Source organism: Anser anser (genome assembly GCF_964211835.1).
Source record: "Anser anser genome assembly, chromosome: W".
Taxonomy (NCBI): domain Eukaryota; kingdom Metazoa; phylum Chordata; class Aves; order Anseriformes; family Anatidae; genus Anser; species Anser anser.
Window position 1 is genome coordinate 6,801,176 of NC_139731.1, and position 68,684 is coordinate 6,869,859.

The 68,684-nt window shown below is 43.2% G+C and overlaps 1 protein-coding gene across 1 annotated transcript; it reads left to right on the forward strand.

The window, feature by feature from the left end:
- Positions 1-16,216: 16,216 nt before the first annotated feature.
- Positions 16,217-60,694, forward strand: LOC310888612 (excitatory amino acid transporter 1-like; the record flags this gene model as incomplete). Its single annotated transcript, XM_083815487.1, has 6 exons — positions 16,217-16,607; positions 49,855-50,059; positions 50,972-51,014; positions 58,323-58,618; positions 60,327-60,560; positions 60,679-60,694. 6 exons carry the CDS (start codon positions 16,217-16,219, stop codon positions 60,692-60,694), a joined length of 1,185 nt encoding a protein of 394 aa, XP_083671613.1.
- Positions 60,695-68,684: the final 7,990 nt, after the last annotated feature.

Here is a 68,684-nt window from a genome sequence, read left to right on the forward strand (position 1 = left end):
TCTTCACTGTATTCATTTAAGCTGAATTTTATTTTGAACATCTACACTGGAATAAAAATTCTATAAGTTTAGTTCAAAGTTTGTTCTCATTGTCACCAGAATTATCTGCAAATCATGTTGTCCATAAATTTGATTGTATCACTGAAAAGTACACCTCAAAAACCATCTTTTTATAACTCTAACCTGATATGCTTCTTTATGAACAGTATAGATTATTCAGCAATATGATTCTGTTATACAACTATATACATGTACAAAATTCAGCTCCTTAACTTAAACAAACACTACTGATTTTTGTCCAGAAAAAAAAAAAAAAAAACTAACATTCTGCTGAGAATTCAACTCTTTTTTGCAGTGCAGAAATGGTACACCATTTACCATTTGAGAAGTCAGGCTCTGATACTGTAGATTAGTTGTTCTTTTCTGTTACAAAGGGTAGACAGAAATCTGCACAACAGGTTGTGGGAGCATGTTTTACATAAGGCTTTGTTTCATTAAAATTTTCGGAATTAATCAGAGACTTGAAACTTTTACTGAGAAAGGCCAGCTCCAGTATTTAATCTTCTGTCTTGATCATGGAGGGTGCTAAGCACTACAGCTCTTAACATATACACACCCTACGCACACACGGAAGACTGCTGAAATACTGTACGCCTTCCAAAGGTTTAGTACCTCATACCAGGTCTTACTTCCTGAATTCATTTTGATACCTTGTTATTGTGTCCGTCTTTAAATTATCATTGGATGGTGTTATCATACTATTTAAAATCTGTGAATATTGGCTTTGAGAAGTAAATTAAAAGAAGTCAAAACTACATTGCCAACTTCTATTTTTCTGTTTCAGGTTCATCATTTTTGTTAATAAAACTTGAAAAGACAGGAGGTAATATCCAATAGTTTGATATTTAAACTCAGAACAGAAAATGAAATTTCATCTCCATATATTCTAAAATCAAGAGAGGCAGGTAAAATCATGCTGTTCTGCTTTCATTATCAGACTACAATAAGAAAAAAAATGCTTAAATTCCTTCTTGTGCTGCTAAGATATCTATGTTAACACAATTTTCAGAGAGATCTGTGAAGCAATTACTAATCTACCTATTACCAGTAGGGAAACTGAGTCAGAGAAAGGATCTTATGGCTTAGCCATGGTTTCATATAAATCAACAGCACTGCTAAGATTAAAGCTGAAGAATTAGCAACTATCAGATGTCAGCCCAGGACACATTTTTTCCATGTTGCAGAATTTTTTTCTTGCAAACTGCAGTGCTGGGCAACCCTATAATTATGCACACAAAAAAAAAAAAAAAAAAGAGGAGTAATTTTTGGCTCAACAGGTTTGCATGGAGCTTCAGAAACTTATTCTCACTACCAATAACATTGAAATAGCCATCTACTTAGGCCACTTTGTACTGCTTGGACAGTAGTGGACCAGATAATCAAGCCCTTATAATATAGGATAAGGACTAGTTCTTATAGCAGCCCCAGAAATTCTCACTAACTTCAGTGAGGTTTTGTACTAGTGCAGAGATTAATACATGTGGAACTAATTGCAGGACTGAGGCCTAAGTAAGAGACTGGTCTAGCTCTGTTTGCTTGTTATCCAGTTGTCAAAAAGTAGTGCTCATTAAGTGCAGAAACAAAGGCTCCAGATGGATTCTATATATCTGAGAAATGTGTTTCCCATATAAAAACAAAATAATCAGTAACACTGCAGTGGAATTTAAAACCTTATTGAAAAGAAGGGAACTCTAAGGCAGATCTTTTGAGGCCCTTCTTTTTTTTTTTTTTTGAGGCCCTCTGAGGTTTATGATCTACTTATCCTTAAAAAATCATTTATTCAAGATGCACTTTGACTATTTAAATCCACAGAATACAAATGAAGCTAAAACAAATGCCTTCTAGTCTCACTGCTCTCTTCCCTAGTGTGAACTCCATTATTTGTTCCAGTTGAGCTCTAATCACTTTTCCCCCATCCTGGAACACTGGGATTTTCTGTCCTACACATTTCTGGACACCTCTAACTTAACCAATCTTCTGAAGTCCTTAGCAGCATGATCAAACAGATAGGGGTCACTAACATGAGAGTTATAGCTGTTATAGCTGAAGTTATAGCTGAAGACTGAGGCAAGGAACTTGTTGGGTACCTCAGCCTTCTCCATGTCTGTCGTTACCAGTTCTCCCTTTTCATCCATCAAAGGGGGGACACTCTCCTTGGCCTTTCTTTTCTGGCCAAATGTACCTATAGAATCCCTTCTTGTTATTCTTTGCATCCCTTGCCAAGCTCAGTTCCATCTGCGCCTTGGCTTTCCCGATCCCATTCCTGAACATCCAAAGAGCATCCCTTTACTCTTCTCAGGCCACATGTTCTGCTTCCACTGCCTGTGCATTTCCTTCCTGCGCCTCAGTTTGACCAGAAGCTCAGCCATCCCGGTTGTCTGCCCTCCCTGCCCGCTTTCTTACACAGGGGGTTGGGAGTTCTTGTGCTCTAAGAAAAGCATTAAAAAGAGTTGCCAGCTCTGTTCATCTCCTTTGTCCCTAAGGACAGTGTTCCAGGGGATCTCATCCACTAGGTCTTTAAACAGCTTGAAGTTCGCTCTTTGGGAGTTCAGGGTCCTGACTTTGCACTTCGTCAGGCCCATATTCCTTGAGATCACAAACTCAACTAGGGCGTGGTCACTGCAGCCCAGCCTGCCTCCAATCTTAACCTCTTTAATGAATTTGTCCGCATTGGTGAGCACCAGGTCCAGTAATGCTTCTCCTCTGACTATTCTGTCTAATACCTGGACCAGGAAGTTATCCTCAACGCACGCTAGGAGTCTCCTGGATTGCTTACAGCCTGCTCTGTAGCTTTCCCAACAAACATCCAGGTGGTTGAAGTCCCCCATCAGGATGAGAGCATGCGAACAAGATGCTTCTTGTAGTTTATGCAAGAAGGCCTCCTTAACAGGCTCCCCTTGATCAGGCAGCCTGAAGTAGACATCAACCACCAGGTGTTCTTTATTGGTCTGGTCCTTAACTTTTACCCACAAGCTCTCAACCTTTCTGTGGCTGTTTTTCAGTGTGGCAGTTTTACTCAGCTGGGCAGCCAAGCTCCACCACAACCGGTCTCTTACTCCCCCTTCTCACAGGGAAAGGGGGAGAAAATACAATGAAAAAGCTGGCTGAAACTGGCCCTTATCTAACATGGAGCAGCTTCTGGATTCTTCTCACAGAGGCCATCCCCGCAGCCCCCTGCTACCAAAACCTTGCCACATAAGCCCAGTATACTCAGAGGCATCTCTTCACAATCAATCCCTTCCCTAACACAGAGGGCAACACACCTCCTTCTCTGCCTATCTCTTCTGATAAGCTTGTAGCACACTATTCCATTGTTCCAGTTTTGTGATCTGTCCCAACACACTTCCGTTATAGCAGTCAGGTCATATTTTTCTAGTTGCAACATTGTTTCCAACTCTTCCTGTTTGTTTCCCATGCTGCGTGCACTTGTGTAGAGGCACTTCAGCTCCACTCATGACAGAAGCACCTGTTGGAAAAGTTCATCCAGCTGGGCACATGCTGTGGTTTAACGTGTGTGGTGGTTTTACCGTGCTAGGCACCTGAACACCACAACCGCTCTCTCACTCCCCCTCCTTAGATGAGGAGGGGAAGAAGTAAAGGAAAGAATAATTCACGGGTAGAGATAAGGATAATTTAATTAAAGGAAAAATAAATAATTATTAAGGAAAGATTATTATTAATTAAACGATTTAACTAAACAATTTAACTAAACAATTTAACTAAAGGGGAAAAAAAAAGGGAAAGAGGAAAAGGGAGGGGGAAAGGGAAAACTAAACAAAACAAGTAAAGGCCATGTGGAAGTACAGAGGAAAGAAATTACTCTCTACTTCCCACAAATGAGCGATGCTTGGCCACGTCGAAGCAGGGCCTCAATGCACGTAGCCGGTGTTCGGGAGGAGGACAGACGTTTTCAAAAGGAGAGCCCACCCCTCCCCTCTTCCTCCTTTTTCCACCTTTTATGGCTGAGTGTGACATCATATGGTATGGAATATCCCTTTGGTTGGTTTAAGTCAGCTGCCCTGGTGATGTTTCTTTTCTCACATTCTTGCCCACACCCTAGGAGGGATAGAGAGAGTCCTGATGCTGTGCCAGCACTGCTCAGCAGCAGACACAACACTGGTGTGATACCACTGCTGTTCTAGCTACAAGTGCAGAGCACAGCACTGTATGGGCTGCTGCAGGGAAAGTCAACATCCCAGCCGGACCCAGTACAACCTGGTCGGCAGCTAAGCACCAAACAGCCATTTGCTCACCCTCCCCCCTCACTCTCTGGGATGGGGGAGGGAAACGGGAAAGTGAAGCCTGTGAGTTGAGATAAAGACAGTTTATTAAGACAGGAAAATAATAATAACAATAATGATAATAGTACTACTAATAGTAATGTGTACGGAACAAGTGATGCACAGTGCAATTGCTCACCACCCGCTGACCGATGCCCAGCCTATCCCCGAGCAGCCACCCCCACCCCGGCTAGCCACCCCTATATATTGTTTAGCATGATGTCAGATGGTATGGAATACCCCTTTGGCCAGTTTGGGTTAGCTGTCCTGGGTCTGTCCCCTCCCAGCTCCTGCTAGCCTGCTCGCTGGCAGGACAGAGCGAGAAGCTGAAATGTCCTTGGCTTGGTGTAAGCACTGCTCTGCAACAATTCAAACATCAGCATGTTATCCAGACACTCCTGTTAGTGCATAATTTTTCTTTACTTTTTTTTCCTGGCTGTTTCTGAATGTATTCTCTATCCTCCAGTTCAGACTTTAAGAAATGAATGCAACAAAACATAAACAGTACTGCTGTGTATGGAATGAAGATTCTCTCAGAAGATATCACTTTAAGTATTTAAGAGCTTGCCTGGTTACTAGGAATTGCTTTCCAGTTGTGTCAATGTGACACAATCCTTTTCATAACTGATAACTTTTAGCAAATATGTGATGCAGGGTGCAATACCTTTTCCTTATTCCTCTGTTGCAATGTTGTCTCCAGATGAGTGCCTGGGGCAGTCATGAACATAGCAAAATGTTTGCTGAAACATGCAGTCTCCTTACAGAATTGTGTCACGTTAAGGGGTGTAGCCGATTAACGGTTACGGATCCAGTCGGATTCAGGGTACTGAACTATCACAATCACAGATTCACCAATAACGTATCATGCCCTTACTCTAGTCGCGTTCAATGAGAACTATCACGGCTAGGAACAATGCAGTTAAGTGCAATTTATTACAGCAACAGGTACACAGGTTCTTTGGATTGCCGGCGATAATTTTCTGTCTGCAAAAGTAAGCTCGCATGCATGAAATACACAGGTGCGCAGCCTGGAAATTAACACGTTAAAAGGCACAAAGACTCTATAGAGATTTCTAAGTTTCCGCGGAGACACACAGTATAACCAAGTGTTCAAATCTCACCCAAAGGTGTCCCAATGGGGGGGGGGAAGAGAGGCTCAGCCCGTCGACTGATCCCTGGGGTCAGGAGGTCCTCGGGATGGTGTATTCCCTCGTGATGGTATCTTCCCTGACAATGGTATCTTCCCTGACGATGGTATCTTCCCCAACATCCCCTCTCTCTTAGGCCAATTTATATTATTTTCTATCTTTTAGGTGGAGCTTGAGTGACTCTAGTCAAGCATATCTTAGTTGTGATTGGTGAAAAGTTTTCCTGTCTCCGTTTAAAGGAATAGGCTCCGAGAAATTCAGAGCGCATGCTCAGTGAGGGGTGGTCACACCTTGGAGGCGGGTAGCTTTTGGGATGGAGGTGTGTTTTGGTATTATAATGATATTATAATGAGCAAAAGTGCACTAGAGTACAGCATTCGTCAAAACATGACAGGTCGTTGGCTCAGGGTAGCAAAAAGTGCGGCTTATCGGTCTCGGTGTGCACAAGAACAATCGAGTCCCCACCTGGTCACAGAGCCTAGCCGTGGTGTCTCCACTCCACTCTACCCTCCGTACTGTTCCTTAGAGTCAGCACACCAGGTTCCCCCAGCACAATAGCATCTAAGGTTGGAAGCCTAGGAAACGCTCAGGTAATGCAGCTACGCCCTACCCTGAAAGCCTCTTCAATGCTGTACATTTTCTTTAAAATGTGCATATTAGTTTTATTTTCCTAGTTACTTTAGGCAATTACACCACAAATTGCCAGTCTGTTTTAATTGTGTGGAAAAGTGTCTCAATGTGAACTTTTTCAAGCTCACACAGTCTGATCTGGTTTTCTTCATGCACGTCAGTCCAGGGAGCTGTTATTCTGTTGAAGTTTGATGCAGAAGTTTTGATGCAGATTACAACATCCTACCAGTCCCAGAAATCACTGTTTTGGTTTGGTTTGGTTTTGGTGATGGTTTATTCTTGGAAGTGTTGGTTTTGTCTAGGTCTGGGCATACTCTGTCACATCTATGTATTGTGTCAGATATTTTACTTGGGCCACTCCGATGACACTTTTCCCCATTTACACAAGGCCTTTTTTTCTCTGATTCTCTATAGGACTTGATCTTCCCAGGTTTGACTGAGCACAGTGATGTCATTGATACATACCACAGCAAAATCAATTACATTCACCTAAAAGCTCCATTTCTCTGTCTCTGGAAAATAGAAAGTGCCATCTGAATTCTAGAAATGGGGAGAAAGAAATTCCTACAGGCCACTGATTGTTCTCAAGTCTGGCCCTTCTCAAGTGGCCTGTCTCAGTGCTTCCCAGGTCAACAGTGGTGGTATATTTAGCTTTTCTCATCTAGACCAAGAGTTCACCCCTGTAAAGCATAGCACTGCCATCTAAAAGAGAGACATGTACAGTCAGTGCAAACACAGATTCCTCAGAGGTTTGCACACTTAGCAGATGTTGTGGTTTAACCCGGCTGGCAGCTAAACACCACACAGCCGTTCGCTCACCCTCCCCCCTCCCTCTCTGGGATGGGGGAGAGAAACGGGAAAGTGAAGCCTGTGAGTTGAGATAAAGACAGTTTATTAAGACAGGACAAAAATAATAATAATAATAATAACAACAACAATAATGATAATAGTACTACTAATAATAAGGTGTACGGAACAAGTGATGCACAATGCAATTGCTCACCACCCGCTGACCGATGCCCAGCCTATCCCCGAGCAGCCGGCCCCCCCACCCCGGCTAGCCACCCCCATATATTGTTTAGCATGATGTCAGATGGTATGGAATACCCCTTTGGCCAGTTTGGGTCAGCTGTCCTGGGTCTGTCCCCTCCCAGCTCCTGCTAGCCTGCTCGCTGGCAGGATAGAGCGAGAAGCTGAAAAGTCCTTGGCTTGGTGTAAGCACTGCTCTGCAACAATTAAAACATCAGCGTGTTATCAACATTATTCTCATCCTAATCCAAAACACAGCACCATACCAGCTACTAGGAGGAAAATTAACTCTAAGCTAGCCGAAACCAGGACAGCAGAACAGGGCAGTTTTTTATGTTACAAACTCAGTTCCAGCTACTGTGAAGACAGTTATATGTAGCAAATTGTCAAGAAAAGCAGCTGGAATGGTAAGCTCTTAAATCTTGGTTCCTCAGTCCACCAAATACAAATGTCCCACGTACTCCTTCTATAGACCTTTTACTGAAGGGACCTTTCTCTCTGCGGGAGTCTATCAAAACCAGCTATACCAATGATCTTCAAAGAGAAGTAAAAACTATTAGGACACAGAAAGACTTGTGCAAAAAAAAAAAAGACCATTTTTTATGGGGCCATACAATTTGGGAAGTGAAAAGATCAAACTCTTTACGGTTTTAAACAATTGAATAGCAATTCAGTTCTAATACTGAGTAGGAAACATGGGAATAAATAAAACACTAGAGCATTCAACTCTCACGCCATCAGAAGCATCTGGATCTTAATGATATTCTTAAAGATCCATCATCTCTGGAAGACAAATATCTAAGCAAATTAAGTTCTCTGGATTTGAAGAAAAGCTCAAAAATAGATTCTGCTCTTATCAATTCTGCCTCAGTTAAGCATGTTTTCAGGATCAGGCTTGGGTTTTTAATAATTATATAATTAAATAGAATTCACGTTTTTTCAGGTAATTACACCTTTTCATCCTCAGGCAATTATGCCACTAGCTCTTCACTGCTCGTTTATTAGAAAAAGAAAAGTACAGTATAGTACTGGAATTTCAATATTTGCACTAGAATTAGCATGCTGATACTGTTTCTTCCCTCCATAAACATCTCTCTACTTGTATACAAAGCTAAATACTTTATTCTGACATTTCATCACCCACTTATAATTTAGATTTGAATACTTTGATAATATCAGAGATTCTTCAGTGAATATAGTTCCTTTTCAGAGCTAGAGAAAAAATAGTTTTTGGTCAAGAGTTCAAGAATAGCCAGGAATGGCTATTTCACTAATGAATGCATTCTTGCACTGAAAATCAGCCTTGTCCAGTATTTACAATTGCAGTACAGCTTAACTCCTGAAACTCTGAAAACAAAGCTAAAGAATATTAGCTTACTAAGCCTGCTAATGTCTGTCTCATGGTTCATGAAGTTGTGCAAAGGATCTGCATCCATAAAGAAAATAAACCTTTCAAATTCAAGATAAGATGTTTAATAGGTCATTAAAAAGTGAATAGGCTGCTTTTCTGTTCTGCAGAACTTCACAGTCCAAAAATAAAAATAATCTGAACAACAACAACAACAACAACAACAAAAACCTCTTTCATCTGTTTAGTTTTAAATCAGCTGATATTTTCTTTGGTACATCAGACCTCTCATAGAAATTCATATCCTCAGTCCTGCCTGCAAGCAGATGATGCCCAGATGACAACTGTATAATGCGTGAATTGTGGAAGTCAAAACCTTTTTTTCAGCCCTACTTAGCACCATTAGGTCCTGGAAAAGAGTTGAATAATATTATTAAAAAGTACCGACTGCTACTGTCAGGCATTACAGAGGAAGTCTTAACTTCTTTCCATTACCTCCTACAAGTCTGTAGGAGAAAGACAAAGCAAAAAAATGTACTGCTATGATGTTGCAAGGCTGTAACTGAATCAGTGACCCAGAGTTCAAGAAGTCTCTGAAACAAAGGAGAGAAGGAAAACAAAAGCACATTCACATGAAACTCCAATTCCACACTTTTGTAATGAGTTCTCAGAACAGCCTTAACATCATTACAGAACTATGAAAAAATACCACAAGTATAATGGCAATTTAAAATCTAATAGACTAGTTGCAGCAAAAACAATGACTCTTTAGTATTCAGATGGCATATTACCAGAGGACCTTAAATTCACAAATAAGAAATAAGTTTTTCCTAACGTTCATCTGGTTGTTACCCATTAAGTTCTTGGGGTGGAGTTAGGGTGTAATTAAATCATGAATTACTCCTATGGTCTGTGAAAAAAAATGCTCATGGTCTTATGAACTAGAATGTTCTTATTTATTATTAAGATATTAACTGATGGATTATAAGTGGCATTTAAAAAATGGCTGCTAATTCATAAATTTGAAAATTTCTATACATTTTTTTTCTAATGATGTCTGCATCAGATCCCATACTCTTTAAACAGACACTGCTATACTTGATAAAGGAAGTCTCACATTCCTTCTAGATTCATTATTAATAGATAATTCAGTTTTGATGATATATAAAATTGTATATGCAGAATTTTTCTTATCAAATCCATGTTAATGTGATTCTTTGAAAAAAGTGAATCTAAAAATACTCAAAGTATACTCAAAGTATATATACTCAAAATTGTCAAAGTAGTTACTGTTCTGGAATTCCTAATGCAAATAGTGACTTAGAGACATGAAAGAGATGGTAAGGACCAATTTCATGTATTTCCTTTTGGCATGGACAGATAATATTATCTAGTACTGCATATTATTTGTACCCAAAATATCTGAGAGACTGAGGACCCACTATACTAGGTGCTGAACCAAAGTCACTATAGTATTTGTGGTGATGTCCTTTGGGTCAAACTTCCCCAAATTGAGAGGACATTACATCTAAATGGCTGACTTCACTGTTATAGATAAAAATATCTTAGTTATCTATATCAGTATGAGGAACAGGATAGCAACAGCAGCGTGGAGCTCCATTCAAATTATAGAATCATAGAATCATAGAATATCCCGAGTTGGAAGGGACCCATAAGGGTCATCAAGTCCAACTCCTGGCATCGCACAGGTCTGCCCAAAAATTTAGACCATGTGACTAAGTGCACAGTCCAATCTCTTCTTAAATTCAGACAGGCTTGCTGCAGTGACTACTTCCCTGGGGAGCCTGTTCCAGTGTGCAACCACCCTCTCGGTGAAGAACCTCTTCCTGATGTCTAGCCTAAACCTCCCCTGCCTCAGCTAACACCGTCCCCGCGGGTCCTGTCACTGGTGATAACGGAGAATAGGTCACCTGCCTCTCCACTCCCCTTCGCGAGGAAGTTGTAGACTGCGATGAGATCCCCCCTCAGCCTCCTCTTCTCCAGGCTGAACAGGCCAAGTGACCTCAGCCGCTCCTCATATGTCTTCCCCTCTAGGCCCTTCACCATCTTCGTCGCCCTCCTCTGGACACTCTCCAACAGTTTAATGTCATTTTTGTACTGTGGTGCCCAGAACTGCACGCAGAACTCGAGGTGAGGCCGCACCAGCGCAGAGTGGAGTGGGACAATCACTTCCCTCGACCGACTAGCGATGCCGTGCTTGATGCATCCCAGGATGCAGTTGGCCCTCCTGGCTGCCAAATTAATTGCCAAATTAATTTATGTTGCTTCAAGTGAATGCAGATAGCACTACGACTTGGTGGAAATTAAAATTATACTTGAGACGTGAGAGGAAAAATGTCAGGGAACAAAGTGAGAATCAATCAAGAACAGCCAATGGAAGCATACATGCTGTTCCAAAAAAAGTTTAAAGTGAAAAAGTGCCTGGCAAATGAGAATAAATGTAATAAACTAAAAGGATTACAAGAATACGTAAACATCAGCAGGGTGTGTGTAACTCAGACAAAAAGTAAAGCAACAGCTCTATCAGCAGCTCAGATAAATTCTTTGGAAGATCAATGGATAAAAAAGCAGCAAATGAATAAACTGTTAGCTTAAAATCAAATTGAAAATTTATCACTTTTAAGTTGGACACAAACGCACCAATAAGTGCTTTGTCACTGGCAAGATTTCTTAAAAATAAGGCAGTGTAGCTTTGATTATTGACAAACCTGGTACAAGGATAAATAGTAGCTACTGCAACAACAAAAAAAAACATAGGATTTTTTCGTGACTGGGAAGTTGCTACAGTAAATTCAGATTACTCCAAAAAATCAAGTCTTGTTAACATCTAAAGGCAATGTCACACTGTTCTTTTCCAAATTGCCTTGATATTGCTGAATTAGCAAAGAAAGATGACGTCTCAGGGTTTTAAAAATTGTGCTAAAATTAAAATTACAAGCAGAAATCCTATGGCCAGGTTGTTACCATATGCATTAGAAACCCATTGCCATTAGTTCAAATCTTAGTTGAGTCACATCTAACTGGGCAAAACCTCTTTCCAAATGAAGGCTGCTGCATGAATTTAACCAGTTTCAGATCCTAGTGGGCAATCATTCAAATAAAAGACACTATCCCTGCAGCAGTCTCTATTATTGGAAGTTTTACTGAAGAAGCCAAGAATTGGCTGGCCAGCAATACTGGATCACATTTTGAGTGAGATGGTGATGCCTCCAACATAGAGCTGTGACAAATTACAAATTGGTATAATCCCACACCCCAAATCCTATGTCATTTTGCACACAGATAGAGATATATAGAATCATAGAATGGTTTGGGTTGGAAGGGACCTTTAAAGATCATCAAATTCCAACCCCCCTGCCGTGGGCAGGGACACCTTCCACTAGACCAGGTTGCTCAAAGCCCCGTCCAACCTGGCTTTGAACACTTCCAGGGATGGGGCATCTACAGCTTCTCTGGGCAACCTGTTCTAGTACCTCACCACTCTCTGAGTGAAGAATTTCTTCCTTATATCTAAACTAAATCTACCCTCTTTTAGTTTAAAAGTCCAGGGTAGTGAGCTTGCTGTACTCCCTCCTCACTGCCCTCTGAATCCAAAACTGCACCGTTTCATGATACAGTACTGCAGCCAAGGCTTCTGTTGAATTTCACATCCTCCACCAGCCCCTCCTTATTGGTGAGAATGAGTTTCAGGATAGCACCTCTCTTCATTGGCTTCTCTGTCACTTGGAGAAGGAAGTTATCATCAACTCATTTCAGGAACCTCCTGGATTGCCTATGTCCTGCTGTGCTGTCCCTCCAACAGACATCGGGGTGGTTGTAGTCCCCCATGAGAACCAGGGCTTGCGAACATGAGGCTGCTCCTATCTGTCTGTAGAGGGCCTCATCTGCTTGGTCTTCCTGATCAAGTGGCCTGTAGCCCACTCTCACTATAATGTCCCCTGTCCCTGCCCTCCCTGTAATCCTGACCCGTAAGCTCTCTGTCAGCTCCTCACCCATCCCCAGGCAGAGCTCCATGCACTCCAGCTGCTCATTGACATAGAGGGCGATGCCCCCTCCTCACCTCCCCTGCCTGTCCCTCCCCTGTCCCTCCTGAAGAGCCTGTATCCTTTGTGTGTGTTTTGTGTGTTTTGGAGTGGCTGGACTTCCTTTGTGCTGCTCCTAAGGTTCTCTTCTGCTGACTTGTGATCCTCCTCCAGGCTCTGGGCATCTGTCACTGACACTGGAATCAAACTGGGAGGAGTGGGATGGATTGAGGTTCCCCTCCTCCAGCAACTCTAGTTTGAAGCGTTCTTCATCAGCTTGGCAAGCCTATGACCAAAGATGCTCTTCCCCTTCTCTGACAGGTGGACCCCATCAGCCACCAGCAGACCAGGTTTCACAAAGCGAATCCCATGGTCTAAGTAGCCAAACCCCTGTCTGTGGCACCAGTCCTGCTAGACCTCCTAGATATCTCTCTCTAAATTTTAGACAGGCAACCTTAATTTTCCATTTTTAATTCTTGCACCTATCTGACTAGAATTATGTTCACTTCTTTTTTTATAGCACTTCAACAGAAGTGCCTCTTCCGACATCTGTTACATGCTGAAGGTGCAAAAGCAAATGCATTTTTACATTAGACTGCATTACTGGCTACCGTTCCTTTACGGATACCTTTATTCTCACATTTGTATTCTTAAGTATGTCATTATTTTTTCAGTAGCAGCTGAAGTAGATTAGGAGTGCGTTAGCATAGTAAATAGTTTACAGCTTCATCACGTGGTATACAGCCAGTCAGATAACAGAAACTGTACATTTGTGGAATGTTGTTTAATAAGTGCTGCACATACAAAAACATGTCTTTGAAGGGCTCCAGGCACAATCTGCCAAAACAGACCTGTGTTTTAGCAGATTAAAAGCTTCCACGTGTATTTTAAGACATTGCATTATGAAGTTTAAGGAGCACTAAGTAATGTGTTTAACACCATTCAGAAGGGGAAGGTATCTTGCCAGGATGGGGTGCATTTTGTGTTTAAATTAGATATTTTTGGCAATATGTTCAGAATGAGTGAAAAGTAGTATTTTCATCCTTGGCGAACAGAGCAGCATATTTAGACTAGCATATTTATTTCAGTCTTGAACAACATGTAACAACATGCCCTGTAGGATTCGAGCTATCTCAATATGCTTTCGCTTGTCAGCTACCACAAAGAACTTTTTTCTGATCAAAATGAAATAATTTACCATGTTACATTATGCTTTTTCTTAAGCAAATGTTTGTAGTGGGTTTACGTGGCAAGGTTTTGGTAGCAGGTGGCCATAGGGGTGGCTTCTGTGAGAAGAATCTAGAAGCTGCCCCATGTTTGGTAAGGGCCCCACTGCTGACCAGAGCTGAGCCAATAAACAATGTTGTTTTGCGCCTCTGTGAGAGCATATTTAAGACAGGGAGAAAAAAACGCTGAGTCACACAGCAGCTGGGAGAGTGAGAGGAGTGAGGAACAGCCTTGCAGGCGCCAAGGTCAGTGAAGAAGGAGGGGGAGAGGTGCTCCAGGCGCCAGAGCAGAAGTCCCCTGCGGCCTGTGGTGAGAACCATGGTGAAGCAGGCTGTCCCCCTGCAGCCCATGGAGTACTACGGTGGAACAGGATTCCACGCTGCAGCCTGTGGAGGAGACCACGGTGGAGCAGGTGGACCTGCACTGACGGAGACTGCGGCCTGTGGAAGACCCCTGCCGGAGCAGATTCCAGGCCAGACCTGTAGCCTGTGGAGAGGAGACCACGCAGGAGCAGGTGACCCGGCAGGAGCTGCTGCCCGTGGGGGACCCAGGTTGGAGCAGTTTGCTCCTGAGGGATGGACCCCGTGGTACGGACCCATATCTGGAGCAGTTCTTGAAGAGCTGCTGCCTGTGGGCAGCCCACGCCGGATCAGTTCAGCAAGGACTGCATCCCGTGGGAGGGACCCCACAGCACAAGGGATGAGAGTGACCGAGAAGGAGCGGCGGCGAAGAAGCACTATAGACTGACCATAACCCCCATTCCCCCGTTCCCCTGCGCCGCTCGGGGGGAGGAGGTGGAAGAGGGTGGATGTGGGGGAAGGTGCTTTTGGTTTCTTTCCTTTGTTTCTCGCTTCTCTAGCTTGTTAGTAGTAGGCAATAAATCTTACTACCTCTCTATTCTGAGTCTGTTTTGCCCATCACAATAATTACTGTGCAATCTCCTCGTCCTTATCTCAACCCTTGAGCCCTTTTCATCGTATTTTCTCCCCGTTCCTCTTTGAGGAGGGGGAGTGAGAGAGCGGTTGTGGTGGAGCTCAGCCGCCCACCTGAGTAAAACCACCACAGTGTTCTGTGCTCATTGTTTCACTCCTGATACAGAAAATGAGCAGCTTTATGCCCAACAGAAGAATCCCATTAACATAAATGGACATAAAAGGATGCCTTTTTAGAATTGTACTGTGCAGGTAGCAGCAGTGTTTTGCTACCAAAAAAAAAAAAAAAAAGTGAGCTGGTATTTTCTGTATTCCCTGAATATACTCTACAATATATTCTACAGAATAGACTGTATTCTATATATACGGTCTTCAGAACAGTACAGTATATTCCTACAAGAGGCTTCCTGCAGTAACAGAAATATCACTTGCACTCAGTAAATGCAGCATCTAAGTGCTATTTACATATTTAATTTTACTGGGGGCTGTAATACTTTGGTGTCTATAAATTATTTAGCAACAGCAGCCACAGTCTGGGGATTTTTACTGAATTCTTCCCTGCCTTCGGTGACTGACACTGCCCTGATACAGAGAAGAATTTTAAAGGAACAAAATGAAGTTATCTGAACACCTTTAAAAGCACTGTGGAAGCAAGCAAAGTAAGAAGAGAGCAAGGCTGTGGAATAACCTAACACGAAAACAGATAGGGTAAAAATAGCAACTGATTTGAACCTCAAGCTAAATAAATTTATAACCAAGACCGTATAATATATTTATTTGCCTGCTGTATCAGGGTACTATACTTGATGGCCCAGGAAATACTTTCTACCATGGATTACTGCTGTTGTAAAAAAATAAGATAACAACTAATGTTGGTGCACTGAAACCAAGCAGAGTTTCATGCAGTTAAATTGAATTTATTCAACTGAAAGAGTAGTATTAGCGATTGTGAGAAAAAATCTCAGTAATCTTCAGACAGGATCTTCTGTGAAGCTATTTTATTCACGATTACAGTGGTGGGCATCCTGCAAGCAGGAGCACACAGTAAAAGTTTATCATAACCTTATATTCCCTATTATTCCCTATATTCCCTATTACCTATATTCCCTATATTCCCTATTACCTATTATTCCCTATATTCCCTATTACCCGACACATGATTTCTGTCCTGTTTCCTCTTTGGCTGAGTACTACAGGTTCACAAACTACTCGACTCACTTCTATACCACCTATGTAAGGTGACCTTTCTCCATGAAAGGTCATGGAGAACAGGAGAGGTGCCTGAGGACTGGAAGAAAGGCAATGTCACGCCAGTCTTTACAAAGAATGAGGCAAGAAGGAAGACCCTGGCACCTACGGGCCAGTCAGCTTCACGTCCATCCCTGGAAAGATGATGGAACAGCTCATCCTGGAAGTCATCTCCAAGCATGTGGAGGATAAGAAGGTGATCAGAAATAGTCAGCATGGATTCACCAAGGGGAAATCATGCTTAACCAATCTGATAGCCTTCTATGATGAGATGACTAGCTGGGTAGATGAGAGGAGAGCGGTGGGTGTGGTCTACCTTGACTTCAGCAAGGCTTTTGACACTCTCTCCCACAATATCCTCTTGGACAAGCTCAGGAAGCGTGGCCTAGATGAGTGGACAGTGAGGTGGATTGATAATTGGCTGGACAGTAGAGCTTGGAGGATTGTGCTTAGTGGTGCGGAGTCTAGTTGGAAGTCCGTAGCTAGTGGTGTCCCCCAGGGGTCCATACTGGGTCCAGTGCTATTCAACTTATTCATCAATGACCTCGATGAAGGGACAGAGTGCACCCTCAGCAAGTTTGCTGACAACACAAAGCTCGGAGGAGTGGCTGATGCCCCAGAGGGCTGTGCTGCCATTCAGAGGGACCTCGACAAGCTGGAGGGTTAGGCCGAGAGGAACCTCATGAAGTTCAACAAGGGCAAGTGCAGGGTCCTGCACCTAGAGAGGAATAACCCCAAGCACCAGTACAGGCTGGGGGATGACCTGCTGGAGAGCAGCTCTGCAGAGAGGGACCTGGGAGTCCTGGTGGACAGCCGGCTGACCATGAGTCAGCAATGTGCCCTAGTGGCCAAGAAGGCCACTGGTATCCTGGGGTGCATTCGGAAGAGTGTTGCCAGCAGGTCAAGGGAGGTGATCCTGCCCTTCTACTCAGCCCTGGTGAGACCACACTTGGAGTATTGCGTCCAGTTCTGGGGTCCCCAGTACAAGAGGGACATAGAACTACTGGAGCGAGTTCAGAGGAGGGCTACGAAGATGATTAGAGGACTAGAGCACCTGTTGTACAAGGACTCTTCACTTTCTCAATTTATCTGTCACTTATATAACAGCCCATACCTTCTACAATTATTCTTTGATTTTTACTGTAATTTCTTAGCCTTTCAAAAAAAAATGCAAAGGAATGCAATCATGCTGAGCCTATTTCTAATACCTCAGACATCGTCTGTTCTGATACCATCCTCATAATCAGTTATATTGAGGACACTTACATAAATACAAATGGAAACCCAGAACATCATATCTAGGAGACAGTGTCATGCCTGCAAACAGCAAAAATATTTATTCAGATAATTTGCAGTGGGAAGAAATAATTATATTATCAGCATGCAAGATCCTGGAGGAATCTTATGGTTGTAGCTTTGACAAACAAAGTATAGGAAATAAGAGATTTGGTTCATGGATACATCACAGAGCGGTTTTAAAACTGATTTGAAAGGATAATACTTTTATCCAATTAATTAGCCTGTAAAGTGTAAAACAAATAACTCAATAATGTCTGTGAAATTATACAGTAGTATAGCTGTAAAAGTTATAGTTTGCTGTTGTGGTTTAACCCGGTCGGCAGCTAAACACCACACAGCCGTTTGCTCACCCTTCCCCCTCCCTCTCTGGGATGGGGGAGAGAAACGGGAAAGTGAAGCCTGTGGGTTGAGATAAAGACAGTTTATTAAGACAGGAAAATAATAATAACAATAATAATAATAATAATAATGATAATAGTACTACTGATACTAACGTGTACGAAACAAGTGATACACACTGCTATTGCTCACCACCCGCTAACTGATGCCCAGCCTATCCCTGAGCAGCCAGCCCCCCCACCCCGGCTAGCCACCCCCATATATTGTTTAGCATGATGTCAGATGGTATGGAATACCCCTTTGGCCAGTTGGGGTCAGCTGTCCTGGGTCTGTCCCCTCCCAGCTCCTGCTAGCCTGCCCACTGGCAGGACAGAGCGAGAAGCTGAAAAGTCCTTGGCTTGGTGTAAGCACTGCTCTGCAACAATTAAAACATCAGCATGTTATCAGCGCTCTTCTCATCCTAAACCAAAACATACCACCCTCCCAGCTACTAGGAGGAAAATTAACTCTGTCCTAACTGAAACCAGGACAGCTGCCGACCGTGTTAAACCACAACAGTCCTTTTGGCGCCCAATGTGGGGCACGAAGGGTTGAGATATCGACAGATTTGACCAGAGTGTGTTAAACTAAAATTGGTATAATTATTGGACCTGCTTAAGAGTTGCTAGTCACAATGTTGATTGCCTTAATCTCCAGTCTGCTGTGCCTGTTTTCCAAATTGAGTTTTATAGCGCGTTACTTTCTGTATGTGCTCCCTGTTGCGCTGTTTATCCTTTCCGGGCCCTGGTTTAAGATTGTTATGGTACTGTGCGGTGTAACAATGGCTTATGAAATGATGAAATATCTGGTCATGACTCTAACCTGGTATTTGTACTCAGCACTGTCGTTGACTCTATACTTTGGAAACTGTATCTTGGAAACTATTAGCAATTACACCTATTGCCTTTTTTTCGTTAGGGAGCCAGTCTGTGAAGGGGACAGGGGAAGACATGTTTCCCTACCTGTTCACTCTCCCTTTCTCCTTCACCACCCTCTTATCCCCCGAGCTAGCTACGGTTGTTCTCCAAGATGTTGAATATCCTTGGGATACTCAGACCAGCATGTTCTTGTTGTTATGTCTCCTGAATGCGCTTCAGGTTTTGTTGAGGGTTAAACAACTACTTAGGAATCTCATCCGGAGATCTGTCTTGAGGTGGGATAGTTCCGAGTGGCAGGGAGTGTGGGAGGATATGGGCAGGTTTCTAGAGCAGTGGGCACCTCCAGTGTTTTGGACATTCATCCCCGAACAACTGCAAAATCCTAAAAAGCTGGCAGAATGCTTGAAAAAAAGGTGTCATGACTCTGGCAGTTCCAAAGTGACACAAATCACTGTAGCGTGCTGGGGTCTGGCTTGTGCCTATCGATCCGCAATTGACGCTGCTATCAACCTAGTGACAGACCCTACAGCTGCTCCAGCTCCTGCAGCCACTCCAGTTCCAGCTCCTGCAGCCACTCCAGCCCCTGCAGCCGCTCCAGCTCCTGCAGCCGCTGCAGCTTCTGCAGCCGCTGCAGCTTCCGCAGCCGCTGCAGCTCCTGCGTCCGCTCCAGCTCCTGCAGCTGTTCCAGCTCCAGCTCCCACAGCTGCTCCAGTTCCTGCAGCCACTCCAGCTCCTGCAGCCGCTCCAGTTCCAGCTCCTGTAGCCGCTCCAGCTCCTTTGGCTGGGTCAGAGAAACGAGCTGCAGCAGTGCAAGTTGCCCCTGTAGACAAGGTGAAAAGATCGTATTGAGATTCAGGTCGTTTAGAATGGTCTTCTGCTAGGTCTAGGTATAGAGAAGACGAGACCGGGCCATCAGAGCAGCAGGAGGATGAAGATGTCGAAAAAAACAACAGTAATTACCCCAAACCTATATCAGCGTGAGCTACGAGATGTGCGAAAAGATTTTGGTCGCTGCACAGGTGAGCAGCTTCTCACTTGGCTGCTCCGATGCTGGGACACCGGAGCCAATTGTGTGGAATTAGAGGGCAGGGAAGCCAGGCGGCTGGCATCCCTTGCTAGAGACGCAGGCATTGACAAAGCAATTGGAGATGGAGCATGATCTCACAGCCTCTGGAGGCGTCTCCTGTCAGCTGTGAAGGAAAGGTATCCCTTCAAGGAAGAACTTGTATGTCTACCAGGCAAGTGGACCACCATGGAGAAGGGAATCCAGTACCTGAGGGAATTAGCCGTATGGGAGGTGATTTATAAGGACCTAGACAATGAACAAATATCCACAGATCCAGATGAAGTCCAGTGTACACGACCCATGTGGCGGAAGTTTGTACGGAGTGCACCATCATCATATGCCAGCTCACTGGCAATAATGGCCTGGAAAGAGGATGAGGAACCCACAGTGGATGAAGTGGCTAAACAACTCCGGCAGTATGAAGAAAGTCTCTCCTCTTCCCTACAGGCCTGTGTCTCGGCTGTGGAGAAACTCTCTGAAGAGTTCCACCAACTTAAAGAGAATTTATCTTCCCCTCCACCTGAACGAACCAGTGTCTTAGCTATTAGGGGTAAACGTTCATCTATGCAAGGAAGACGATATGGTGGGCACACACCCCGCGCCACCCTGTGGTTTTACTTACGTGACCATGGAGAGGACATGAGAAAATGGGATCTACCTCAACCCTAGAGGTACCGCTACGTGAGTTGCAAAAGAAAACAATTGGGAAAAAGGGGTTCTCTGAAAAGCTTGCTGCTTCAACTTCCAGCAGGCGGTCCTTTAGACGCAGAAACAAAGATTCGGACCAGGATTAGAGGGGCCCTGCCTCCAGCCAGGGGGAGGAAAGGGACAATCGAGTTTATTGGACTGTGTGGATTCGATGGCCTGGCACGTCAGACGCACAGAAGTATAAGGCTTTAGTAGACACCGGTGTACAGTGTTCTCTAATGCCATCAAGTTATAAAAGGCCAGAACCCACCTGTATTTATGGGGTGACAGGGGGATCCCAGCAGTTAACTGTATTGGAGGCTGAAGTCAGCCTAACCGGTAATGAGTGGCAAAAGCACCGTATTGTGACTGGCCCAGATGCTCCGTGCATCCTTGGCATAGACTCTTCTTAGAAGAGGATATTTCAAGGACCCAAAAGGGTTCCGCTGGGCTTTTGGCATAGCTGCCTTGGAGACAGAGGACATTAAACAGTTGTCTACCTTGCCCGGTCTCTCAGAGGACCCTTCTGTTGTGGGGTTGCTGAGGGTTGAAGAACAGCAAGTGCCAATAATCGCTACCACAACTGTGCACCGACAGCAATATCGCACCAACCGAGACTCCCTGATTCCCATCCATAAGCTAATTCGTCAACTGGAGAGCCAAGGAGTGATCAGCAAGACTCATTCACCTTTTAATAGTCCCATATGGCCAGTGCGAAAGTCTAATGGTGAGTGGAGACTAACAGTGGACTATCGTGGCCTGAACGAAGTCACGCCACCACTGAGTGCTGCAGTGCCGGACATGCTAGAACTCCAGTATGAACTGGAATCAAAGGCAGCCAAGTGGTATGCCACAATTGATATCGCTAATGCATTTTTCTCCATCCCTCTAGCAGCACAGTGCAGGCCACAGTTTGCTTTCACTTGGAGGGGAGTCCAATATACTTGGAAGCAGCTGCCCAAGGGGTGGAAACATAGCCCCACCATTTGCCATGGACTGATCCAGTCTGCGCTGGAGCAGGGGGAAGCTCCTGAACACCTGCAGTACATCGATGATACCATGTTCTTTGGCCCAAGTGTCTATAAGGTTGTTTCGGAAATGAGTCCCGTTGTCTGACTCAATTCTTTCTGGGGTGCCATGTCGCCATAAGACTTGCTTTTCAAGGCCCAGGATAGTGTTCTGGGCGGTGGCATATGGGACACAGAACATGTTTCCAGCCATCCGGTGGTTGCTTCCACCATTGTAAGTACGTGGCGCTTGCCGTTGCGGGTTTGAGGGAGTGTGATGTAATCAATCTGCCAGGCCTCTCCATATTTATATTTCAGCCATCGTCCTCCATACCAAAGAGGTTTTGACCGTTTGGCTTGCTTGATTGCAGCACATGTTTCACAATCATGAATAACCTGTGCTATAGTGTCCATGGTCAGGTCCACCCCTCGATCACGAGCCCATCTGTAGGTTGCATCTCTACCTTGATGGCCTGAGGTGTCATGGGCCCATCGGGCTATAAATAATTCACCTTTATGTTGCCAGTCCAGGTCCACCTGAGCCACTTCAATCTTAGCAGCCTGATCCACCTGCTGGTTGTTTTGGTGTTCTTCAGTAGCCCGATTCTTGGGCACATGAGCATCTACATGGCGTACCTTTACAACCAGGTTCTCTACCTGGGCAGCAATATCTTGCCACAATGCAGCAGCCCAGATGGGTTTGCCCCTGCGCTGCCAGTTGTTCTGCTTCCATTGCTGTAACCACCCCCACAGGGCATTTGCTACCATCCATGAATCAGTATAGAGATAGAGAACTGGCCACTTTTCTCGTTCAGCAATATCTAAAGCCAGCCGAATGGCTTTCACTTCTGCAAACTGACTCGATTCACCTTCTCCCTCAGCAGCTTCTGCAACTCGTCGTGTAGGACTCCATACAGCAGCTTTCCATCTCCGATGCTTTCCCACAATACGACAGGACCCATCAGTGAACAGGGCATATTGCTTCTCATTTTCCGGTAGCTTGTTGTACAGTGGGGCTTCTTCTGCACGGACCACCTCCTCTGGTGATATCCCAAAATATTTGCCTTCTGGCCACTCCATAATCACCTCCAAGATTCCTGGGTGACTGGGGTTTCCTATTTGAGCCTGCTGAGCAATCAGTGCAACCCACTTGCTCCATGTAGCATCAGTTGCATGATGTGTAGAGGGGACCCTTCCTTTGAACATCCAGCCTAGTACCGGCAGTCGGGGTGCCAGGAGGAGCTGCGCTTCAGTACCGACCACTTCCGAAGCAGATCGGACTCCTTCATATGCTGCCAATATCTCCTTTTCAGTTGGAGTATAGCGGGCCTCAGATCCTCTGTATCCCCGACTCCAAAACCCCAGGGGTCGACCTCGAGTTTCCCCAGGTTCTTTCTGCCAGAGGCTCCAGGTGGGACCATTCTCCCCGGCTGCGGTGTAGAGCACATTCTTTACATCTGGTCCTGTTCGGAATGGCCCGAGGGCTACTGCATGAACTATTTCCTGCTTAATTTGTTCAAAGGCTTGTCGTTGCTCAGGGCCCCATTCAAAAGCATTCTTCTTACGGGTTACTTGGTAGAGCGGGTTTACAATCAGACTGTAATTTGGAATATGCATTCTCCAAAACCCCACGACACCTAGGAAAGTTTGTGTTTCTTTTTTGCTAGTTGGTGGAGACATAGCTGTTATTTTGTTGATCACATCCATTGGGATTTGACGACGTCCATCTTGCCATTTTATTCCTAAAAACTGGATCTCTCGGGCAGGTCCTTTGACTTTATTTTGGTTAATGGCAAAACCGGCCTTCAGAAGGATTTGGACTATTTTCTTCCCTTTCTCGAAAACTTCCTCTGCAGTGTCACCCCACACAATGATGTCATCGATGTACTGCAGGTGTTCAGGAGCTTCCCCCTGCTCCAGCGCAGACTGGATCAGTCCATGGCAAATGGTGGGGCTATGTTTCCACCCCTTGGGCAGCTGCTTCCAAGTATATTGGACTCCCCTCCAAGTGAAAGCAAACTGTGGCCTGCACTGTGCTGCTAGAGGGATGGAGAAAAATGCATTAGCGATATCAATTGTGGCATACCACTTGGCTGCCTTTGATTCCAGTTCATACTGGAGTTCTAGCATGTCCGGCACTGCAGCACTCAGTGGTGGCGTGACTTCGTTCAGGCCACGATAGTCCACTGTTAGTCTCCACTCACCATTAGACTTTCGCACTGGCCATATGGGACTATTAAAAGGTGAATGAGTCTTGCTGATCACTCCTTGGCTCTCCAGTTGACGAATTAGCTTATGGATGGGAATCAGGGAGTCTCGGTTGGTGCGATATTGCTGTCGGTGCACAGTTGTGGTAGCGATTATTGGCACTTGCTGTTCTTCAACCCTCAGCAACCCCACAACAGAAGGGTCCTCTGAGAGACCGGGCAAGGTAGACAACTGTTTAATGTCCTCTGTCTCCAAGGCAGCTATGCCAAAAGCCCAGCGGAACCCTTTTGGGTCCTTGAAATATCCTCTTCTAAGAAGAGTCTATGCCAAGGATGCACGGAGCATCTGGGCCAGTCACAATACGGTGCTTTTGCCACTCATTACCGGTTAGGCTGACTTCAGCCTCCAATACAGTTAACTGCTGGGATCCCCCTGTCACCCCATAAATACAGGTGGGTTCTGGCCTTTTATAACTTGATGGCATTAGAGAACACTGTACACCGGTGTCTACTAAAGCCTTATACTTCTGTGCGTCTGACGTGCCAGGCCATCGAATCCACACAGTCCAATAAACTCGATTGTCCCTTTCCTCCCCCTGGCTGGAGGCAGGGCCCCTCTAATCCTGGTCCGAATCTTTGTTTCTGCGTCTAAAGGACCGCCTGCTGGAAGTTGAAGCAGCAAGCTTTTCAGAGAACCCCTTTTTCCCAATTGTTTTCTTTTGCAACTCACGTAGCGGTACCTCTAGGGTTGAGGTAGATCCCATTTTCTCATGTCCTCTCCATGGTCACGTAAGTAAAACCACAGGGTGGCGCGGGGTGTGTGCCCACCATATCGTCTTCCTTGCATAGATGAACGTTTACCCCTAATAGCTAAGACACTGGTTCGTTCAGGTGGAGGGGAAGATAAATTCTCTTTAAGTTGGTGGAACTCTTCAGAGAGTTTCTCCACAGCCGAGACACAGGCCTGTAGGGAAGAGGAGAGACTTTCTTCATACTGCCGGAGTTGTTTAGCCACTTCATCCACTGTGGGTTCCTCATCCTCTTTCCAGGCCATTATTGCCAGTGAGCTGGCATATGATGATGGTGCACTCCGTACAAACTTCCGCCACATGGGTCGTGTACACTGGACTTCATCTGGATCTGTGGATATTTGTTCATTGTCTAGGTCCTTATAAATCACCTCCCATACGGCTAATTCCCTCAGGTACTGGATTCCCTTCTCCATGGTGGTCCACTTGCCTGGTAGACATACAAGTTCTTCCTTGAAGGGATACCTTTCCTTCACAGCTGACAGGAGACGCCTCCAGAGGCTGTGAGATCATGCTCCATCTCCAATTGCTTTGTCAATGCCTGCGTCTCTAGCAAGGGATGCCAGCCGCCTGGCTTCCCTGCCCTCTAATTCCACACAATTGGCTCCGGTGTCCCAGCATCGGAGCAGCCAAGTGAGAAGCTGCTCACCTGTGCAGCGACCAAAATCTTTTCGCACATCTCGTAGCTCACGCTGATATAGGTTTGGGGTAATTACTGTTGTTTTTTTCGACATCTTCATCCTCCTGCTGCTCTGATGGCCCGGTCTCGTCTTCTCTATACCTAGACCTAGCAGAAGACCATTCTAAACGACCTGAATCTCAATACGATCTTTTCACCTTGTCTACAGGGGCAACTTGCACTGCTGCAGCTCGTTTCTCTGACCCAGCCAAAGGAGCTGGAGCGGCTACAGGAGCTGGAACTGGAGCGGCTGCAGGAGCTGGAGTGGCTGCAGGAACTGGAGCAGCTGTGGGAGCTGGAGCTGGAACAGCTGCAGGAGCTGGAGCGGACGCAGGAGCTGCAGCGGCTGCGGAAGCTGCAGCGGCTGCAGAAGCTGCAGCGGCTGCAGGAGCTGGAGCGGCTGCAGGGGCTGGAGTGGCTGCAGGAGCTGGAACTGGAGTGGCTGCAGGAGCTGGAGCAGCTGTAGGGTCTGTCACTAGGTTGATAGCAGCGTCAATTGCGGATCGATAGGCACAAGCCAGACCCCAGCACGCTACAGTGATTTGTGTCACTTTGGAACTGCCAGAGTCATGACACCTTTTTTTCAAGCATTCTGCCAGCTTTTTAGGATTTTGCAGTTGTTCGGGGATGAATGTCCAAAACACTGGAGGTGCCCACTGCTCTAGAAACCTGCCCATATCCTCCCACACTCCCTGCCACTCGGAACTATCCCACCTCAAGACAGATCTCCGGATGAGATTCCTAAGTAGTTGTTTAACCCTCAACAAAACCTGAAGCGCATTCAGGAGACATAACAACAAGAACATGCTGGTCTGAGTATCCCAAGGATATTCAACATCTTGGAGAACAACCGTAGCTAGCTCGGGGGATAAGAGGGTGGTGAAGGAGAAAGGGAGAGTGAACAGGTAGGGAAACATGTCTTCCCCTGTCCCCTTCACAGACTGGCTCCCTAACGAAAAAAAGGCAATAGGTGTAATTGCTAATAGTTTCCAAGATACAGTTTCCAAAGTATAGAGTCAACGACAGTGCTGAGTACAAATACCAGGTTAGAGTCATGACCAGATATTTCATCATTTCATAAGCCATTGTTACACCGCACAGTACCATAACAATCTTAAACCAGGGCCCGGAAAGGATAAACAGCGCAACAGGGAGCACATACAGAAAGTAACGCGCTATAAAACTCAATTTGGAAAACAGGCACAGCAGACTGGAGATTAAGGCAATCAACATTGTGACTAGCAACTCTTAAGCAGGTCCAATAATTATACCAATTTTAGTTTAACACACTCTGGTCAAATCTGTCGATATCTCAACCCTTCGTGCCCCACATTGGGCGCCAAAAGGACTGTTGTGGTTTAACACGGTCGGCAGCTGTCCTGGTTTCAGTTAGGACAGAGTTAATTTTCCTCCTAGTAGCTGGGAGGGTGGTATGTTTTGGTTTAGGATGAGAAGAGCGCTGATAACATGCTGATGTTTTAATTGTTGCAGAGCAGTGCTTACACCAAGCCAAGGACTTTTCAGCTTCTCGCTCTGTCCTGCCAGTGGGCAGGCTAGCAGGAGCTGGGAGGGGACAGACCCAGGACAGCTGACCCCAACTGGCCAAAGGGGTATTCCATACCATCTGACATCATGCTAAACAATATATGGGGGTGGCTAGCCGGGGTGGGGGGGCTGGCTGCTCAGGGATAGGCTGGGCATCAGTTAGCGGGTGGTGAGCAATAGCAGTGTGTATCACTTGTTTCGTACACGTTAGTATCAGTAGTACTATTATCATTATTATTATTATTATTATTGTTATTATTATTTTCCTGTCTTAATAAACTGTCTTTATCTCAACCCACAGGCTTCACTTTCCCGTTTCTCTCCCCCATCCCAGAGAGGGAGGGGGAAGGGTGAGCAAACGGCTGTGTGGTGTTTAGCTGCCGACCGGGTTAAACCACAACAGCAAACTATAACTTTTACAGCTATACTACTGTATAATTTCACAGACATTATTGAGTTATTTGTTTTACACTTTACAGGCTAATTAATTGGATAAAAGTATTATCCTTTCAAATCAGTTTTAAAACCGCTCTGTGATGTATCCATGAACCAAATCTCTTATTTCCTATACTTTGTTTGTCAAAGCTACAACCATAAGATTCCTCCAGGATCTTGCATGCTGATAATATAATTATTTCTTCCCACTGCAAATTATCTGAATAAATATTTTTGCTGTTTGCAGGCATGACACTGTCTCCTAGATATGATGTTCTGGGTTTCCATTTGTATTTATGTAAGTGTCCTCAATATAACTGATTATGAGGATGGTATCAGAACAGACGATGTCTGAGGTATTAGAAATAGGCTCAGCATGATTGCATTCCTTTGCATTTTTTTTTGAAAGGCTAAGAAATTACAGTAAAAATCAAAGAATAATTGTAGAAGGTATGGGCTGTTATATAAGTGACAGATAAATTGAGAAAGTGAAGAGTCCTTGTACAACAGGTGCTCTAGTCCTCTAATCATCTTCGTAGCCCTCCTCTGAACTCGCTCCAGTAGTTCTATGTCCCTCTTGTACTGGGGACCCCAGAACTGGACGCAATACTCCAAGTGTGGTCTCACCAGGGCTGAGTAGAAGGGCAGGATCACCTCCCTTGACCTGCTGGCAACACTCTTCCGAATGCACCCCAGGATACCAGTGGCCTTCTTGGCCACTAGGGCACATTGCTGACTCATGGTCAGCCGGCTGTCCACCAGGACTCCCAGGTCCCTCTCTGCAGAGCTGCTCTCCAGCAGGTCATCCCCCAGCCTGTACTGGTGCTTGGGGTTATTCCTCTCTAGGTGCAGGACCCTGCACTTGCCCTTGTTGAACTTCATGAGGTTCCTCTCGGCCTAACCCTCCAGCTTGTCGAGGTCCCTCTGAATGGCAGCACAGCCCTCTGGGGCATCAGCCACTCCTCCGAGCTTTGTGTTGTCAGCAAACTTGCTGAGGGTGCACTCTGTCCCTTCATCGAGGTCATTGATGAATAAGTTGAATAGCACTGGACCCAGTATGGACCCCTGGGGGACACCACTAGCTACGGACTTCCAACTAGACTCCGCACCACTAAGCACAATCCTCCAAGCTCTACTGTCCAGCCAATTATCAATCCACCTCACTGTCCACTCATCTAGGCCACGCTTCCTGAGCTTGTCCAAGAGGATATTGTGGGAGAGAGTGTCAAAAGCCTTGCTGAAGTCAAGGTAGACCACACCCACCGCTCTCCTCTCATCTACCCAGCTAGTCATCTCATCATAGAAGGCTATCAGATTGGTTAAGCATGATTTCCCCTTGGTGAATCCATGCTGACTATTTCTGATCACCTTCTTATCCTCCACATGCTTGGAGATGACTTCCAGGATGAGCTGTTCCATCATCTTTCCAGGGATGGACGTGAAGCTGACTGGCCCGTAGGTGCCAGGGTCTTCCTTCTTGCCTCATTCTTTGTAAAGACTGGCGTGACATTGCCTTTCTTCCAGTCCTCAGGCACCTCTCCTGTTCTCCATGACCTTTCATGGAGAAAGGTCACCTTACATAGGTGGTATAGAAGTGAGTCGAGTAGTTTGTGAACCTGTAGTACTCAGCCAAAGAGGAAACAGGACAGAAATCATGTGTCGGGTAATAGGGAATATAGGGAATAATAGGTAATAGGGAATATAGGGAATATAGGTAATAGGGAATATAGGGAATAATAGGGAATATAAGGTTATGATAAACTTTTACTGTGTGCTCCTGCTTGCAGGATGCCCACCACTGTAATCGTGAATAAAATAGCTTCACAGAAGATCCTGTCTGAAGATTACTGAGATTTTTTCTCACAATCGCTAATACTACTCTTTCAGTTGAATAAATTCAATTTAACTGCATGAAACTCTGCTTGGTTTCAGTGCACCAACATTAGTTGTTATCTTATTTTTTTACAACAGCAGTAATCCATGGTAGAAAGTATTTCCTGGGCCATCAAGTATAGTACCCTGATACAGCAGGCAAATAAATATATTATACGGTCTTGGTTATAAATTTATTTAGCTTGAGGTTCAAATCAGTTGCTATTTTTACCCTATCTGTTTTCGTGTTAGGTTATTCCACAGCCTTGCTCTCTTCTTACTTTGCTTGCTTCCACAGTGCTTTTAAAGGTGTTCAGATAACTTCATTTTGTTCCTTTAAAATTCTTCTCTGTATCAGGGCAGTGTCAGTCACCGAAGGCAGGGAAGAATTCAGTAAAAATCCCCAGACTGTGGCTGCTGTTGCTAAATAATTTATAGACACCAAAGTATTACAGCCCCCAGTAAAATTAAATATGTAAATAGCACTTAGATGCTGCATTTACTGAGTGCAAGTGATATTTCTGTTACTGCAGGAAGCCTCTTGTAGGAATATACTGTACTGTTCTGAAGACCGTATATATAGAATACAGTCTATTCTGTAGAATATATTGTAGAGTATATTCAGGGAATACAGAAAATACCAGCTCACTTTTTTTTTTTTTTTTTGGTAGCAAAACACTGCTGCTACCTGCACAGTACAATTCTAAAAAGGCATCCTTTTATGTCCATTTATGTTAATGGGATTCTTCTGTTGGGCATAAAGCTGCTCATTTTCTGTATCAGGAGTGAAACAATGAGCACAGAACACTGTGGTGGTTTTACTCAGGTGGGCGGCTGAGCTCCACCACAACCGCTCTCTCACTCCCCCTCCTCAAAGAGGAACGGGGAGAAAATACGATGAAAAGGGCTCAAGGGTTGAGATAAGGACGAGGAGATTGCACAGTAATTATTGTGATGGGCAAAACAGACTCAGAATAGAGAGGTAGTAAGATTTATTGCCTACTACTAACAAGCTAGAGAAGCGAGAAACAAAGGAAAGAAACCAAAAGCACCTTCCCCCACATCCACCCTCTTCCACCTCCTCCCCCCGAGCGGCGCAGGGGAACGGGGGAATGGGGGTTATGGTCAGTCTATAGTGCTTCTTCGCCGCCGCTCCTTCTCGGTCACTCTCATCCCTTGTGCTGTGGGGTCCCTCCCACGGGATGCAGTCCTTGCTGAACTGATCCGGCGTGGGCTGCCCACAGGCAGCAGCTCTTCAAGAACTGCTCCAGATATGGGTCCGTACCACGGGGTCCATCCCTCAGGAGCAAACTGCTCCAACCTGGGTCCCCCACGGGCAGCAGCTCCTGCCGGGTCACCTGCTCCTGCGTGGTCTCCTCTCCACAGGCTACAGGTCTGGCCTGGAATCTGCTCCGGCAGGGGTCTTCCACAGGCCGCAGTCTCCGTCAGTGCAGGTCCACCTGCTCCACCGTGGTCTCCTCCACAGGCTGCAGCGTGGAATCCTGTTCCACCGTAGTACTCCATGGGCTGCAGGGGGACAGCCTGCTTCACCATGGTTCTCACCACAGGCCGCAGGGGACTTCTGCTCTGGCGCCTGGAGCACCTCTCCCCCTCCTTCTTCACTGACCTTGGCGCCTGCAAGGCTGTTCCTCACTCCTCTCACTCTCCCAGCTGCTGTGTGACTCAGCGTTTTTTTCTCCCTGTCTTAAATATGCTCTCACAGAGGCGCAAAACAACATTGTTTATTGGCTCAGCTCTGGTCAGCAGTGGGGCCCTTACCAAACATGGGGCAGCTTCTAGATTCTTCTCACAGAAGCCACCCCTATGGCCACCTGCTACCAAAACCTTGCCACGTAAACCCACTACAAACATTTGCTTAAGAAAAAGCATAATGTAACATGGTAAATTATTTCATTTTGATCAGAAAAAAGTTCTTTGTGGTAGCTGACAAGCGAAAGCATATTGAGATAGCTCGAATCCTACAGGGCATGTTGTTACATGTTGTTCAAGACTGAAATAAATATGCTAGTCTAAATATGCTGCTCTGTTCGCCAAGGATGAAAATACTACTTTTCACTCATTCTGAACATATTGCCAAAAATATCTAATTTAAACACAAAATGCACCCCATCCTGGCAAGATACCTTCCCCTTCTGAATGGTGTTAAACACATTACTTAGTGCTCCTTAAACTTCATAATGCAATGTCTTAAAATACACGTGGAAGCTTTTAATCTGCTAAAACACAGGTCTGTTTTGGCAGATTGTGCCTGGAGCCCTTCAAAGACATGTTTTTGTATGTGCAGCACTTATTAAACAACATTCCACAAATGTACAGTTTCTGTTATCTGACTGGCTGTATACCACGTGATGAAGCTGTAAACTATTTACTATGCTAACGCACTCCTAATCTACTTCAGCTGCTACTGAAAAAATAATGACATACTTAAGAATACAAATGTGAGAATAAAGGTATCCGTAAAGGAACGGTAGCCAGTAATGCAGTCTAATGTAAAAATGCATTTGCTTTTGCACCTTCAGCATGTAACAGATGTCGGAAGAGGCACTTCTGTTGAAGTGCTATAAAAAAAGAAGTGAACATAATTCTAGTCAGATAGGTGCAAGAATTAAAAATGGAAAATTAAGGTTGCCTGTCTAAAATTTAGAGAGAGATATCTAGGAGGTCTAGCAGGACTGGTGCCACAGACAGGGGTTTGGCTACTTAGACCATGGGATTCGCTTTGTGAAACCTGGTCTGCTGGTGGCTGATGGGGTCCACCTGTCAGAGAAGGGGAAGAGCATCTTTGGTCATAGGCTTGCCAAGCTGATGAAGAACGCTTCAAACTAGAGTTGCTGGAGGAGGGGAACCTCAATCCATCCCACTCCTCCCAGTTTGATTCCAGTGTCAGTGACAGATGCCCAGAGCCTGGAGGAGGATCACAAGTCAGCAGAAGAGAACCTTAGGAGCAGCACAAAGGAAGTCCAGCCACTCCAAAACACACAAAACACACACAAAGGATACAGGCTCTTCAGGAGGGACAGGGGAGGGACAGGCAGGGGAGGTGAGGAGGGGGCATCGCCCTCTATGTCAATGAGCAGCTGGAGTGCATGGAGCTCTGCCTGGGGATGGGTGAGGAGCTGACAGAGAGCTTACGGGTCAGGATTACAGGGAGGGCAGGGACAGGGGACATTATAGTGAGAGTGGGCTACAGGCCACTTGATCAGGAAGACCAAGCAGATGAGGCCCTCTACAGACAGATAGGAGCAGCCTCATGTTCGCAAGCCCTGGTTCTCATGGGGGACTACAACCACCCCGATGTCTGTTGGAGGGACAGCACAGCAGGACATAGGCAATCCAGGAGGTTCCTGAAATGAGTTGATGATAACTTCCTTCTCCAAGTGACAGAGAAGCCAATGAAGAGAGGTGCTATCCTGAAACTCATTCTCACCAATAAGGAGGGGCTGGTGGAGGATGTGAAATTCAACAGAAGCCTTGGCTGCAGTACTGTATCATGAAACGGTGCAGTTTTGGATTCAGAGGGCAGTGAGGAGGGAGTACAGCAAGCTCACTACCCTGGACTTTTAAACTAAAAGAGGGTAGATTTAGTTTAGATATAAGGAAGAAATTCTTCACTCAGAGAGTGGTGAGGTACTAGAACAGGTTGCCCAGAGAAGCTGTAGATGCCCCATCCCTGGAAGTGTTCAAAGCCAGGTTGGACGGGGCTTTGAGCAACCTGGTCTAGTGGAAGGTGTCCCTGCCCACGGCAGGGGGGTTGGAATTTGATGATCTTTAAAGGTCCCTTCCAACCCAAACCATTCTATGATTCTATATATCTCTATCTGTGTGCAAAATGACATAGGATTTGGGGTGTGGGATTATACCAATTTGTAATTTGTCACAGCTCTATGTTGGAGGCATCACCATCTCACTCAAAATGTGATCCAGTATTGCTGGCCAGCCAATTCTTGGCTTCTTCAGTAAAACTTCCAATAATAGAGACTGCTGCAGGGATAGTGTCTTTTATTTGAATGATTGCCCACTAGGATCTGAAACTGGTTAAATTCATGCAGCAGCCTTCATTTGGAAAGAGGTTTTGCCCAGTTAGATGTGACTCAACTAAGATTTGAACTAATGGCAATGGGTTTCTAATGCATATGGTAACAACCTGGCCATAGGATTTCTGCTTGTAATTTTAATTTTAGCACAATTTTTAAAACCCTGAGACGTCATCTTTCTTTGCTAATTCAGCAATATCAAGGCAATTTGGAAAAGAACAGTGTGACATTGCCTTTAGATGTTAACAAGACTTGATTTTTTGGAGTAATCTGAATTTACTGTAGCAACTTCCCAGTCACGAAAAAATCCTATGTTTTTTTTTGTTGTTGCAGTAGCTACTATTTATCCTTGTACCAGGTTTGTCAATAATCAAAGCTACACTGCCTTATTTTTAAGAAATCTTGCCAGTGACAAAGCACTTATTGGTGCGTTTGTGTCCAACTTAAAAGTGATAAATTTTCAATTTGATTTTAAGCTAACAGTTTATTCATTTGCTGCTTTTTTATCCATTGATCTTCCAAAGAATTTATCTGAGCTGCTGATAGAGCTGTTGCTTTACTTTTTGTCTGAGTTACACACACCCTGCTGATGTTTACGTATTCTTGTAATCCTTTTAGTTTATTACATTTATTCTCATTTGCCAGGCACTTTTTCACTTTAAACTTTTTTTGGAACAGCATGTATGCTTCCATTGGCTGTTCTTGATTGATTCTCACTTTGTTCCCTGACATTTTTCCTCTCACGTCTCAAGTATAATTTTAATTTCCACCAAGTCGTAGTGCTATCTGCATTCACTTGAAGCAACATAAATTAATTTGGCAATTAATTTGGCAGCCAGGAGGGCCAACTGCATCCTGGGATGCATCAAGCACGGCATCGCTAGTCGGTCGAGGGAAGTGATTGTCCCACTCCACTCTGCGCTGGTGCGGCCTCACCTCGAGTTCTGCGTGCAGTTCTGGGCACCACAGTACAAAAATGACATTAAACTGTTGGAGAGTGTCCAGAGGAGGGCGACGAAGATGGTGAAGGGCCTAGAGGGGAAGACATATGAGGAGCGGCTGAGGTCACTTGGCCTGTTCAGCCTGGAGAAGAGGAGGCTGAGGGGGGATCTCATCGCAGTCTACAACTTCCTCGCGAAGGGGAGTGGAGAGGCAGGTGACCTATTCTCCGTTATCACCAGTGACAGGACCCGCGGGGACGGTGTTAGCTGAGGCAGGGGAGGTTTAGGCTAGACATCAGGAAGAGGTTCTTCACCGAGAGGGTGGTTGCACACTGGAACAGGCTCCCCAGGGAAGTAGTCACTGCAGCAAGCCTGTCTGAATTTAAGAAGAGATTGGACTGTGCACTTAGTCACATGGTCTAAATTTTTGGGCAGACCTGTGCGATGCCAGGAGTTGGACTTGATGACCCTTATGGGTCCCTTCCAACTCGGGATATTCTATGATTCTATGATTCTATAATTTGAATGGAGCTCCACGCTGCTGTTGCTATCCTGTTCCTCATACTGATATAGATAACTAAGATATTTTTATCTATAACAGTGAAGTCAGCCATTTAGATGTAATGTCCTCTCAATTTGGGGAAGTTTGACCCAAAGGACATCACCACAAATACTATAGTGACTTTGGTTCAGCACCTAGTATAGTGGGTCCTCAGTCTCTCAGATATTTTGGGTACAAATAATATGCAGTACTAGATAATATTATCTGTCCATGCCAAAAGGAAATACATGAAATTGGTCCTTACCATCTCTTTCATGTCTCTAAGTCACTATTTGCATTAGGAATTCCAGAACAGTAACTACTTTGACAATTTTGAGTATATATACTTTGAGTATACTTTGAGTATTTTTAGATTCACTTTTTTCAAAGAATCACATTAACATGGATTTGATAAGAAAAATTCTGCATATACAATTTTATATATCATCAAAACTGAATTATCTATTAATAATGAATCTAGAAGGAATGTGAGACTTCCTTTATCAAGTATAGCAGTGTCTGTTTAAAGAGTATGGGATCTGATGCAGACATCATTAGAAAAAAAATGTATAGAAATTTTCAAATTTATGAATTAGCAGCCATTTTTTAAATGCCACTTATAATCCATCAGTTAATATCTTAATAATAAATAAGAACATTCTAGTTCATAAGACCATGAGCATTTTTTTTCACAGACCATAGGAGTAATTCATGATTTAATTACACCCTAACTCCACCCCAAGAACTTAATGGGTAACAACCAGATGAACGTTAGGAAAAACTTATTTCTTATTTGTGAATTTAAGGTCCTCTGGTAATATGCCATCTGAATACTAAAGAGTCATTGTTTTTGCTGCAACTAGTCTATTAGATTTTAAATTGCCATTATACTTGTGGTATTTTTTCATAGTTCTGTAATGATGTTAAGGCTGTTCTGAGAACTCATTACAAAAGTGTGGAATTGGAGTTTCATGTGAATGTGCTTTTGTTTTCCTTCTCTCCTTTGTTTCAGAGACTTCTTGAACTCTGGGTCACTGATTCAGTTACAGCCTTGCAACATCATAGCAGTACATTTTTTTGCTTTGTCTTTCTCCTACAGACTTGTAGGAGGTAATGGAAAGAAGTTAAGACTTCCTCTGTAATGCCTGACAGTAGCAGTCGGTACTTTTTAATAATATTATTCAACTCTTTTCCAGGACCTAATGGTGCTAAGTAGGGCTGAAAAAAAGGTTTTGACTTCCACAATTCACGCATTATACAGTTGTCATCTGGGCATCATCTGCTTGCAGGCAGGACTGAGGATATGAATTTCTATGAGAGGTCTGATGTACCAAAGAAAATATCAGCTGATTTAAAACTAAACAGATGAAAGAGGTTTTTGTTGTTGTTGTTGTTGTTGTTGTTCAGATTATTTTTATTTTTGGACTGTGAAGTTCTGCAGAACAGAAAAGCAGCCTATTCACTTTTTAATGACCTATTAAACATCTTATCTTGAATTTGAAAGGTTTATTTTCTTTATGGATGCAGATCCTTTGCACAACTTCATGAACCATGAGACAGACATTAGCAGGCTTAGTAAGCTAATATTCTTTAGCTTTGTTTTCAGAGTTTCAGGAGTTAAGCTGTACTGCAATTGTAAATACTGGACAAGGCTGATTTTCAGTGCAAGAATGCATTCATTAGTGAAATAGCCATTCCTGGCTATTCTTGAACTCTTGACCAAAAACTATTTTTTCTCTAGCTCTGAAAAGGAACTATATTCACTGAAGAATCTCTGATATTATCAAAGTATTCAAATCTAAATTATAAGTGGGTGATGAAATGTCAGAATAAAGTATTTAGCTTTGTATACAAGTAGAGAGATGTTTATGGAGGGAAGAAACAGTATCAGCATGCTAATTCTAGTGCAAATATTGAAATTCCAGTACTATACTGTACTTTTCTTTTTCTAATAAACGAGCAGTGAAGAGCTAGTGGCATAATTGCCTGAGGATGAAAAGGTGTAATTACCTGAAAAAACGTGAATTCTATTTAATTATATAATTATTAAAAACCCAAGCCTGATCCTGAAAACATGCTTAACTGAGGCAGAATTGATAAGAGCAGAATCTATTTTTGAGCTTTTCTTCAAATCCAGAGAACTTAATTTGCTTAGATATTTGTCTTCCAGAGATGATGGATCTTTAAGAATATCATTAAGATCCAGATGCTTCTGATGGCGTGAGAGTTGAATGCTCTAGTGTTTTATTTATTCCCATGTTTCCTACTCAGTATTAGAACTGAATTGCTATTCAATTGTTTAAAACCGTAAAGAGTTTGATCTTTTCACTTCCCAAATTGTATGGCCCCATAAAAAATGGTCTTTTTTTTTTTTGCACAAGTCTTTCTGTGTCCTAATAGTTTTTACTTCTCTTTGAAGATCATTGGTATAGCTGGTTTTGATAGACTCCCGCAGAGAGAAAGGTCCCTTCAGTAAAAGGTCTATAGAAGGAGTACGTGGGACATTTGTATTTGGTGGACTGAGGAACCAAGATTTAAGAGCTTACCATTCCAGCTGCTTTTCTTGACAATTTGCTACATATAACTGTCTTCACAATAGCTGGAACTGAGTTTGTAACATAAAAAACTGCCCTGTTCTGCTGTCCTGGTTTCAGCTAGCTTAGAGTTAATTTTCCTCCTAGTAGCTGGTATGGTGCTGTGTTTTGGATTAGGATGAGAATAATGTTGATAACACGCTGATGTTTTAATTGTTGCAGAGCAGTGCTTACACCAAGCCAAGGACTTTTCAGCTTCTCGCTCTATCCTGCCAGCGAGCAGGCTAGCAGGAGCTGGGAGGGGACAGACCCAGGACAGCTGACCCAAACTGGCCAAAGGGGTATTCCATACCATCTGACATCATGCTAAACAATATATGGGGGTGGCTAGCCGGGGTGGGGGGGCCGGCTGCTCGGGGATAGGCTGGGCATCGGTCAGCGGGTGGTGAGCAATTGCATTGTGCATCACTTGTTCCGTACACCTTATTATTAGTAGTACTATTATCATTATTGTTGTTGTTATTATTATTATTATTATTTTTGTCCTGTCTTAATAAACTGTCTTTATCTCAACTCACAGGCTTCACTTTCCCGTTTCTCTCCCCCATCCCAGAGAGGGAGGGGGGAGGGTGAGCGAACGGCTGTGTGGTGTTTAGCTGCCAGCCGGGTTAAACCACAACATCTGCTAAGTGTGCAAACCTCTGAGGAATCTGTGTTTGCACTGACTGTACATGTCTCTCTTTTAGATGGCAGTGCTATGCTTTACAGGGATGAACTCTTGGTCTAGATGAGAAAAGCTAAATATACCACCACTGTTGACCTGGGAAGCACTGAGACAGGCCACTTGAGAAGGGCCAGACTTGAGAACAATCAGTGGCCTGTAGGAATTTCTTTCTCCCCATTTCTAGAATTCAGATGGCACTTTCTATTTTCCAGAGACAGAGAAATGGAGCTTTTAGGTGAATGTAATTGATTTTGCTGTGGTATGTATCAATGACATCACTGTGCTCAGTCAAACCTGGGAAGATCAAGTCCTATAGAGAATCAGAGAAAAAAAGGCCTTGTGTAAATGGGGAAAAGTGTCATCGGAGTGGCCCAAGTAAAATATCTGACACAATACATAGATGTGACAGAGTATGCCCAGACCTAGACAAAACCAACACTTCCAAGAATAAACCATCACCAAAACCAAACCAAACCAAAACAGTGATTTCTGGGACTGGTAGGATGTTGTAATCTGCATCAAAACTTCTGCATCAAACTTCAACAGAATAACAGCTCCCTGGACTGACGTGCATGAAGAAAACCAGATCAGACTGTGTGAGCTTGAAAAAGTTCACATTGAGACACTTTTCCACACAATTAAAACAGACTGGCAATTTGTGGTGTAATTGCCTAAAGTAACTAGGAAAATAAAACTAATATGCACATTTTAAAGAAAATGTACAGCATTGAAGAGGCTTTCAGGGTAGGGCGTAGCTGCATTACCTGAGCGTTTCCTAGGCTTCCAACCTTAGATGCTATTGTGCTGGGGGAACCTGGTGTGCTGACTCTAAGGAACAGTACGGAGGGTAGAGTGGAGTGGAGACACCACGGCTAGGCTCTGTGACCAGGTGGGGACTCGATTGTTCTTGTGCACACCGAGACCGATAAGCCGCACTTTTTGCTACCCTGAGCCAACGACCTGTCATGTTTTGACGAATGCTGTACTCTAGTGCACTTTTGCTCATTATAATATCATTATAATACCAAAACACACCTCCATCCCAAAAGCTACCCGCCTCCAAGGTGTGACCACCCCTCACTGAGCATGCGCTCTGAATTTCTCGGAGCCTATTCCTTTAAACGGAGACAGGAAAACTTTTCACCAATCACAACTAAGATATGCTTGACTAGAGTCACTCAAGCTCCACCTAAAAGATAGAAAATAATATAAATTGGCCTAAGAGAGAGGGGATGTTGGGGAAGATACCATCGTCAGGGAAGATACCATTGTCAGGGAAGATACCATCACGAGGGAATACACCATCCCGAGGACCTCCTGACCCCAGGGATCAGTCGACGGGCTGAGCCTCTCTTCCCCCCCCCCCATTGGGACACCTTTGGGTGAGATTTGAACACTTGGTTATACTGTGTGTCTCCGCGGAAACTTAGAAATCTCTATAGAGTCTTTGTGCCTTTTAACGTGTTAATTTCCAGGCTGCGCACCTGTGTATTTCATGCATGCGAGCTTACTTTTGCAGACAGAAAATTATCGCCGGCAATCCAAAGAACCTGTGTACCTGTTGCTGTAATAAATTGCACTTAACTGCATTGTTCCTAGCCGTGATAGTTCTCATTGAACGCGACTAGAGTAAGGGCATGATACGTTATTGGTGAATCTGTGATTGTGATAGTTCAGTACCCTGAATCCGACTGGATCCGTAACCGTTAATCGGCTACACCCCTTAACGTGACACAATTCTGTAAGGAGACTGCATGTTTCAGCAAACATTTTGCTATGTTCATGACTGCCCCAGGCACTCATCTGGAGACAACATTGCAACAGAGGAATAAGGAAAAGGTATTGCACCCTGCATCACATATTTGCTAAAAGTTATCAGTTATGAAAAGGATTGTGTCACATTGACACAACTGGAAAGCAATTCCTAGTAACCAGGCAAGCTCTTAAATACTTAAAGTGATATCTTCTGAGAGAATCTTCATTCCATACACAGCAGTACTGTTTATGTTTTGTTGCATTCATTTCTTAAAGTCTGAACTGGAGGATAGAGAATACATTCAGAAACAGCCAGGAAAAAAAAAGTAAAGAAAAATTATGCACTAACAGGAGTGTCTGGATAAAAGGAATTGTAGTGGATGCAGGATCTGCTTCATGACTGTAAAATGCAGCTCAAACCTCAGATGTTGATGATTCTTATTTATATCTGTAGACTCAACACATCTTTCCCCAGTTAGAGATTTCTGTCCTGAGTGTCTGTTTTCTCATCATCATCTTCCATCACCAGTGAATGGTGATGAATGATGAACAGATTGCTGAGCAGCCTTCTTCCTCTTCCAGACAATCAAATATTTTACTGGAACCCAGACCCAAAGCTTAAGCCTTGTAGTTCCTGTGGTACACAGTGACTTTCCTTGTTCATCACTGCTCAAAACTCAGGTGGGGTATCCAGAAATGCTATCAAAAGACAAGTGTTCAAAAAACATTTGTAAGACTGTAGAGAATAAAGACCAGCATAGAATATGCATAGGATTTGTGCCTAAACCACAAAAGATGAAGAAAACAGATATTCATATAATCCCATTATCCTTTCATTATGAAAAGATGGTGAAAGGTAGGCAAAAACCCTCTATTTTCTCCCAAGCAGATGTTACTACATGCCTGGTAACATACACATCAGAAAATAGAATCTCATAGAGAAAACAGAATACCTGCTTGAACAACAAGCAATAATGGTTAGTCCCAAGTCAAATGTGAGTAAAAAACTCTGAATGGTATTCTTCCCAGTTTCTTTAGTTAAAGTACCAAACCAGACTACAGAGAAAAGTGACTGAGTTGATGTCACCATTTATAAGTTATTTTCCTTGCGAGAGTCTGTGGACAAGCTATGACCTAGTTGTCATCACTGAAACATGGTGGGACCACTCCCACGACTGGAGCGCTGCAATGGATGGCTATAAGCTCTTCAGAAGGGACAGCCAAGAAAGGAGGGGCAGTGGCATGGCTCTCTATATTAAAGAGTGTTTTGAGGTTGTTGAGCTCAGGGCTGGGAATGATAAGGTAGAGAGATCCTGTGGATAAGGATCATGGGGAAGGCCAGCAAGGTGGACATCCTGGTGGGGGTCTGTTATAGACCACCAAACCAGGATGAAGAGACAGATGAGGCATTCTATAAGCAGCTGGCGCAAGTCGCACAATCACCATCACTTATTCTCATGGGGAACTTTAAATTCCTGGACATATGCAGTAAATACAATAGAGTCCAGAGGAAGCAGTCTAGGAGGTTCCTGGAGTGCGTGGAAGATAAAAGGTGAGCTTCCTGACTCAGCTGGTTAGTGAATTGACCCGGGGGGGGTGGGGGACACACGACACCGCTAGACATGCTGTTCACGAACAGAGAAGGACTGGTGGGAGATGTGGTGGTCGGGAGCTGTCTTGGGCAGAGTGACCATGAAATGGCATAGTTCTCTATTCTTAGTGAAGTCCGGGGGCGGGGGGCAGTAAAACTGCTACCTTGGACTTCTGGAGGGCAGACTTTGAACTGTTCAGGATACTGGTAGGGAGGGTCTCTTGGGAGTCAGTCCTAAAGGGCAGAGGGGTCCAGAAAGGCTAGATGCTCCTCAAGAAGGAAGTCTTAAAGGCACAGAAGCAAGCTGTCCCCATGTTCCTTAAGATGAGCCAGTGGGGAAGAAGACCGGCGTGGATGAACAGGGAACTTTTGCTGAGTGTCCAAGAGTAAAAGAGAGTTTATGTCTGGTGGGAGAAGGGACAGGCAACTTGGGGAGAGTACAAGGACTTTGTCAGCATATGCAGAGAGAAAATCAGGAAGGCCAAAGCCCAGTACGAGCTCAACCTGGCCACTAGGTTAAGGATAACAAAAAACATTTTTATAAATATATTAACGACAAGAGGAGGGCCAAGAAGAATCTCCATCCTTTACTGGACGCAGGGGGGAACATGGCAAGGGATGGGGTTGGACTACAAAGCCATGAGGCATGTCTGGTCCTTCAGGAGCCCCTCTTAGCCACTTAATTGTCTCTTTAAATTGCATTACTGTATCCCAGCTATGAGTTTCATTAGTCAGTTTGGCTTTATCACAGTCACATAACTTTGGATCAAACATAATAATTTTCCTGTGAGATATTTATCAAATCTTCTCAATGGACCATGAAAAATATTAAAACATATAATTTCATTATATAAATTTCCATATTCATATAAATTAAATGGATTTGGGGGCAGCTTGCCCCACTGGTTCATACAGAAAGGCGTACAGAGCTATATTTCAGACTTGTATTTTCTGTGACTTCAGGAAGTCATTAGCTGTATTAATTTAACATTAAGTGACTTATGTCTATAGGTCTTTGAAAATGTTATTTATCTTTTTTTTCTTTGGAATTTTATTCTCTTACTGCTAATGATACTAAAAGAAATAATACAGAGTTTGGACTAATTTGGGGCTTGATCTTATGAAGGACTCAATTGTCAAAGCTTTAAAAAATATTTGACTTGTCTGGGAATGCTCAGCAGCTATCAGAATAAAGCTTTAGAGTTTAATCTTGTTAAACTCAGGCATTACTGCCGCTGTCTTTACTTAACTCATCCTTTTCCTTAGAATTTTTCTGTCAGGATATTTTGCCATGACCTTGCACAGTGCTATTCATTTCTAGAAATCCTCATCAACATACACAAAAGAGATTGTTCTCATGGTCTCATACAGAGAGTTTACTCATCTCACAGTGCTTAGTGGATGTAGGGGATTGGAAGTAGCCTATTTAAGACTGTTTCATTAGGAGAATGAAAGACAACCTAAAAGAAAAAAAAAATAGGGCAACACTCCCTGAATCAACAAATGTCATTATTGCTGTTCCACCATAGGAGTCTTTAACAAGCAACTGCCATTTCCTAATGAAAAGACTGTAAAAAATAAACAGGAAAACAATTATCAGCAAAAAGATGTTCTGTTCATGATGTTTTGTTTTTAAAAACTGAGTCTGAAACATCTAAAGGAAATTTATACAAAAATCTACATTAGCAAGGAAGTGCTATCAATTCATTTCTAAGATGGTGAATAACGAAAAAATTCATAATGAACTTAGAAAGCCTCCATTTTTATTTGCAGTAGTGAGGACCACACTGCACAGTTTGCTCTACACACTCATTCAGAATTGGTTCATCATTTTATATAGTAATAAACTTCATCACTACGCATCAAAAGTAATTTTAAAGTAACCAAAAGTTAAAATATTTTGGGCAAAATGTTAGATTCTCTTATTTCAAACACGAGAATTTTAGTACAGGAAAGCAAACACATAATCTTATTTTTTCTAAAAGTTCATAGAATCATAGAATATCCTGAGTTGGAAGGAACCTACAAGGATCATTGAGTCCAACTCGTGCGTCCCCAAAGGACCATCCAAAAATCAGACAACATGTCTGAGGGCATTGTCCAATCGCTTCTTGAACTCTGGCAGGCTCAGTGCCATGACAACTTCCCTGGGGAGCCTGTTCCAGTGCATAACCACTGTCTCAGTGAAGAACCTTTTCCTGATATCCAGCCTGAATCTCCCCGTCACATCTTCATGCTGTTCCCTCAGGTCCTATTGCTGGTCAACAGAGAAGAGATCAGTGCCTAGCCCTTCGCTCCCCTCATGAGAAAGCTGTAGGCCGCAATGAGGTCTCCCCTCAGTCTCCTCTTCTGTAGGCTGAAAGTTTGTAAAGAACAGCAAAAAGCTTACAGAAACCATGACTTTTCATGTGAAAAGTAATAGCTCAGCATTTTATTTTCTTTCGAACTGAAGTTATACACATGAATATATATGTACACTCACATACACACCCTGCCCCCCGACCAAAAACAGCATCTTGCTTGCTCTGACAAATGAGCAAATCACTGAAAGTTTTAGGATCAGTCCTAACTAGTGACTGTTCTAGAAAAAACAAAGAAAAGGAATCTTGCTAACTACCTACTTCTTCAGTGGCGTACTACTACTGTTGGAACTGACTAACGAGGATAAGGAAAAGGCTGAGGTTCTCAATGCCTTCTTTACATCTGTCTTTACTAGCCAGACCACTTATCCTCGGGGTACACAGCCTCCTGACCAGGAAGTCTGGGACGGGGAGTAGAAGAAACCCCTCACAGCTCAGGTGGAAACAGTTAGAGACCTGCTGCTCCACCTGGACTGTCACAAGTCCATGGGGCCAGATGGGATCCACCCAAGGGTGCTGAGAGAGTTGGCAGATGTGATTGCTGGGCCGCTTTCCATCATCTATCAGTGGTCATGGTCATCCAGAGAGGTCCGAGATGACTGGAGACTTGCTAATGTGACATCCATCTATAAGAAGGGTCATAAGGAGGACCCAGGGAACTACAGGCCTGTCAGCCTGACCTCAGTGCCAGGAAAGGTGATGGAACAGGTCATCCTGAATGCAATCACACAGCATCTGCGGGACAACCGGAGGATCAGGCCCAGTCAGCAAGGGTTCATGAAAGGCAAGTCCTGCCTGACCAACCTCATCTCCTTCTATGACAGGGTGACCCGCCTGGTGGATGAGGGAAAGGCTGTTGTTGTAGTCTACCTAGACTTCAGCAAGGCCTTTGACACGGTCTCCCACAGTATTCTTCTGGACAAGCTGTCAGCCCATGGCTTGGACAGCTACACTCTTGGCTGTGTTAAAAACTGTCTGGACAGCCAGGCCCTGAGAGTGGTGGTGAACGGAGTAAAATCTAGCTGGTGACGGGTCACGAGTGGTGTTCCCCAGGGGTCGGTGTTGGGGCCCATCCTCTTTAATATCTTTATTGATGATTTGGATGAGGGAATTGAGTGCACCCTCAGTAAGTCTGCAGACGACACCAAGTTGGGGGGAAGTGTCTAGCTGTCGGAGGGTAGGAAGAACCTGCAGAGGGACCTGGACAGGTTGGGTCAATGGGCAGAGGCCAATGGGATGAGGTTCAACATGGCTAAGTGCCGGGTCCTGCACTTTGGCCACAACAACCCCATGCAGTGCTACAAGCTTGGGGCAGAGTGGCTGGAAAGCTGTGCAGAAGAAAAGGATCTGGGGGTGCTGATTGATGCTCGCCTGAACATGAGCCAGCAGTGTGCCTAGGTGGCCAAGAAGGCCAATGGCATCCTGGCTTGTCTCTGGAATAGTATAACAAGCAGGACCAGGGAGGTGATCGTCCCCTTGTACTCTGCTCTGGTGAGACCACACCTTGAGTACTGTGTTCAGTTTTGGGCCCCTCACTACAAGAAGGACATCAAGGCCCTGAAGCGTGTCCAGAGAAGGGCTATGAAGCTGGTGAAGGGCCTGGAACACAAGTCCTATGAGGAGCGTCTGAGGGAGCTGGGGTTGTTGAGTCTGGAGAAGAAGAGGCTCAGGGGAAACCTTATTGCTCTCTCCAACTGCTGGAAAGGAAGTTGTGGGGAGCTGGGGGTCGGCCTCTTCTCACAGATAACCAGTGATAGGACTAGAGGGAAATAGAGGACTAGAGGGAATGGCCTCAAGTTGCACCAGGGGAGGTTTAGGTTGGAAATTAGGAGACAAGGGCTATGAAGCTGGTGAAAGGTCCGGAACACAAGTCTTATGAGGAGCGTCTGAGGGAACTGGGGTTGATTCTATGATTCTATTTGAGTTCAATGAGTGTAAAGAAAAACATCCCATTCAAAAACTTAGTTTTGGGCCCAGATTCAGCAAACCATATTAGTTAGTGATTAACATTAAGGACAAATTTAAGTTCAAGAATGCTTTGCTGACAGGATTTATATGCAGAAATAGGGCCTCAGTTATACCAGCTGGTGACCAGTTATCTTTGTGGTAAATATGTATATTCTTTCTTTCCAAACAAAACAAAACTAAACAAAAAACAGGCAGAAACTCTTAGGTACTGTAACAGGAGAAGTAGGTATGTGCTTAAACTCAAATCTCAGACAAATAGCTCATAACTTATGACTTCAGGACGTTTAGCTTTTCTTCAAGAAATCATAGAATCATAGACTATCCCAAGTTGGAAGGGACCCACAAGGATCATCGAGTGAAACTCTTGGGTCCCCAAAGGACCACCCAAAAAATTAGACCATGTGTCTGAGAGCATTGTCCAAATGCTTCTTGAACTCCAGCAGGCTTTTGATGCGATTGTTCCAATTATAGGGAGAAAGTGTTCTGAAATCGTAGGACTATTTAGCATAGGCTCTGCTTTTTGGCTTTTAAAATAATTCCTTAGAATTTTTTTGATCAAGCATCTCCAAAGTTACTGGCTTAAATATTATCTAAAGTATGCTCAGTATATTTTATCTTTGATCTTCCTGAGGAGTACAGTATCAGCACTTTGTTTTAGTGTGCCCTAGTATAATCCAGGATTACAAACAGACTATGTACAACATGCTTACAGTGTAGAGAAAATACCAATAGAAGCAACTCCAGATTTATAAATTCTAAAATTCTGTATAATTTAGAATCATAAGTACAACAAAAGTAAAAAAAAAAAACCAGTAATAGTATAGTCAAGAAAATTGCTACATGATCAGTTCATGCTAATTTGAAGAACCATGATTAAGTTAGGTGAACAATCATAGCAATCAGATTAACAATTCAGAATTTAACAAATTGGCCTAACTAGATTTTTTTCTTTTTCCCTCCATCTTTTCTCTCTCTTTCTCCTTCTCTTGCAATTATCCTATTTACTTGCTTGCTTCCTTTCCTGCATCCTAAAATACTTTCATTTCTTCTTTAACATTGTTGAAGAACAATGTGGTGCTTTGCTTTTTGTCCTGACATTGGAGAACTCCTCATCATATCTTTATTTCACTTGTAGTGTGACTGATTCCTCATTTATTTCTCAAGATAGGAAAAGAGTGAATGAAAGGAGAGGATGGGCAGGGTTTGGGGCTCTTTTGCAGTCTTACAGACTTACACCTGCCCCCTCCCTCCCCATCAACCCTTCCTTACAAAACCATTCATGTTGTGTGCATTTACATGCTAGGAGGAATTACAGGAGCTCTGCTCAGGGTTCCCTTAACAACTTCGAGCTTAATAACTTAACAGCAAAGTTTCCCAGGCCCCTTGGGGAAGGGGAGGAAGGAGGAAGAGAAGCAGCAGCAAGATTGTAGAGATGTGGGAACCAGCAGCCATGGGGAGGAAAAAGCAGCAAGCATTATGAAAGGGGCATACACATCTCCTGTGGAACAATGGGAGTTTTTCTGGCTGACTATGAAAGGACACACTGAAGATACAATGGTCTGTGCTACACGAAAGCTTTAGAACAAAGTTTGTTGCTTCTCCATTAAGGACCCTTCCAGAAGCCCATTCAGCTCTAAGAAATCTTGTTAACATCTTGAAATATAAAGAAATAAAACCCCTTCATTTTCTCATGTTTTAAAAACAGATTTTAAATATTTTTTAGATAAGTCTTGTTGTTATGCTGGAATCCTTTGCAGCTTTGGTCCTGGAAAGTGCCAAGTGTCCCTCTTTCGGTTCCCATTAACTCCAGTGGGAGGGAAGGCTGCCAAGTAGCTCCCCTGTAAGGGCTCTCTGAGGTGAGAACTTGCTTCCTCATATAGCTTTCGTTCATATGTATGCCTGCCATCCTTTTGCTTTGAATGCTGTTGTGGTTTAACCCGGCCGGCAGCTAAACACCACACAGCCGTTCGCTCACCCTCCCCCCTCCCTCTCTGGGATGGGGGAGAGAAACGGGAAAGTGAAGCCGGTGAGTTGAGATAAAGACAGTTTATTAAGACAGGAATATAATAATAACAATAATAATAATAATAGTGTTAATGATAATAGTATTAATAATAATAATGTGTAAGAAAACAAGTGATGCACAATGCAATTGCTCACCACCCGCTGACCGATGCCCAGCCTATCCCCGAGCAGCCGGCCCCCCACCCCGGCCAGCCACCCCTATATATTGTTTAGCATGACGTCAGATGGTATGGAATACCCCTTTGGCCACTTTGGGTCAGCTGTCCTGGGTCTGTCCCCTCCCAGCTCCTGCTGCACCCCTAGCCTGCTCGCTGGCAGGACAGAGCGAGAAGCCGAAAAGTCCTTGGCCTGGTGTAAACATTGCTCTGCAACAATTAAAACATCAGCATGTTATCAGAGCTCTTCTCATCCTAATCCAAAACATAGCACCCTACCAGCTACTATGAGGAAAAATTAACTCTGTCCTAACTGGAACCAGGACAAATGCTTACATGCAATGAGCAGTTGGAGCCTAAGAAGAGAAGAATTGCTGTCCCCTACTTTCAAGCTGAGAAGTCATTTATATGATAAGCAAGAGCAGAAATTAGACTGAACAATGTAAAATAAGGGATTGTGTAGTCACAGAGTGAATAATAGAAAACCAAGCTGTAAAGCAGCTTACAAAGAAAAGAGCATGACTCTTGCTCCCTGGCATATCAGTTACACATGGTTCACCACTTGATCCCAGAATCAGTCCAAAAAAGAAAAAGGATTGCAAGCTCTAATCCTTCAACACGTCAGTCTTTAGTGGTAAAATATGCCCTACACTGACTCCTAATGATTTTTGGAGTGTAGGAGACTCTGGTATCAGCTGTGGAACACAAAGAAAGATCAAAATTGGTTAAAGCAGTAGGAACGTATGCATGTGACCCCACTAGACTGGTGGTGCTCAGCATCTGGTCCCGAATCAAATACCTGGCAAGGGCAGGGTACTGTAAACTGATTGATTTAACATCTGTGCATTTCCAAATTTTCTTACCAAACTATATAGGTTAAATTTGTCTTTTTGTGTTTAGGATGCAAACCAAGTTTAAAGCTGATTTTAGCTAAAATGAAAAAATATACAGCCCGTTGTCATTACTTTAGAAATAGCAAGTAAAAACATAAAAAAAAAAGCAATTTAAATATATAAAGACAAAGTTGACTGGACTAGTATGCATGCATTCATTTTTCACTTTTTAAAGTACACAAGCAGAGAAATGAAGGATCAAGGGCTTCAAATGTTTGATTTCCATTTTCAGTTTCTTACTGTCTGTAACACTTTTCTCTTTGCTCTAGTTTTGCCAGCCATGATTCCAGTTTTATGTTTCTGTATTATTTATATTCACACAGTCCTTTTGCCTTATTTTAAATGCTTTTTCCTCTGAGATAGGTAGTCTGAGATAGTCAGAGCAGAAGCTGGGCAACTTTCATTACATTCTATATGTTCAAAGACTGCACTTAGATAAATATGTGGGCAGTCAGCAAAAGTTTGGTTCAGACAGTGCCATATAGGGGTCCATAGGAAAAGATAATAAAACAGAGAGACCTTTTCATGACCTCTTTCTTCATTCTGCACTTTGAAAGCATTATTCCAACAAGAAACATTAGCATTGTTGTGGGACAGATGTATAGCCATCCAGATGAAGTATGGGGAAGTTACTGACTAGTTGAAATTTTAAGGAGAAGGTACAGAGGGAGAGGAACAGCAACTGCACCTCTTTGGAAAAAGAGCATTTCCATTTCTGACAGTCCTCATGAGACACTCCTAAGAGGTTCAGAACTCTTTCCCTGGAAGAACTGCACCTTCATTCAAAAACCACAGTGCAGCCCTGTTGGTTCAATCTGATGAATAAATACTTGAGCATATGCCATATTGAGCACCCTAGTATTCACATTAGATCAGGCACATTAAGACCAGCCAAGAATTAGGATTAATGTCACAAGTTTTGCAAAGCTTATAAAAGACTCTAAATGTTTATTCATACAATAGCAAGGATTTTCTGAAACAACCTAACAACATTTAATCTATTTTAAACTCCCATGGCTTGGGACAGAGGTAAACTCAGGTCATTCCATTAAGGATTGAAGAAAACTCTTCATACACATTAATTGTAGCATATATTACCAATGTCTCTTGGGCATACTCTGTTTTCTTGCTTACCATTACAAGTTAGGTGCAGCACATTTCTAAGGCACATTTTTCAAATTATGGTAACTACGCTAATCAAAAAACATGAACTGGCTCACTGGAATATAAGGAGTGCCACACTGCATCATACCAATATTCTTTGCTTTTAACAAGTGTTAACAGAAAGCTGTAACTCTTATAATAGAAAATGTAATAGACAGCATTAGGGCTGGAATGTGAAAACAGTGGCAGTACAAGCTGCAAAAGAGGGCCAGTTTACATTGGATAGCTTTAAATGTACTGGTCATCAAAACTCTTCCCACAAAACTATTTTCATCATGCTGAGTTTATAGTCTTTACTCACAACTGTATGACGTGAATTTCCTTGTGCTTAAATTTGCTAGGAATTGCTGCCCTGGATAGTAAAGCATCAGGGAAGATGGGAGTCCGAGCAGTAGTCTACTACATGAGTACTACGATCATTGCTGTGCTGATTGGTATAATCATTGTGGTCATCATCCACCCTGGGAAAGGTACAAAAGAAAACATGCACAGAGAAGGCAAAATTGTGCAAGTGACAGCAGCAGATGCCTTTCTTGATTTAATCAGGTATGGCTATGATATCACACATTTTCTGTACCAATGACAACAACAGTGTTTATATTCACATGAAAAGGATAGTGAAGAATTTTAGACAGTGACTGTATAAACTAGACAAATTTCTTTCAGCTATGTGATACCAATATCTCTAACCCCTACAACACTACAAAAGAATACATGGATTTATTTTTAAATCAGGCTGTCAGAAGGGAAGAAGCTGCTTTTAACATTCAAAGAAAGATTATTTCTTTCACACACAAAAGAAAGATTTCTGTTCTACTATCTGCATGGGTCTTTTCCCTTCCTTCCATAGCACAATCCTTATTACCAAATTCCTCCACTTTTACTTCCGGCTTTCAACATTTTTTTCACTTCACTTGAATTCTTGATTTAACTATTCATCTTAATTTTGAATTGTAGCTGCCAATCTAGGTGCATCTTCTCAGCTTTGTTAAATTGTATGGATGGGAAATAAATTCCAGGAACAGGCAAATAAAATGCTTGAAATAGAGGGGCACAGATATAGAAACCTGTTTTCTCCTTGCTCAGAGACTCTGTAATGCCTCTTTTGTAGAGCTAATATGTCATAGATGTATTCCAGGGAGTAGGAAAGCTGAGGTTTGGAACTCAGGAGCTTTTCCACAGGTAAAGCCACCAAAATTTTGTGTTCCACTAATCCATTTGGAGAAGCCAGAGATATGGAGAAAGGCCTCCAAGAGTCATGCTGCCAGAAAGGGGGACTTCAAAAAGACCCATGAAGAGGTTTGCATTCAGATTCCTCAAGATTTATTCAGTTAGGCTGCCTCTAATTCCCTCAGAAATATCACCATTCTGGAAAGCAGACAACCCCCCATATGTAACAAGTATACACAGACATATAATTATATGTCTGCGTTATTATTATATTATTCTCTTTCACAGAAATATGTTCCCTCCAAATCTAGCGGAAGCTTGCTTTAAACAGGTACAAACCTTATTTCCAACTAAAGCATATGATAAAGTAAGAAACTGAAATGCAATAGCATTTTTCTTTAGGAATGTCATATAGTTGTACTTAGAGCAGAAACAACTTTTGAGTGTCCTGCAAACTATCACCAAAACAACCCCCAAACAAATCTGTGCTTTGTTTTTATTCATATCATCTCAGTATTTGCTATGAGAAGGGAAGAAAACCCCCTTGGCACAGCAAATCAGTAAGTTTTTTCATAATGTCAAATTCATGAATCTACAGCAAGCTTCACTGAAGTCAGTACAGATTTTACTTTTCAAAAACAGCGTTATGTTAAATTGGGAGATACTGAGATATGCACCATGATATGTACAAAGACTGGAAGATGTTCAAGAATGTCGCATGGAAAATGTGCATAGGTTAAAAACCAAGGCAACGATTTTGTGGACATCAATAAGAGAATCAAACAAGGGGAGTTCCTGTCACCTATGGTAGGAATGCATAAGAATCCTCTTTCTATGTTGCTTCCTGAATTCCTCTCTCATTAGCCTGGTCTTAACCTAAACTATTCTACAGAGAAAATAACAGTAACTAGTTGAATTCCTCTTTTAAAAAGAAGACATTATAGATTCAGTGTGTGAGAAACAATCTGTAGCCAATAACTCAGGCTCAGGCAAGGATCTCAGTGAAGTAGCATTTTTATTTGCGATTGCAATGGCGGGCATCCTGCATGCAGGAGTGCACAGCAAAAGTATATCATAACCTGATATTCCCTATTACCCGACACTTGATTCCTCCCCTGTTTCCTCATTGGCTGAGTACTACAGGTTCACAAACTACTCGACACTTATTACTATACCACCTATGTACAATTTTATTTGACCAATCGTTAATTTTTCCTTTTCCTTTTTTTTTCCTTCTTCTCTCATGACTAGAGGGCCCGTGATTTTTGTTTTTTACTGATTTCATACTGCTCATCCTGTTTTTCTTAGCTATCCTCCTTATTTTGGGACAGTGGGACCTTCCCCTTATCTGCTTAACAAACTCCCCACTGCTATGCCACTGTCATGCCTGCACAATCACTTTTGAATATGCAAGGTTAGTGGAATTTTCCACTGCAAAAACGCAATTTTGTTTCTCACAAGTGAAACCTATAACGTGTATTGCCATAATCTGATTGGTTCATATTGAACCCACAATCTTGAACTGATATTATTTACCAGTTATTGCTGTACCAATAACAACAACAAAGCTGGAATGAGGAGGTCAAAAATCAAGAGGATAAAGTAGAAACTTTCAAAAGTCAGGCTGAGTTACAGCAAGAGTGAATTTAAAAGAAACAGTGACATTTTCTTTAGTTGCATAAACTATGACCAATAAAAAGCAGTGACTTTCTACATTAAAGATTTGTTCAAGGATAACGATAATCTAGACTCAGGTCCAAAACCAAGAAATAGTATCACTGTTTTCAGCAAGGATGATGATAAACTCAGGACAGTGATGCAAAAGGGCAATATGGAAATCAAAAAGTCTAATCTAAACTAGAAACAAAATATAAAGAAATTAATGTAATACATTCAGGAAATGACATCGTCTTCAAAATAAAGAGTTAGGGCTTAAAGTTACATATCTAGTTGCAAGTATTTTTAATAAATCTGTCAAATTGGGAAGTTATTATCTATAACTGCTGAAAGCAATCATACTGCCTTTAGAACTGCAATTTCAAAAAGATTTGGGAATTGATTTAAGCAGTTAATAACCCATTAGCCTGATCTCAGTTCTGCTGAAGGCTATAAGTACCTTGAAAGAAAGAGTAAAGACAGATTGAATATAAGTGGGAATTAGTATAATGTTTTTTAACTTTTATTACCTAAAAGGTGAAGTCCTGGAAAAAAAATTAAATTACAAGTGGTAGGAACAAGCTACCTCATCAGTTTTAAGATACTGCTTGAAAAATTAATTCAATAAAGTTTCCTACAGCAAACTGGAAACTCAGCTCAGTGACTAGCAGTCCTAAATCTATGTTGTTAATTAAAGATGTTCTGTAGGTTCTGTTTATATTACATATATCGTATTTCTCATGTGCTTCACAGCTTAAAGGCATGTCCTAAAAACAGATCAGTAAACAGGAAATGTTTAATGAAAGTTTTTTCTGACTTTCATCAGCAGATATTACTACTGAAGCACCAGTCATACTGATGGTATTACCTTTTCAATCAGGTACCAAAACCTTCATTTTTAGGCATAAGTTTTTTTGTTGTATCAGATTTGTTACACTAAATCATTTTAACAGGAGAAACAAGTATGTGTATAATTCATAGGTGTCCAGATTACTTTGTACATCTGACTCCATAACTTTCTTTTCAAAAGTTCACATCAGGTTTTTCATATGCTTCTTAAAAGACTTATGAAGAGTGATTATCCATTTGGCACTAATCAGGTTCTGTAACACCGTGTTTGCTGGCCCAAACAAAGAACACTCATAATGCTCCACACTCTAAGGCATAATACTAATCCAAAACTTTACACACATGGAAACCATCATTGGCATATACACTCCACATTTAAATCACATCTTTTGATATATTAGGTGCTCACATTCTGTCTTACAGCATCCTTAGGCAAGTTTCTTTCCTGACAGAGATCTGCATTGGAAGCCACTAGAAGGTTTTTTCTTTCTTTCTCACCATTACCAGCATACTGGTCCTCTAATGACTGTTAGGACTCACAGCAAGTTTTGGACTTGTCACTTTCCCCATCGATAACAAACACATGCCAAAGCAGCTCCACTAACACACAGGACTAACAATCATTTCCAGAGGTTTTATCTCAGAAGACCAAATATTACTCAAATTCTGTAACACTAAGACACAGAAAATCATACTTTCTTTAGAATAGTTCATTTTAGTGAAGTAAAGTTAGTTTTCTGGATGTGGAATATCTCTCCTGCGAAATGAAATGGAAGAGCCAATTGGAGAGAGTTAACCAAGATGGGGAGGGCTTCTAGATGGAGTTGGGAAAGCTTTTATGGGATTGCTGCTGGGAGAAGAACTAGGAAGGAAGACTGGCACCTCAGGACTCGTTTAGGAAAGATCTTGCTAAATTTTCTGCTGCTTCCCATTTGGTCTTCTGGTCCTTTGAATTCCCTTTCCTGTTCTTCTTTCACAAGAAGCCTGTGAGGCAAACAAAACTGCCTCCTCTTCCTCTTCCTCCTTCTTTGCACATTTTCTTCCCAGGAAACAGGAAGAATGGTGGAACAAAATGCCCCTTCGCCTCCAAAATAGTCCCTCCACTGTAGATCCCAGAAGCCCAGGAGAATGAGAGTCCACTGAAGAGCTAAGGAAATCCTTACATTCAAACCTTTCAGCTGAGAATCAGAAGAACCATTTCAAGCCTAGCTGGTGCTGTTCAGCGCCATGCACCAGGAAATTCTAGGGGACAAAGAGCAATCATTGCCTAGCAAGTCAAGTTACGAATAATAATCTGGAAAATGTCAGCCTTTGGCTTCACTCTATCTTTCACTAGTTACTCCGTGTCTCCCCATGAAAGACCGAAGTCCTGTTGGCACCCTGTCTCTATCAGTACCTCCTCCAATAAAATCAGTGGCAGACAGACACTGGAAACAGCAGACTGTTAAGCCAAATGGCATACTTTCTGGTGTTGGTTATTTCCATATGGCATATGTTGCTAACTTCACTATGCAAGGGGTTGTGATTTTTATCAGCAACAGAAGAATCTGAAAAGACTGACTGCAGATAAATATTCCACACTTATCTAAAATTAGATTACTTTGTTCAAAATCTTCATATTCCTATATTCACCCCCACTGTGGAGTTATGCAAAGAAATATTTGGATTTATCTTTCCACTCTGAAGTAAATATATTGTCTATTTCATAATGAGATAATTAAAATTCATTTTAAAGTTGCTCCTTAGCACTGTCTTGAAACTAAGTCCAGAAATGACATTATTTTTATATTTTACTTGCAGATAAGGTTGTTAATAGAAAGCTATTAGAATTAATATGTATCAAATAGTATTTGCCTTGCTCTTAGTTTGCTTTCTATACATGAACTAATGGAAAATTTATGAGTATTTTGCATCTAAAATCTTACCAGGCAAAAATACCTTTGCCTAGAGACAAAATGCACCAAACACCCTCAGAAATGACAGGACCACAGTGATGTTGCTTAGCCCATCACAGATTATCAGTGTAGGTGTGTGGACTTCTAGTAAAACATAACCAGCTCTTCTGAAAAGCTTAATCCTACTTAGAGGAGTGTTTTTATACGAGCAGTTTTCTTCCATTACTGAATGATGCAAAAGAATAAGTCTCTGTAGAATTGTAGTGCAATATTAAAATGTCAGTTTGAGCTAATTGAACTCTGGGAGAGTCCCATTGGGACAGAATTACAGAATCAGCAGAAAAAAAGAAAAAAAAAAAGGAATATATTTATTGCAACCTAGGATGATTTCTAACTGTGTTTTTAAAGGTCTGAAACTTCATGTGACTGTGCTTTCTCCTCTTTCTTTGCCCAGCTCTTTCTCAGTCCCCCATCATAATTTCTGAGTCCAGCGGCTCCACCCTAATTGACACAGCAGAGAGATGTCTTACAGAAACAAAGATTGTGCTACCACTGAAAGAAAAGCAGTTTATGACAAATCCTAACCCGTTCCAACAAGCAGCGGGCATCTGGCACACATCTAACACTGTCTAGCAGACATATCATGTGTTGGTTTTGATCTACTCAAATAGGAATAAGAGGAGGATCTGAGGGTGCTGTGGTTTAACCCGGCCAGCAGCTAAACACCACACAGCCGTTCGCTCACCCTCCCCCCTCCCTCTCTGGGATGGGGGAGAGAAACAGGAAAGTGAAGCCTGTGGGTTGAGATAAAGACAGTTTATTAAGACAGGAATATAATAATAATAACAACAATAATGAAAATAGTACTACTAATAATAATGTGGACGGAACAAGTGATGCACAATGCAATTGCTCACCACCCGCTGACTGATGCCCAGCCTATCCCCGAGCAGCTGCCCCCCCCCCCCCCCCGGCCAGCCACCCCTATATATTGTTTAGCATGACGTCAGATGGTATGGAATACCCCTTTGGCCAGTTTGGGTCAGCTGTCCTGGGTCTGTCCCCTCCCAGCTCCTGCTGCACCCCCAGCCTGCTCGCTGGCAGGACAGAGCGAGAAGCCGAAAAGTCCTTGGCCTGGTGTAAACACTGCTCTGCAACAATTAAAACATCAGCATGTTATCAGCGCTCTTCTCATCCTAATCCAAAACATAGCACCCTACCAGCTACTAGGAGGAAAATTAACTCTGTCCTAGCTGAAACCAGGACAGAGGGTAATGGAGGAGAATGAGGGAGTAATCAGTTATGATGTGCGTAGGGAAAGTAGGAAGTAAATAGGAAATTCTGTAGGAAATTAGTTTTTAATTCCATTAATTTAATTAGTAGCTTGCTTTTTTATGTTTGTCTAATCTGCATATCCACAAGTGCAGCATAATTATACCCTTCCAATATTCGTATTAAGGGATTTTTACCTAGATTTTTTTTTATACTGACAAACAGAAATAAAAATATACATGTAACACGATCATCAAATCCATACACATTAAAAAAAAAAAAAAGCATTTGATATACAGTGTTAGGCAGTACTTAAACACTCCTGTCAGGACTGAAATAAAATCCCTTCGGTGTTAACTTCTAGATAATTTCCATTTCCACTTTAATACCTCTCTGTCACTTAAGGAGGCAATCCCATCCCCTCCTTCCCTGGCTGTGTAGTCCCAGTCTCAGTGTTTCACCACCTCCGGCATTCATCTAATTCCTCAGTGAGCTGATTCACCTCCATAGCCTATACAAATAATGGCCACTTTTTTTGCTTGATTGGTTTCCTGCCAATTTAAAGAGTAGAACTGGCTTATGGAGATATCAAACCTGAACTGACACAGAGAAGAAATTATCACAGATTAGATGACAGTGGATGAGGGAGTGGATCTGTGCTTTTCTGTGTCAGCCAACTCTTTGAACAGCTCAGCTGTCTCCTATAATCACAGACCAAGACTTAAAGCTTTTTAGCAAATTTCATTTAAAACTCAAGAGTATCTGAACTCTATGGAGATTTGTTCTACTACATTCTATTTAGAATTTTTTCATAAATCACCTGTAAGCAAATTTTACTTGAGACTTTAAGCTTTCAGGAGATATAGCAAATATGTGGTAGGAGTACATCAAAACAATTCAGGTGTGGAAAAATAACAGAAACTTAGGTCAGCATTGCTAGGTACTGATATTCAGGTTTCCCATCTTACTCAGAAGTACATGAGCTCCATTTCACTCAAACACTTTCAGAGTATGCAACAGTCTCCAAATATCACTAATAATACTACAAATCTTGGGCTTAATATTTGAGTTTTGTAGGAAGGTCCGAAGGAATAAAAATCCAAAGTTGCTGAATAACCTTAACACTTGTATCCCATTGCTTTAATATTTAGCATTCTGAGTTATATTAGAAACATTTTACTAGTGATATTTAGGGTTTTTTTTACTCAAAAAAAATATTCAGGCTGAAGGGCTTTTTGAACCCTGAGAGAAATACTCAGGATATGCATTTCTTTTTGCAAAAATATTAGATGGTAGAAGACTAGTTGTAAAATTAGAGATTTAGTAGCATACTGAGATTTTGAAATTTATTTGCCCATTCCATAATGGAATCATTTAAAGTAGAACCCTTTTCTTAATAAACAAAAGTGGTAATTTGTTACTCCAAAGCAGAGAAAACTAATGGCTTTACCGTAGAAAAGTCCTAATTTAAGGTTAAAAAAAAAATGGAAAAGGGGGTATGTTATATTTAGGCAACTTTCAGTTGCATTTTTTTTTAATTCAAAAAAATGAAAAACTAAGGAAAGTTCAGAGCAAATGAAAACATTTCAACTAGCCAAAAAAAGACCTATTTATTTAACAGTTAGAAAAATGTTGTTGGGAAAAATAACAATTTATAAAAATGGAAATGAAGAATCAATAGCTTTGTCAAAAAATTCATGAGCATGACAAACGTGTCTTTGATTTCAACATACTTATGAGAAAGCAAGTTCTAGAAACTAAAGGGGGTAATCTTTAGCTCTTGAAGTTAATATGGATTTTTGTTGCTTTCAGGAAAGCCAGATTTTCATCCCATTTTATTTTACCAACAAATATTACACAAAGAATTCAAATGTCCTACAATAGTCATTAATAATTTAATTTTTGATTTTTACCTTTACTTGCTATAATTCACAGTTTCCATTTTTCTTTTCTTTTTGTTTTATCAGTTCAAAACTAACTATGAAAAGAGAATGTTTAAAGTAGATATTCCATCCAATGACACATTCACAGTGACTTCCATAATAAGTAACATGTCAGAAGCAATGGAAACCCTCGCCCGAATGAAAGAGGAAATGGTTCCTGTTCCAGGTTCTGTAAATGGAGTGAATGCCCTTGGCTTGGTGGTTTTCTCAATAAGCTTTGGCCTGGTGATTGGAAGCATGAAGGAGCAAGGTCAAGTATTAAAAGACTTCTTTGATAGCCTTAATGAGGCTATCATGAGATTGGTAGCTCTAGTCATGTGGTAAGTGCCTCTGATAAATTCTGTATTAAGTTAGTAACTGTGTTTTTTCACCACAGTCATGCACTGGATAGCTAGAGTCCAGCAGGAAGTCAGACAGTAAGATCTTAACTGCCCTGTAGCTTGTTTGGTAAATGAAACCAAGAAATCTAATTCTGTGTGTCAGTAATTTGCCAAAACACACCTAGTCTTTCAGTGTGTTTAGCTTTTGACCCTGAGAAAAATCAGGGTCTATGGCAGAATTTGCCAAGCTTATACAGACAGACATTCTATGTCTTCTTAAGGACAATAATCAAAACAAGATGCTATCAAAGTTTCTTTATAATCTACTCAGACTTCAATAAAGGAAACTGACAAACCTATTCCATAATCTTAATTCTACACAGAAAGACCTTGCTATCATTAGTTTCCAACACAACTGGTTCCTGCAGTAGGGTGTATATATGTCCCTGCATTGTAGCTGCACTGTACACTGATATATATAATTTTTTCTACTTTCTTTATTGTGTTCAATAGATAAAAAAACTAATACCTGTTCCCTCAGACATGAGGTATGAAGTCTTTTCAACACTGAAGATTCATTTTTTGTCATGTAGAAGGTTAATTATGAAAAGAAATAACATTTGAAATGTTTTGTTGCCTTCTTTACTACAGAAAAAAAATAAACCCACAACTAAAAACAACCCCCAAAGCCCAAAGACCTACCCAACAGCGCACACGCTTATTTTGTAGTACTAGATGTAAAACTAAAAATAAATATATTTTTTCCATTAAGTAAAATTCTATTCTGGCAGGAAACATCTATACAAAACAAAATTATTTTCTTGTTCTTTACAAGCACACTTAAGATGATAAAGCATTGGATAAGAATTGTTACTTCTGAAAATTTTCTACATGGATTTTATGGCTAAAAATGCAATTGAGATCTACTAGATAAATGGTGTTCTGTGGTAACTTCATGTAATAAAGACAAGTGGGCATTTATGGAAATAAGACTGTATCAAAAGTCTAGTTGTAACAGATTTATGTTTTTGTAGATCTTAGTTTTATGTTCAGCACTAACTCTTTCTTCATTTGTAGCTGTGCTTACTGATAGGAAAAACCAGATTAGACTACCCTTGTTTCTGCCCCACAATGCAGCTAACCTCTGACATGCAGACAACTTCATGATAAAGTGACCAACTTTATCTGCCATACAGAAAGCTTCATGATCCAGTGCCCAACTAGGAATGGCCAGCAGCAGCTTGAAATCATCAGAAGTGTGAGTTACTTCCCCAACAACATGGAAAACTACAGCAGAGACAGAATAGAACTGGGCACTTGGCATAGTCTCCAACTATGTTGGTTGAGCCTTCATTCATACAGGCAGAATTATGACAGAATTAGCTAAACCAACTTTTAAATAACACTTGAATTCCAAAGGGAGCTCATCTCCTTACATGTCTGAAAGGCATGCAATATGTCTTCTCTTGCCTTTCTCTTAGCAGACCCTGAATCTAACAGAGACTATCAGAAATGTTCACTGCTGTGGTTTCATCCAGGTTGGACTGTTAAGAGTTAAACAGTTAAGCTCTTGAACTGCTTCTGAATAATTAATCATCATACTAGTAAAGTCCTATATTCATGTATGCATACAAACACCAAAGATATGGATGGGGGAGTGGTTTTCTACTTTGTTCAGTACAATACTAATTTGATTTCTTACTTTCAGGTATGCTCCACTTGGAATCCTCTTCTTGATTGCTGGAAAAATTGTTGAGATGGAAGATATGGGTGTGATTGGTGGTCAGCTTGCCATGTGTACTGTAACAGTTATTATTGGTTTGCTCATTCATGCTGTCATTGTCCTACCTCTTCTCTACTTCTCAGTCACTCATAAGAACCCTTGGGTATTTATTGGAGGCCTAATTCAGGCACTAGTCACAGCTTTGGGAATATCTTCCAGGTATAATACAATATTTAAGGCAATATTATTTTTATAATATTATTGGCTTGAGAAACAATTTTGGCTAATGTAATTGGTTAACTCCATATTCAAATAATCACTGTGCACTTTGTTTCAGGTCTGCTACTCTCTAATAGAGGTGGTTATTATCATTATAATGACTTGGACTCTTATTTTCTATGAGAACCCCTGAACAGAGATGAAATAAGCATTTTTAGTGATGCAGACTGTATAACTGAAACCCTTTTGACATTGATTAGACTTGGTCTGAGATTTGTAGGTAGTTTGTAACAGCTTGCTGGTAAAGGACGAAGCTGGAAAATGAAGTTTTACATTTGTACACGGTAAAACAGGGAAGCAAACAGGAAGGTTCAGAGGGGAGTGAGAGAACTTGAGAGCCTTTCTTCGCAGGTGATGTTCTGTGCTCAAGATCCTGATAGCCAGTGATGGATATACCTGCAACAGCAATGCCCCTATTGTTCTTTGTTGATGAAGTTAGAGAGACTTCATATGAATAAGTAACCTGTCTGCGTCTATAATGAAAGGAAACATTGCTGTAATCAAATATACATTTCCTATACCATATGACACTTTCATAAAACACCTTCTATTTTAATAGATTAAGTGTCTCTGAAGACATGTTTTCAGTCAGCCATTCCACATAACTAAATTCAAGACACTGGTGTATGGGTAGATCCAGATGAGAAGCTATTAGGACAATTAATGTGGAATCTGATTAAGTTTTTTATTACTAAAAAGGCTCTTGAGGACTAAAAAAAATATGTCAGTATATTAGTGGGTAAAGAGGGACAAATACTAAATTTCATATTTGACATTTTGTTGTCAACCCTGGCAATCTGTGAAATGCCTAAAAAGGAATTTTAATAATAATGATTTTAAAAGGAAGATAATACAACTAAAGACAGTCAACATAGTTAAACAGAAAGTAAATAGCAGCAAATAAAATTAATATCTAATTTTTACAGAATTTCAACTTTGTTGGGCAACAGTAAGAAGGCTATGAAGATATCATAGAATCATAGAATGGCTTGGGTTGGAAGGGACCTTAAAGGGCATCTAGTTCCAGCCCCCCTGCCATGGGAAGGGATGCCACCCACTTGAACACCTCCAGGGATGGGGCATCCACAGCTTCTCTGGGAAACCTGTTCCAGTGCCTCACCACCCTTACAGTGAAGAATTTCCTCCTAACCTCTATTCTAAATCTCCTCTCTTTTAGTTTAAAACCATTCCCCCTTGTCCTTTCAATTTCTGCCCGAGAAAAAAGTTGTTCTACATCTTTTTCATAAGCCCCCTTTAAGTACTGAAAAGCTGCAATGAGGTCTCCCTGGAGCCTTCTCTTCTTCAGGCTGAATATCCCCAGCTCTCTCAGCCTTTCTTCATAGGAGAGGTGCTCCAGACCTCTGATCATCTTAGTGGCCCTCCTCTGGACCCACTCTAACTGACCAACATCCTTCTTGTGCTGGGGGCCCCAGACCTGGATGCAGTATTCCAAGTGAGGCCTCACAAGGGCAGAGTAGAGAGGGATAATCACCTCCCTCGACCTGCTGGCCACTCCTCTTTTGATGCAGCCCAGGATACAGTTGGCCTTCTGGGATGCAAGTGCGCACTACTGACTCATGTCGAGCTTTTTGTCCACCAGAACGCCCAAGTCCTTCTCTGCTGCTCTCAATGAGTTCTTCTCCCAGTCTGTACTCATGTCCAGGATTGTCCTGACCCAGGTGCAGCACCTTACACTTAGACTTGCTGAACCGCATTAGGTTCATGTGGGCCCACTTCTCCAGCTTCTCCAGGTCCCTTTGGATGGCATCCCTTCCTTCTATTGTATCAACTGCACCACTCATCTTGGTGTCATCTGCAAACTTGCTGAGGATGCACTCGATCCCACTGTCTATGTCATTGATAAAGCTATTAAACAGTACCAGCCCCAGGACAGACCCCTGAGGTACACCACTCATCACTGGTCTCCACTTGGACATAGAGCCATTCATCACCACTTGATGATGAATTCATCACCACTTGGTCTCCGCAAGGTTGCAGACTTCCAGCCAATTCCTTATCCACTGAATGGTCTACCCTTCAAATCCATCTCTCTCCAATTTGGAGAGCAGGATGTCATGTGGGACCATGTCAAAGGCCTTACAGAAGTCCAGGTAGGTGACATCGCTCAGTCTTCCCTTGTCAACTGATGCAGTCACTCCATCATAGAAGGCCACCAGATTGGTCAGGCACAATCTACCCTTGCTGGCTGTAATTCCCCAGATCCTCCTTTCCACCCTTTTTAAAAATGGGAGTGATGTTTCCCTTTTTCCAGTCACCAGGGACTTCGCCTGACTGCCAGGACTTTTCAAATATGATGGAGAGAGGCTTGGCAACTACATCAGCCAGTTCCCTCAGGACCCTGGGTTGCACGTCATCAGGCCCCATAGACTTGTACCTGTTCAGTTTCAACAGGTGGTCTCGAGCCTGCTTTTCGCTTACAGTAGGTGGGACTTTGCTCCCCCAGGCCTCCATCTATGGGTTCAGGTAAACTAAAGACTTGGGAAACCTGGCTGTCAGTGAAGACTGAGGCAAAGAAGTTGTTGAGTACCTCAGCCTTCTCCATGTCTGTCGTTACCAGTTCTCCCTTCTCATCCATCAAAGGGGGGACACTCTCCTTGGCCTTTTCTGGCCAAATGTACCTATAGAATCCCTCCTTGTTATTCTTTGCATCCCTTGCCAAGCTCAGTTCCGTCTCTGCCTTGGCTTTCCCGATCCCATTCCTGAACATCCAAAGAGCATCCCTTTACTCTTCTCAGGCCACATTTCCCTGCTTCCACTGCCTGTGCAGCCCTCTTGCACCTCAATTTGACCAGAAGGTCCTTGCTCAGCCATCCCAGTTGTCTGCCCTCCCTGCCCGCTTTTTTATGCAGTGGGATGGAGAGTTCTTGCACTCTAAGGAAAACATCCTTAAGGAGTTGCCAGCTCTGTTCATCTCCTTTGTCCCTAAGGACAGTGTTCCAGGGGATCTCATCTACTAGGTCTTTAAGCAGCTTGAAGTTTGCTCTTTGGGAGTTCAGGGTCCTGACTTTCCTTTTTGCCAGGCCTGTATTCCTCAAGATCACAAACTCAACCAGGGTGTGGTCACTGACGCCCGTACTGACTCCAATCTTGACCTCTTTAATGAGCTCTTCCGTGCTGGTGAGCACCAGGTCAAGTAACGTTTCTCTGGTTGGTTTGTCTAATACCTGGACCAGGAAGTTATCCTCAATGTATTCTAGGAATTTCCTGGATTGCTTACAGCCTGCTGTGTAGTTTTCTCAGCAGACATCCAGGTGGTTGAAGTCCCCCATCAGGATGAGAGCATGCGAGCATGACGCTTCTTGTAGTTCAAGTAAGACTGCCTGATCCACAGGCTCCCCTTGATCGGGCAGCCTGTAGTAGACCCCAACCACAAGCTGTCCTTCATTAGTGCGGTCTTTATTGGTGTGGTCCTCCTTAACTGTCACCCACAAGCTCTCAGCCTGTCCATGGCTGTTTCTCAGAGGCAACTCTTCACAATCAATCCCTTCCCTAACGCAGAGTGCAACACCCCCTCCCTTTCTTCCCTTCTCCTCTGAAGAGTTCATAGCCCTCTATTCCAGTGTACCAGTTACATGATCCATCCCACCACATTTCCGTGATATCAATCAGGTCATATTTGTATAATTGTGCCATGGTTTCCAACTCGCCCTGTTTGCTATGTTGGATATGTTCCAACTTGTGTGAGAAATTCAACTTGGAGCTGTACAAGCTTCTGAGTAAGGATCTAGCCTGATGCTGGATCAAGAAAAAGAGAATAGAATCATAGAATTATTAAGGTTGGAAAAGACCTTCAGATCATCTGGTCCAACGGCTCCCCTACCACCAATATTACCCACTAAACCATGTCCCTAAGCACCAAATCCAAACTTTCCTTAAACACCCCGAGGGACGGTGACTCCACCACTTCCCTGGGCAACCTGTTCCAGTGCCTAACTACTCCATCTGAGAAGAAATTTCTCCTAATTTCCAACCTAAACCTCCCCTGGTGCATCTTGAGGCCATTCCCTCTAGTCCTCTATTTCCCTCTAGTCCTATCACTGGTTATCTGTGAGAAGAGGCCGACCCCCAGCTCCCCACAACTTCCTTTCCAGCAGTTGGAGAGAGCAATAAGGTTTCCCCTGAGCCTCCTCCAGACTCAACAACCCCAGCTCCCTCAGACGCTCCTCATAGGACTTGTGTTCCAGGCCCTTCACCAGCTTCATAGTCCTTCTCTGGACACGCTTCAGGGCCTTGATGTCCTTCTTGTAGTGAGGGGCCCAAAGCTGAACACAGTACTCGAGGTAAGGCCTCACCAGAGCAGAGTACAAGGGGACGATCACCTCCTTGGTCCTGCTTGTTATATTATTCCAGAGACAAACCAGGATGCCATTGGCCTTCTTGGCCACCTGGGCACACTGCTGGCTCATGTTCAGGCAAGAGTTGACCAACACCCCCAGATCCCTTTCCTCTGCACAGCTTTCCAGCCACTCTGCCCCAAGCTTGTAGCGCTGCATGGGGTTGTTGTGGCCAAAGTGCAGGACCCGGCACTTAGCCATGTTGAACCTCATCCCATTGGCCTCTGCCCATTGACCCAACCTGTCCAGGTCCCTCTGCAGGTTCTTCCTACCCTCCGACAGCTAGACACTTCCCCCCAACTCGGTGTCGTCTGCAGACTTACTGAGGGTGCACTCAATTCCCTCATCCAAATCATCAATAAAGATATTAAAGAGGATGGGCCCCAACACCGACCCCTGGGGAACACCACTCGTGACCCGTCACCAGCTAGATTTTACTCCGTTCACCACCACTCTCAGGGCCTGGCTGTCCAGACAGTTTTTAACACAGCCAAGAGTGTAGCTGTCCAAGCCATGGGCTGACAGCTTGTCCAGAAGAATACTGTGGGAGACCGTGTCAAAGGCCTTGCTGAAGTCTAGGTAGACTACAACAACAGCCTTTCCCTCATCCACCAGGCAGGTCACCCTGTCATAGAAGGAGATGAGGTTGGTCAGGCAGGACTTGCCTTTCATGAACCCTTGCTGACTGGGCCTGATCCCCTGGTTGTCCCGCAAATGCTGTGTGATTGCATTCAAGATGACCTGTTCCATCACCTTTCCTGGCACCGAGGTCAGGCTGACAGGCCTGTAGTTCCCTGGGTCCTCCTTATGACCCTTCTTATAGATGGATGTCACATTAGCAAGTCTCCAGTCATCTCGGACCTCTCTGGATGACCATGACCACTGATAGATGATGGAAAGCGGCCCAGCAATCACATCTGCCAACTCTCTCAGCACCCTTGGGTGGATCCCATCTGGCCCCATGGACTTGTGACAGTCCAGGTGGAGCAGCAGGTCTCTGAGTGTTTCCACCTGAATCGTGGGGGGTACTGTGTTCTCCATCCCAGACTTCCAGGTCGAAAGGCTGAGTGCCCCAAGGATAAGTGGTCTGGCTAGTAAAGACAGATGTAAAGAAGGCATTGAGAACCTCAGCCTTTTCCTTATCCTCTGTAGTCATGTTCCCCCCTGCGTCACCCAGGTTGAGCTCGTACTGGGCTTTGGCCTTCCTGATTTTTTCTCTGCATATGCTGACAACGTCCTTGTACTCTCCCCAAGTTGCCTGTCCCTTCTCCCACCAGACATAAACTCTCTTTTACTCTCGGACACTCAGCAAAAGTTCCCTGTTCAGCCACGCCGGTCTTCTTCCCCACCGGCCCATCTTATGGCACCTGGGGACAGCTTGCTTCTGTGCCTTTAAGACTTCCTTCTTGAGGAGCGTCCAGTGTTCCTGGACACCGCTGCCCTTTAGGACTGACTCCCAAGTGACCCTCCCTACCAGCATCCTGAATAGTTCAAAGTCTGCCCTCCAGAAGTCCAAGGTAGCAGCTTTACTGACACCTCACCCTCCTGACTTACTAGAGAACTCTACAATTTCATGGTCACTCTGCCCAAGACAGCTCCCGACCACCACATGTCCCACCAGTCCTTCTCTGTGATGAACAGCAGGTCTAGTGGGGCACCCCCCCGGTAGGCTCACTAACCAGCTGAGTCAGGAAGCTATCTTCTACGCACTCCAGGAACCTCCTAGACTTCTTCCTCTGGGCTGTACTGTATTTCCAGCATATGTCTGGGAAGTTGGCGTCCCCCCTGAGAACAAGTGCTGGTGATCACGCGACTTCCGCCAGCTGCTTATAGAATGCCTCATCCGTCTCTTCATCCTGGTTTGGTGGTCTATAACAGACCCCCACCAGGATGTCCACCTTGCTGGCCTTCCCCATGATCCTTATCCACAGGATCTCTCTACCTTATCATTCCCAGCCCTGAGCTCAACAACCTCAAAACACTCTTTAATATAGAGAGCCATGCCACTGCCCCTCCTTTCTTGGCTGTCCCTTCTGAAGAGCTTATAGCCATCCATTGCAGCACTCCAGTCATAGGAGCGGTCCCACCATGTTTCAGTGATGGCAACTAAGTTGTAGTTTGCCTGCCGCGCAATGGCTTCCAGCTCCTCCTGTTTGTTGCCCATGCTGCGTGCATGAGTGTAGATGCACTTCAGTTGAGCCATTGTCCTCAACTCCAACCCTAGGACTGCTCCCCCAGGCTCTTCTCTATCAAACCTAATTTCATCCCTGTCCCCCTTCATACATAGTTTAAAGCCCTCTCAACAAGCCCTGCCAGCTCCTAGGCTAGGATCCCTTTCCCCCTTTGAGACAGGTGGGACCCATCTGCAGCCATCAGGCCAGGTGTCGAGGAAACAGCCCAATGGTCAAAAAAATAAATAAAATTCCTGCAATGGCACCAGCCCCTCAGCCATGTATTGATCAGCTGGGCTTTCCAGGTGTGCTCAGTATCCCTCCCTGCCCCTGAAGGGATAGAGGAAAACGCCACCTGTGCTCCCACTCCATCCAGTAACTGCCCCAATCTCCTGAAGTCCCTTTTGATAGCCTTCAGGCTTCTCTCAGCAATTTCACTGATGCCATAACACAACCCCACCCATCCCTTTCCAGTCCATACAGGAATCTTGCATGCAACATTTAATGTTAATTTAAGTAAGTAATAAGTAAGAAATCTTTGCCATACATAGGTTGGAACAATTTGAACTTCAGACAGTAATTATTCGTCCAGAATAAAAATGCACATGTCAAATCTAAAAAAGGGTGGGTCAGTAAGCAGGCTCATCAGGACAAGCAGCACTCTACATTGCCACATGGGATACCAATTGCTGGTGGGAGTACCCTCAAAACAGGCAAGTGCCAAATATGGCATGCGTGACAGGGGTGGAAGATGCATTTTTGAAATAGGAACAGCAGTCATACATTGGCAACTTTGAAATGCTTTGTGAACATTAAGGATTAAATCTGACCCTTCTGCTCCCTTCCTCTGTGTACTCTGCAAATGGGCAAAGAAAAATGCAAATAGGGCAACAAAGCGAAAGCATGAGGCAGAGATTGGGAAGTAATTGCAATGTAACCCTCATCACCACAGAAAGTGCCTATGGGGTTACTTGGGCACATTCAGGGCCAGAAGACTATATGAAGGTCTTTTGAGCAAAGGGAGCAGCCACCTAACTTTGGTTTATTTCCCTGTAGCCCTGAGGAGGTCTATGGTTCCAGCAGCACTTCCTTCCACCCTAGGAGGATATGAAACCTATTACTGTCTTCAAAATTAAACACTAAGAAACTGTAAATGAACACATCCATGGGAAACAGCCTCACCACAAACACTCAACTGTTTTGAATCCCATAGATCTCTAGCAGGAGATCTTATCGATCTCCTATGGTCTAGATTGTGCACAAAGACTGATATAACTCTACTAGAGCCTCTAAAATTCACCAAGGATGCAGAGCAAGTTTCTTCAGAGGAAGAGGAAATATAAGACAATGGTGGGCTGACATAACCACCTCTACTTGAAGCCCGCAGAGTAGTTGCTGTGGCAAAGGGTAGGGACAGCCATGGGACAGAAGTGTGTTAGCAGTTGGTGTTATCCAAACTATCCTTTAGGATCATCACTTGGGTGGAGTGTGGTGGTTTTACTCAGGTGGGCAGCCGAGTTCCACCACGGCTGCTCTCT